Source organism: Xenopus laevis, chromosome 5S, assembly GCF_017654675.1.
Source record: "Xenopus laevis strain J_2021 chromosome 5S, Xenopus_laevis_v10.1, whole genome shotgun sequence".
NCBI lineage: Eukaryota > Metazoa > Chordata > Amphibia > Anura > Pipidae > Xenopus > Xenopus laevis.
In genome coordinates this window covers 7,112,389-7,170,422 of record NC_054380.1, presented here as the reverse complement: position 1 = coordinate 7,170,422, position 58,034 = coordinate 7,112,389, and the positions used below count along the sequence as shown (strand labels likewise).

Genomic DNA, 58,034 nt, shown 5'->3' with positions numbered 1-58,034 from the left:
AGAGCTGTAAGAACTTTATTGCCAACTGATTTAGTAAAGTCGTGTGAGACTGTTTTTGTGTATACCTCCCAACTGTCCCTTTTTCGGAGGGACGGTCCCTCTTTTGACAGCTCAACCCGCAGTCCCTCATTTGTACTGGAAAGTCCCTCTTTTCTCTGCACTGAACAGCCAGAAAAAGAAACAAAGTTTCTCACTTAAATGGCTTTTTAGCAGAGAGCCCAGAACAGCTAACAGGTGCAAATAAGATACTTTGTAACAATTTTGAGACACAAAAACACAGTTTGGATAAGGAGAAATATTTTCAAACTTTCATAACCTGCCAAATTTTGTAAAACAAACATGGTAATTAGGAGGTGTGGCCACAGAAAGGGGTGTGGTCAAAAAATTGCTGCGCTACGTGCGGGAAAATAATTTTTGTCCCTCTTTTTACTTCCAAAATGTTGGGAGGTATGCTGCCTCTGTACCCAGAATATCTGCAATAAAGCATCACCTCAGGGTTGTCAGGTGTCATTTACAAAAACCAGACAAAGTCACCTACACAATCAGCCCAAAACCAGCCAAGAGGCACTTCAAAAGTAGCCCAAAAATAGCACAATATGCGCAGTGAGAAAAGTCTAACAAAATACACGAATATATGTGAAGAGATGACTTTTTCAAATGTTTCCATAAAGCAAAATGGGACAGATGGGGGGGGGGCAGGAGGTATAGGGGTCCAATAAGGCCCAAATACATTTACAATTTCAATACATTTTGGTAAAAACCTTTCAACCTTTTTGGTGGCCAGCAGAATTTTGCCCCAAAATTGTCTGAAATTTAGGAAAGTTACCAGAAAACTCGAAAATGCTTAAGAGTGATGGGAGACTGGGGTACAGAGCCCAAAACCTGATAACTCCAATTGCATGCTGGGTATTGTAGTCTTACATCGAACTTGGCAATTGGCAAATAGGTAAACAAAAACTACATTACCCAACATGCAGTGGGAGATGCGGGCGTTTAACATTAGGGCAAGAAAAAACTTTGGCTGGTTTCTAGAATACAAACCAGCCAGAGCCCAAATCTGTACCAGTGTCGGACTGGGACACCAGGGGCCCACCCAAAGACCTTAGACCAGGGGCCCACACTATTATTCTTCCTCTTCCTCATAATATAATCTATTAATCCATCTATTTATCCTCTTTGTTCTCATAGAAATTGGTAATGACCATGAAATAGGCCAAATGTTTAAAAACAGGAGGACCCACTGACACCTTGGCCCACTGGGAGTTTTCCTGGTATCCCGGTGGGCCAGTCCGACACTGATCTGTACCTTGGCTAGTTTCTACTTTCCAAACCCGCATGTGCTTTAAATTAGTAGCCCAATTTGGCTAGAAAACTGCCAACCTGGCAACCCTGCAAGACCTGCATACCTCCCAACATTTTGGAAACAGAAAGAGGTACAAAATGATGTGGTGCGCATAGTGCGGTCATTTTTTTGACCACGCCCATTTTGTGTGGCCACACCCCCTAATTACCATGTCCATTTTACAAATTTTGGCAGGTTAGGAAAGTTTGAACACATTTCTGAGTTATTACAGTTTTGCTAATGAAGGTGAATTGCCCTTTAAGCTGGGAGTCTAACTTCTTATCTTATCTAAAACTGTTAGAAAAGTATTTTAAGTATCTATTCTGGGCTCTCTGCCAAGAGCCAATTAAGTTAGAAACTTTGTATCTTTTTCTGGCTGTTCAGTGCAGCAGAAACTCTGGACTTATCAGTTCAAATGACAGCGAGTTGAGCTGTCAAAAGCGGGACTGTTCCGCTCAAACCAGGACATTTGGGAGCTATGGACCTGGCTTCTGTGTTTTTAGACAATTTAGGGTTTGCACATGGTCAGTAAAAATAATGTTTGATGTGAATGTTATAGGGAAAAATGTAAAAAAATATAGGGAGTACTATATGGTGGCAGCCATACTTCAAATACATGCCATGCAGGTGAAGATATGTCAGTCTTCTCATGGTTTTATCTCCTGTATATATATATATATATCTACCCAGATTTGTAGTATAGTCACAAAGGCCCAGGTCTAGGGTGGCAACAGTAGGGGCAGCATGGCGCTCAGCCGCAAACTAATTTTTCTGAAACATTGGGGAAATCTTTAAAGGAGAACTAAACCCCCTTGCTAATAAAAACCCCTACCCCCTACCCTTAGGGTTGCCACTTGGCCGGTGTTTTACCGGCCTGGCCGGTAAAAATGATGGTTGATCTCAATGTTATTAATAGGGGAAAAAAATAAATACATAGGAAGGCTGGTATTTTTTTCCAGGAAAAGGTGGCAACCCTACCTACCTTCCATAGTCCCCCCTCCCTGCTCCCCTCTGCACAGGTGTTTACACAAGTAAATGCCCCTAAGCTAGTAATTACCCCTCATGCAGAGTCATCGCAGCGGAGATCACGGGCACCATCTTGTGGCGCTTTGGTAATCTTTGGAAAATCTTCAGAAAATCTTCATCAATACCTGTGGCTTTTGGCGCATTCACAGTTGTTCAGGACCGGAATATTGCCGCAACTGTACATGCGCTGATACGGTGCTTACCGTATTCCCGAAGCGCTGAAGTTGGCTCTGTAATGAGGGGTAATTACCAGCTTAGGGGCATTTACTTGTGTGAACACCTGTGCAGGGGGGGGACTATGGAGGGTAGGGGTTTTTATTAGCAAGGGAGTTAAGTTCTCCTTTTAAGGAACAGTTCGGTGTAAAAATAAAAACTGGGTAAATAGATAGGCTGTGCAAAATGTATCTAATATAGTTAGTTAGCCAAAAATGTATAAAGTATAATGTATAAAGGCTGGAGTGACTGGATGTGTAACATAACAGCCAGAACACTACTTCCTGCTTTGCAGCTCTCTAAGTCTGAGTTAGTCAGTGACTTGAAGGGGGGTCACATGGGACATAACTGTTCAGTGAGTTTGCAATTGACCCTCAGCATTCAGCTTAGATTCAAAAGCAACAGTTATGACCCATGTGGCCTCCCTCAAGTCACTGATTGATTGGTTAGTGTCTGGTAACCAATCAGTGGAAACCAAGAGAGCCGCAAAGCAGGAAGTAGTGTTCTACTGCCATGTAGTAATTATCTGTATTAATTACTAATCAGCCTTATATTGTGACATTTCTATTCTATGTGTACTGTATTTTGTGAGTGGGTCCCTAAGCTCAGTAAGTGACAGCAGCACAGAGAATGTGAGTGAATCAGTAGAAAAGAAGATGGGGAGCTACTGGGGCATCTTTAATTTTTTTTGCAAAATAAGCCAATCATTATGAGCCTTCCTATAGTGCATGCAACTATATTATGGGGTGTCCTTCTTTATACAGGCTGTAGTTAGGACTCCTATCAAGCGCAAGCAGCTGGTATGCCCTCTACTACATCTACATAGCCCCTTGCCCTTAAAAGTACCCTCCATTTGTCTCCCATGGACCCGAGTCCCTTCTTGCTGACATGAAGGCTCCCATAATCAGTGGTTGTTGGTGATGATTTAATATTAGTGCCTGTTGCACAACTGCATGTAATTATAATCTATAATTAACCCCTCTGATATGGGGGTGCATAGTGAACTGTGTGTCTATTTTGCTCTCACCCTTTGAAAATGAGTAAGAGGCACTGGCATAAAAGAACAGGTCAATGTCTGATTCTTATTTTAACCCACTCACAAAAAACATAACGCACATTTATTTATTAAGGTACAAAGAACAATTTTATTTTGTGGTCAGTTGATCCAGCTCCTCTGGTTTCTGAAGCCACATGTTGTCTGAATGGAAACTCCATGGTCATTGTCATAGTCAGAATCATTGTGTTGCCTGCCTGGGCTTCTTTCCTAACTGCCATTCTCTTTTGACATTATTCCCCATGTCCTGGAGAGGCAAACGCATTGGTCTCTTCAATTTGAACTTCCTTTGCTTACGGTCTATTCCATGTTTCTTCTTGAGGCAATTATTCTCTTTATGATCAGCTGCTGATCGTTGCCCAACTTGCTGCACAACTTTATTTCCATCTGAAATGCAGAAACAAATGAACCACTATGTACGCCAATAATATTCCACTGTACCACTGGTATTTCACATAGATTCCCTCACAACACCTAACATTTCCCACAGAAGGAGGGGCATGTCACCAAGAAAAGGGCGTTTGTTGTTTTGTAGTATTGGTGTTACTAGGTGAAAGCGGATAGTGAAAGGTTGAATGATAAAGGAATGGATAGAGAAGGAAAGACAGAAGTGTAAAAAGGTGACAAAAGGGTTGATGAGTAAAGGACTAATGAAGAAAAGTATAAAGGAATATGAATTAGACATTAAGGAGAGGAGGAAAAGGCTTGATAAGAAAAGGAATAATGAGATGAGAAGAAGGGATTGAGGAAGTTCATTAGAGTTCATTGGGAGCCTGCCAAACCCCAACCAAGAGATTGACCAATAAAGTTCTGCAGCCTGATGGTCTGACGACATCTTCATCCTTCTTATGCTTCCTTTATGGACAATAGGTAAATGAAGGAATGGAGGTATCACAGGAGTTATGGACTAGAAATCCAGGGATTGCCTGAAATTTGAAATGCTACCATAGTTTTATCGGGATCTCTCTATACAGACTATGAGCAAACTTAGGGACTGTTCCTGATGAATTGTGCTTAGTACAGGGAATACCTATGCTGCCATAGTTTTATGGGATCTCTCTGTACAGACTATGAGCAAACTTAGGGACTGTTCCTGTTGAATTGTGCTTAGTACAGGGAATACCTATGCTGCCATAGTTTTATGGGATCTCTCTGTACAGACTATGAGCAAACTTAGGGGACTGTTCCTGCTGAATTGTGCTTAGTACAGGGAATACCTATGCTGCCATAGTTTTATGGGATCTCTCTATACAGACTATGAGCAAACTTAGGGACTGTTCCTGCTGAATTGTGCTTAGTACAGGGAATACCTATGCTGCCATAGTTTTATGGGATCTCTCTGTACAGACTATGAGCAAACTTAGGGACTGTTCCTGCTGAATTGTACTTAGTACAGGGGAATACCTATGCTGCCATAGTTTTATGGGATCTCTCTGTACAGACTATGAGCAAACTTAGGGGCTGTTCCTGCTGAATTGTGCTTAGTACAGGGAATACCTATGCTGCCATAGTTTTATGGGATCTCTTTGTACAGGTTGGTGAGGATGATGGAGAGGTCCATTTTTTTCAACTGGCCACATACACATATAGGCCACATTTCCTTATGGCTTTCTGTAAGATGGGTACACTATGGGAGGACTATGATAGTTGATTGTCTCTCTCAGACTGTCACATAACTCCCAATAGCAGCTTAGGGAAGGCTAAATCTACAAGTATATAGTTTTTGCAGAAGTATAAATATTTCTGCAAAAACCCTAATAATCCCTCCCTTCTCTTCCACTTCCTGCTCCCTGAATTCCCAGGCTGTGCAGGGGAGCCGGCGGCTCTGAGCTCACTGCACTGTAGGACAGGAACCAATCAGCAGCTAGCAGGACCTGATAGGGAACTGAAGCCTGCCTGTGCTTGTGTGACTGCAGGGCTGTGATTGGCTGTCCCCTCCTACTGTACTTCTGGCAGGGACACACGCACCCCTCATTTAAAACACAGACAGGGACCAGAGAACAGCTATAGGGAGCTCCAATAAAGGGGTGATTTTTAAACATAATATTCATTTGTAGCGCCATGTAAAAGCAACACCATATATTACTTATAATTGCCTACAAAATTAGGATTTTTTAATTTACCCTATATGTCTCCTTTAATTCTGATCTGACAGCCGCTGCTTATTTCTGACTTTGCTCTGTCTCTCACAATAACAGCATTAACCCTTCTCTTACCCTAATACTTTAGCATAAGTGAAATTCATCCTGATATTAGGCTTAGGGAGACTTACCCAGCATGTACCCTTACCATAATGGCCCTTGGCCCTCACTGTATATAAAATGTACCTGCTGGTTACCAGGGTCAGGTTTTCACCTGGAAATGCAGCTCTTTTAGAGCAGGGAGCGCAGTTGCCCTTCTCTGAGCTTGTCTTCTGCCCCCAAGACCGCCCCAGCGCTAAAAAGGTGATCACGGGTGCAGCAAAGGGGCCAGAATTGCCCCTAAATGTACCCCCCTGCCCCTCACTGCATTGCATTTGTTTATCATATATTATTAATCTTATCTTAGTTGGGATCAAGTCAAGGTAATTTATTATTATTACAGAGAAAATGGAAATAGTTTTTAAAGGGGAACTATCATTAAAATGAAATCTAAGCTTCACAAAGATTCGGCCGAATACTGATCCCTAATTTGCATATGTAAATTAGGGGTGGGAAGGGGAAAACATTTTTTACTTCCTTGTTTTCTGACAAAAAGTCACGCAATTTCCCTCCACACCCCTACTTTGCATATGCAAAGGTTTCGGCCGAATCCTGCTGAAAAAGTACGAACCGAATCCTGGATTCGGTGCATCCCTAGTTTGAATACATTTCTGTGGTTTATGTGTTATTACAGTTTTGCTAATGAAGGTTAATTGCCCTTTAAGCTGCAAGTCACAGTTTCCCCAAAAGACCTGCTTATCTTAAATTGTTAGAAATGTATCTAAGTGCTGGGCTCTCTGCCAAAAGCCAATTAAGTTAGAAACTTTGTATCTTGTGCAGGAGATCAAAGAGAAAGTCTGGACATTTCAGTAACAATCCAGGACTGCGGGTTGAGCTGTCAAAAGCGTGACTGTCCAGCAAAAAACGGGACAGTTGGGAGGTATGCATAAATATGCACATGAGTTTGGACAAAATTGTTTGTGGTCTATAGAGCATTACAGATAAATGATTATTAGCACAATATGCAAACATTACCTTGGATAACTTGAGTATGGATTATAGATGAAGCGAATGGCACAAATAGGAATGTCATTTTGAGATAGAAGTTGTATTATGGGTTATAGATTTTTAATCTTCTAAATAAGTAATAACTCACAGAGTAAATGTAGGAGAAGCAGCTCACCCTGGTGGTCCAGTGGTGCGGCGGGGACGCCCGCCGCTCTTCGGCCACCATTGTGGCTACTTAGGGCATTTAAAGGAGAAGGAAAGGTTAAAACTAAGTAAGCCTTATCAGAAAGGTCCATCTAAATATACCAGTAAACCCCCAAAGTAATGCAGCTCTGAGTCCCCTGTCAAAAGAAACAGCACATTTCTTTCCTTCTATTGTGTACTCATGGGCTTCTCTATCAGACTTCCTGTTTTCATCTTAAACCTCCAGGACTAGGGCTTGAGCATGCTCAGTTTGCTCCTCTTCCCCCCCCCCCCTTCTCTGCTGTAATCTGAGCCCAGAGCAGGGAGAGACTCAGGCAGGAAGTGATGTCACACCATGTTAATACTGCTGCTCCTATCCTAAACAGAGAGTTTCTAGAGCTTTTTACTCAGGTATGGTAAAACATTCTACAGAATAAATATAGCATTCTAGCTTGCACTATTGCAGCTAATCTATTGGCAATAAAATGCCTCCGTAGCTTTCCTTCTCCTTTAAGGGATCCCATTCTTTCACTCATTGCCTGTGATAGGTTTATCCTGTGGTACTTTTGAGCCTTGTGCCACCTGTTTGATCCTGATTCTGATTGATTCCTGTTGTGACCCCTGCCTGGCTTTTGACTATTCTGACCTCTGGATCCTGACCCTTACCGACTACCTCTTCTGCTAAATTCCCTTCTGATTGATCTCCCGGTTTAACCCTTGCCTGCCTGACTACGCTTATTCTCTGCCTGCCTCAACCCAGCCGGATCTGACTATGATTTTACAGTAAATAGTAATCTAAGAAACTCTAGAAACTTTTGTAATTTATATACTGTTACTTATAAAAATATTGGTATGCACTTTATTATTGAAATGTTTTTAAAGGGCATGTAAAGTCAAAAAAATAATGAAAAAGAAACTTATTTCCAATATACTTTAAATAAAAAATGTGTACCGTTTTTATAAGAAACCTGACTGTATGCAGTGAAATTCTCCCTTCATTTACTGCTGTGGATAGGAATTGTCAGACGGTCCCTAACTGCTCTGCAGGGAAACAATCATACTTATGAACAGCAGGGGGAGCCCCCGCCTTACTTCCCAGCCATGCAGAACTCAAGCAGCTTTGTTTATGACGATCCCTAAGCAGCCCAGACCACACTGAGCATGTGCACAGTCTTAGCCTTGCAAAGATGTATAACAAAGTTACAAGATGGTGACCCCCTGTGGCCAACTTTGAAAGCATAAATTATTTGTTTGATTAGGTTTGTGGTGCAGTAAGTTCATGTTTATATTTAGTATACAAAATACAGCATTTCTAGCCTTATTCTATTTTAGAATTTACATGCCCTTTAATTACACCTAATTTGTTTTCATTTTAATTTGCACATTGAGGGGCCTAGATGAGACGTGATTACAATACGCTGTTACGAGTGTATAGTTATATCGACGACGTTTGAATCTTAAATTACTGTATAGAATGTCCCTAAAGGTGGCCATACACAGGGACATTCATCGCCAAATGAGCGGATCTCTCCCCAATATGCCCACATTGAATGAAGGTTATACGAGCGGTCGGATTGTGGGACCACATCAACGAAAAGATTCGGCACACTGGGATTTGTCATATATGTTCAACGTCGGACTGGGGGCCCCATCTGAGCTCTCTCTCTCTGGGATCTGATGTGTTTAGAGATTGTTTTCACTTAGACACAAATTTACTGTGATTTCTAATATTAAAGTTGGAGGATTTGCCTAAATCCAAATGATAGAGATTCCTCTCCTTGTAGCATGGAGAATGATTAAATGGCAGGATGCTTTTATACATATGTAAATGACTGTGACTATTTAGTTAAAGGATCAGTAACAGCAAAAAACTTGTTTTTATTTAGAATTTGTTAAATAATAATCATGTCATATTGTTTATACAGTAAGTTTTCGGTCTGTTCCATCAACATTATATTTCAACATTATAACTTAATAATAACTATTCAGCTCTTGTGACATCGGTAATGAGACCCTATAGAGGATTCTGCGGGTAGGAGGCGAATAACCTGTTAGTTAGGTGACTCCCGGGAAATGAAAGTGTTTTAAAAGAATGACAATATAATGTACTGTTGCCCTGTACTGGTAAAACTGGTGTGTATGCTTCAGAAACACAACTACACCACAGAGCGTATCATTTATCTGCTGTGTATCCTCAGCCTTTTCTCCTTTGAGTTGCTGCCCCTATGCAGGACCGCCATCAGAAATCACAGGGCCCCATACGACAAAATTCCCTGGGCCCCCTGGGCTGCACCCACCTACAGGTCCGCCCCCCACCACACAGTAAAAAAACAAAAAAAAAAAATATTGGTGGCTAGGGTTCCCACATGTTAATAAAAAATAAAAAGATATTGGTGGTCAGGGCCCCCCATAAAAAAACATTTGTGGCCAGGGGCCCCCCATTACAAAATATTGGTGGCTAGGACTCCACATAAGAAAAGAAAAATTGGTGGCCAGGGCCCCCCCCCACATTATGAGAAAATTGGTGGCCAGGGCACCTTAAACGTCCATGCCTTCCCGAAGTCAGCAGCTCTCAGAAAGATGAGGGGCCCAGATAATCAAGTAAGTGTGGCGTGGCAGGGCCCCCTTACCCTCGGGGCCCCCTACAACTCTCCCCCCTGATGGCTGCCCTGCCCCTATGGCTACACAGCAGTTTGTTTATATAAACTATAAATGAAGCAGACACACCAGTTTTACCAGCAAAGGGCAACAGTAAATTTTCATTACTTTAAGATACTTTCAGTTTTTGGTGATACTGTTCCAGTAAAGGTGAAGCTGGGAGGTTGTTTTCCTTCTTTTAAGAAACACTAACACTGAGCCACTGGGTGGCGCTATAGGGCAACAGTCTGAAGAGATTATTACTATATTTACCAAAACGCACATTTCTAAAGCTCTGCGCATATGCACCACATTCAGGCACAAATCCCAAATTTTAGGCCACAGTTCTCATGTTTCTTTCTGGGTGCGTGGAGAAGGTGCAGTAGGAGGAGACACAGCACATGGATCTTTCCTTCCCTGCTTAGAGCAAAACAATACTGAGCCTGGGGGTCAGATGAGGGGGCATTCACCCCAAAGAATAACAAGCAGGAGACACCTCTCTTTACAATACCAGGAAGGAAGAAGGAGAGGAAATCCTGAGAGCCTATTGGCTCGTGTCACTAGCAGCCGATATCAACAACGGGGCAGAAGGGTCACAGGTCAGAACAGAACTTTGAGATCTCTTATAACAAAGCAATGGAAATAAAAACATTCCTGTTGCACTGGGTTTATATTCCATTTAATTAGACAGAAGCCCAGAACTGATTCTTAACAGATTCCCTTAGACAGCACCTCCTCCTCCCATATGTATAAATACAAATATACAGAGAAGGAATGTTCTGGGCACACAATAAGCTATACCCTCATACTGTACTGTCTAAGGCAGGGATCCCCAACCTTTACAACCCGTGAGCAACATTCATAAGTAAAAGGAGTTGGGGAGCAACACTAACATGAAAAATTTTCCTGGAGTACCAAATAAGGGCTGTGATTGGTTATTTAGTAGCCCCTATGTGCATTGTCAACCTACATTGAGGCTCTGTTTGGCAGTACACCTGGTTTTAATGCAGTAAAACTTGCCTCCAAGCCTGGAATTCAAAAATAAGCACCTGCTTTGAGGCCACTGGGAGCAACATCCAAGAGGTTGGAGAGCAACATGTTGCTCGCGAGCTACTGGTTGGGGATCACTGGTCTAAGGGAATCAATATGGCACCTCCTCCTCCCATATGTATAAATACAAATATACAGAGAAGGAATGTTCTGGGCACACAATAAGCTATACCCTCATACTGTACTGTCTAAGGGAATCAATATGGCACCTCCTCCTCCCATATGTATAAATACAAATATACAGAGAAGGAATGTTCTGGGCACACAATAAGCTATACCCTCATACTGTACTGTCTAAGGCAGGGGTCCCCAACCTTTTCGACCCGTGAGCAACATTCAGATGTAAAAAGAGTTGGGGAGCAACACATGCATGAAAAATGTTCCAGGGTAGTGTCAAATAATGGTTGTGATTGACTATTGGTAGCCCCTATGTGGACTAGCAGCCTACAGGAGCTTCTGTTTAGTAGGACACCAGGTTTTTGTACAACCAAAACTTGCCTCCAAGCCAGGAATTCAAAAACAAGCACCTGTTTTGAGGCCACTGAGAGCAACATCCAAGGGGTTGGGGAGCAACATGTTGCTCACGAGCTACTGGTTGGGGATCTCTGGTCTAAGGGAATCAATATGGCACCTCCTCCTCCTCCCATATGTATAAATACAAATATACAGAGAAGGAATGTTCTGGGCACACAATAAGCTATACCCTCATACTGTACTGTCTAAGGGAATCAACATGGCACCTCCTCCCATATGTATAAATACAAATATACAGAGAAGGAATGTTCTGGGCACACAATAAGCTATACCCTCATACTGTTCTGTCTAAGGGAATCAACATGGCACCTCCTCCCATATGTATAAATACAAATATACAGAGAAGGAATGTTCTGGGCACACAATAAGCTATATCCTCATACTGTACTGTCTAAGGGAATTAATATGGCACCTCCTCCCATATCTATAAATTCAAATACACAGAAAAGTTATTTCTGGGCACATGATACCCTCATAATGTATTGTCTTTTTTAATAGAAAATAATTAGAAGATAAAATACAAATATACTTCTCCTTAACAAAGTAATACCAAATATTTTGTACCAAGCCCAAATACAATATATCCCCCCCCACGCATTACAAATAGATCATTTTCAGCACAACACACACAAAGGGGGATATTCCATAGGGAATCGGTGAAGGGAAGGGACAAACCATTCTCAGCAGAGGCTGCATTTAGATTCTTAATAATAAATAGCAGTTTTTGGGATCTTGGAGGGACATGGCCTCTATCCCTCCTCAAACAAGAACTTGCTGTGGCTTTAGTACCCTAAAAATCAAAGCCAGTGCCATGAGTGGGGGGATACATTGTGTAATTACATAATTTAACATTAAAATATTTAAACCATTAAATATAAAAAGTTGGACATTAAATTGTTCAGTGTAAAAATTAAAAACTGGGTAAATAGGCTGTACAATATATATATATATATATATATAATATCAAAACAGGGGGGTTGTGGGAGCACTCTAAAGGCTTTAAAGTATATATAAGTATAATAAATGCTATTGCATATGTACCCAAAACAGGGGTTATTTTGTTACAAAGTTATAACTTATGATCATAAAATTGATAAGCCACCATACCACGTCAAGGTAAACCCCGAATGGCGGTCCCTAACTTGTTTTATATTTTATGTGCATTTTAGCATTACCTGTAATCAATGTCCGTTGAATGCTGTTTTTTCACTTAGGGCTAAATGCTGTACAATATATATATATATATATATATATATATATATATATATATATATATATATATATATATATATATATATATATATATATATATATATAAATAAATAAATAAAGGCTGGAGTGACTGGATGTGTAATATAATAGCCAGAACACTACTTCCTGTTTTCAGCTATCTTGCTTTCCACTGATTGGTTACCAGTCAGTAACCAATCAGTGACTTGAGGGCGGGGCCACATGGGTCATAACTGTTGCTTTTGAATCTGAGCTGCATGCTGAGGATCAATTGCAAACTCACTGAACAGTTATGTCCCATGTGGGCCCCCTTAAAGTTGCTAACTAACTCAGAGAGAGAGCTGAAAAGCAGGAAGTAGTGTTCTGTTTGACATCACTCTAGTCTTTATAGATTACATTACAACTACATTACAAACATTTTTTTATTTGCAGAGCCTATTTACCCAGTTTTTAGTTTTACACTGAACTGAACCCTATAAGTGCCCCTATAGGCACAAAACGCGTTAGGCCATTTTTTTTTTACTATATACACTAATAAATATTTTTGTATTTTTGATCATTTAAACTGTTTTTGGAGGGACTCACAACTATTGTTGCACTTTCTTGGATATGCACCTGTAGACTGGGGTGAACTGTGAGTATATCCCTCCCACATAAACAATCTTTGGTGGTTAGCATAATCTATTGAAATCTTTTTGATTGTGGTAGTGCATACACTTTTTCCTGTCACCGGTTCTTTTTGTTTTGTAACCCTTAACAGGGCCTCAGGCTCAGCTCAAAAGTGAAGTAAATAAAAATAGTAGCGGCCAACTTCCCCTTTGATTAGAGCACAGAGAGTAGGCACCGTGGCAATTGTCAGCTTTCTGCAAGAGAAGGTGACTACATGCCGTCCAGAGCACCATGAATATCCCTGTAATTAACTGAAAGAAGAGGTTTCCCAACAGAGCTGAAGGGACACTGTATCCTGGCCGTACACACGCACATAAACCAGCCTTGTGACCCTTGAACCAAGGATATGAAGCAAGTGTCATCTGAGCACGAGCACAATCTGCTGACGCAGCACCAATAAGTGATATCGCTCCCAGTACAACCCTCCATAAACGAGTAACTTCCCTTAATACTGTGTAATCAGAGGTAACTAGATTAAATAGATAAAATATCAGCAGCACATTAGTGCAACATGACACACAGCACCAACATGGAAAGATAGGGACAAACCCCACAAAGCCTGGGGGAAGGGGGAGTGGGGCAGCAATAGGAGAAATACAGAGCAACCATTTGTAACCCCTCTAAAAAGAATTTGGGGGGCACATAGGCATGTCAGTGACTCAGTGCCAGGGTATAAGGCAGAGGAAAGCTCCCTGTCAGTTTTGGCTCCTATAAACTTTGGTCCTGATATATCAAATGCCCTACAGCCCTGGCACAGTGAGGCATCTGGAAGGAAATAATATAATTACTCTAAAAACAAAAAAACAATTTCATGAAATAAAATCCATTTCTGTCTTTAAAGTGTTTAAAAATGCTCCTGGGAATCATCTGAAAGGCTACGTCCATAGGTAAGGCACCAGGGTGAGGGCACAAAGGCGATAAATGCGACCAGAAGGCAGAGCTACGCAACAGCCAAATTTTAAAAGCAGCAATTAGGGGTCTCTTGTGCAATTAAATTCCTGAGATTATTCCGAACTTTGGTAAGAACAGAGACTGCAAACATATTGCCTACATCACAGCCTGGCATAAGATTGGCACAGGCCATGGTCTCTGATGTCCCCCCAGCCACCATTTTTGATTTGCGGGGGATTGCGGATCTCTTGTTGCCGACTGGCGACCATTGCAGTTCTTGGGAAGAGCCGGCCACTCAGCTGCCTGACCAACTCCCTGAGATTTTGGGAAGCGGTGTCTGTACTAGGACATGGTCCAGTGCGCCCACATTCACCGTCTTCTGGGGAGGAGGGAAGGTTGAGTACCCGAGGCAGGCGGGCGCTGAGCACTTTGAGTGGGTGGGAAAGGCAGGAGGCAGAGAGGTGCTGCAGGCTCCAGTCCCAGTTATAATCATCGTAAGTGCAGAATTCCGCCAGGCACCCCATCAGCTGGTAGTACAGTTCCCGGGGTATGCCCACTGCAGAACGGTGCTTTGGTGCAACAAAGCCACTCACTTCCATGTGTTCGGGGTCAGGCGAAGGATCGGGACTGGCAGTGCCTCCAAGGCTGAGCAACTGGCATCCTTCCTCCTTGCACTGTTTCTGCATGAGGCGCAGCATGTGTTGCCAGTCTGGGAGCAGATAGCTGCCCTCCTCCAGAAATACTATATACCCCCCATAGCCATTCACCTCCCGCAGCCTCTCCCACGTGAAATGGAGCTTCCACCACCAGTGATGCTTGTCCAGAGCAAATGGCGCTTCTCTGTAGTGCCCGTGACTATCCGGGAACTCAGCGTTGTTGCATCGCTGCTGAAGGGCAGATTCCTTGGATAAATCCCTGGGGCAGTCTTTGGGGTCTGCTCCGGGAAATTCCTCTGGGTAGAAGCTCAGGCTGTAGGGAAAGTAGATGGGCAGCACCCGGCAAAAGTCTATGGCCAGCATGGCATCTACAACCTCAGGGCACGGCTTCTCCATACTCAGCACCAGCAACAGACGGCTATTGGCCCGAGGCCCAGCTGGCCGCAGAGATTCAGCCAGGAGGCGCAAACGAGCACCACTCCCAGGCCCACCCCGCATTTGGACCACTACCACCAGCTCAGGGTGACCAGGAAATTTGTCAGCGTTTAGAACTGGCTGGTGCAGGTTGTTGCGGTAAGCAGTCAGTCTCATCTGCAGCGGGGGGCCAATGGGCACCTGGAAGTCAGAGATGTTACTCTTCTCACTGGGGCCCGGGGCCATGAGTAGGAATTGATCTTCATTCCGGCGGGTGGAGATATGGAGCAAACCAGCGCACGCAAACAGAACCAGCACCAAGGCAGCAATCTTCTTCTTGTGCAGCGTCAGCCTCATGGTCAGGTCACAAATTACCCTGTGGGGTTATATATACTATTAGTGCCCTGTATATCACATCTGATTTCTACCTACTCAATGTCCATCTCCCTACCGGGCAGAATATGACACTTTTGTCAGTGTTATTGTTATTATTGCCCCCCGGAAATCCTCTCTCCCGGGGCAGAATGCAATAAACAAAACATACCCCACTCCACCCAGTGTAGCCAGAAGAGCTCTCTCTCTCTCTTACCCCAAGCAGGGGCCAATCTATACACCTATTTGCCTTATTACCCCATCCAACGGCAGAAAGGAATACCCACCCTTTTCCCCTGTCCTTGTAACTCTGGGCAGATAACAATCCTCCCATCCCAGCCAAAGCAGGGGCAGATATAACCTATAACTTTGCTGTTACCTCAGACAGGGGCAGATATAACCTATAACTTTGCTGTTACCCCAGGCAGGGGCAGTTAGACCTACAGCTATCGTGTTAACCTGATTAGGCTGCCAAGTTCCCAGACTGTTTCACACAGAACTTGCTCCTCGTGTTCTACTTATCTTTAATACCCCCTATGTCCCTCCCCACACTGTGTGTGACACTTACGGTCCTCAGCTGCCCCAGGGTGGATTCCCGGCTCCCCTCTCGGTGCCTATGGTTCCTTCTACTCCCAGAGCCGCCGACCCACTAACTTACACAGCGACCCCCACACTTAGTTTTCTATGCCTGACGTCCACCCACCACCATCCAATCAGAGAACACTGACGTATTTCCCCAAAAGCCGCGCCCATCACAGGGAAAACCCCGCCTTGTTCCTCTGGCCAATAGAAAAGTGACGCTTAAGTGACGTAACCCTGGACAGCCTGACCGCCATGTTTAGTAAGGGCAAATATCCTCACAGACTAGACGTTCCAACAGGTGCTTCGCAGACAGTGCAGGTGCAGTGACTGGAACAACTTGTTTCTAGCTCAGTCTTAGTTGGTTTGTTTGTGGTTTAGATTTTGTTGTCTATTCCCCGCTGTTGCTTAGGGATACAACACATAATTATGACAGTTCTCCGTTTAGGACTATTTGCACGCTTTAAAAGATTGTTCACCTTTAAGTTAACTCTTAGTATACGATAGAATGGCTAATTCTAAGCACCTTTTCAATTGGCCTTTATTTTTTATAGTTTTTTAATTATTTGCCTACTTCTGACCTTCCAGCTTCCAAATGGAGGTCACTGACCCCTTCTAAAAAAACAAATACTTTGTCAGGCAACAAATATATTGTTTATTGCTACTTTATCATTTCTCATCTTTTTATTCAGGCCTCTACTATTCATATTCCAGTCTCTTATTCAAACCGTTGCCTGGTTGCTAGGGTAATTTGCACCTTAGCAACCGGAATGCTGAAATTACAAACTGGAGAGCTGCTGAATAAATAAGTCAAAAACCACAAATAATAAAAAAAAAATGAAAACCAATTACAAATATCCCTCTCTACATCATACTAACAGTTAATTTAAGGTTGAACAACCCCTTCAACGTAATAAAAAGAGATGACAGAGACAGTGTTGAAGAATTTTAAGTATTTTGGAAAAGATTTTCTATTTATTTATTTATTTATTTTTTGCTAAGGTCTGTGACCACAAAGACCAGACTGGGCAGCGGCTAAGGAAAATTTCTAACAATCTAAATCATAATCCATAATAACAGATTAAAGGGGAAGTTAATGCAGTTGTTGTAACAGTCGCTGTCTCTATTTCCCAATTTTCCACTTTTAGCCACAGGATTCCAAACAAAGAAGCGGATTCCACCACCGAGGATTATATTGCGATTTTGGGGGGCAATGAACAGAGTCGTTTCACACAAGCAGTAACCTGAGCCGGCAGCAGATTGTGGGACAGAGGCATCTCATCCCAGGAACAATAAGTGCCTATAAATGGGGGGCATTGTTGCCGTTATCAGCCTTCATGTAGGAAGGAGGATGTATTTAACTCCTTTACTTCTAAAACCAGGGAATTTCAAATAAATACTTAAAGGAGAATTCCACCCTAAAATTAAAAAAAAAAAAAAATATTATGAAAATGGTTTATTTACATGAAGCAGGGTTTTACACATGAGCTGTTTTATGCAATATATTTTTTAGAGACCTAGAAAGTTTTCTTTACTGCCCAGGCATTGGGGATTTATGTGTATACAACGATCATTCGTGGCACAAGGAATAAAATCTGCACAGCTATGGCCAGATTAAAGCTGAAGATGGTTATACTGTACCGAAGACTACAGCAATTAGTTCTGTTGCCCTGGCGAGGCCTCACTGATGTAGGGTATGTACCGAAGCATTATGGCTGCCGAGGGGCTTATTGAGTAGTTGCAGTATTTTCCAGCATTGTTGGTGTGAAGGATTCTGGGAGTTGTAGTATCTACAGCAGAACCTATAAGCAAATGCACATCCACTCTGGCATTGTGACCCATTCTCCCATTAGAACGATACACAGTTTCAGGGCAATCCCAGAAATCCTGGCCAAAGAGAAACACCCCAGAGTCCTGGGAAGGGGCCAATACTCTCAAGAGAAGAAAATATTTCTTCATTGGCCAAACCAGTCCCATATCAGAACAGCCAACATGACCAGGACAAACATGGGAAACAGTGGTTGAAACCTGTGCGACCAAAGCACTAATTAATTACCCAGGAAAGTCATTGCTTTATGTGTCAATAATAAATGACATTGAGATTATTGTCTCCATCCTGCACTTTCTGCCTCACCCAGTTATTGTCACAACCCTCACACGGTGCCCCTTACGACAGCTCCTGGCAATGCAGGGGTTACACTCCCATACGCCTTCAGTGCAGCCCCACACCGTGTACTTAACTGGCTGCTCCTGGCAATGATTACACTTCCACACCAACAAGTTATGTAAAAAAAAAATCAAGAATTGTGCATTATACTCTTTAAAATATAGAAGGAAAGTGCTTTAAAAAGTGGTGTTTGAAAATGTCTGCAATAACCCTACTAATACTGCCCATCTGTTACACTTGTATCAATGTTTGCAGATGACACAAAACTATCAGCCCAATTAATTCCATCCAGGATGTGGCACTTGCAACAGGATCTTGACAAACTGGCAATCTGGGCAGCTAAGTGGCAAATGAGATTCAATGTTGATAAATGTAAAGTCCTGCACCTGGGATGTAACAATATCCACTTATACCCTTAATGGGACTGCACTAGGCAAATCCAGAATGGAAAAGGACCTTGGAGTCCTTGTAGATGATAAACTTGTCTGTAGCAAGTAATGCCAGTCAGCAGCATCAAGGGCAAATAAGGTCTTGAGTTGTATTAAATGGGGCAGAGAGTCACGGGAGGAGGGGGTCCCACTGTATAGAGCACTGGTAAGGCCCCATCTAGAATATGCCGTACAGTTTTGGTCTCCATCACTCAAACAGGACATTATTGTATTAGAGAGGGTACAGAGAAGGGCAACTAAGCTGGTAAAGGGAAAATCTTAGCTATGAGGAAAGACTGGCCAAATTGGGGATGTTCACGCTGGAGAAGAGGCGCTTAAGGGGTGATATGATAACTATGTATAAATATATAAGGGGATCATATAATAACCTCTCTCATACTTTTACAGCATTTGGGAGCACAACTCAGCACACGGTTGGTATAAACCTTTTACCTGATGTTTGAGCACTACATGGCCGTATCAGAGAGCGGCTTTGGGTTATACCACACATATTCTGACTGAAACACTCGGACTGCAGAGTATTTGTTGCGATCGCTGTATCGATAATTTTGCCCATCTGGACTATTTATTAATCCATGTGCAATGAAGCTCAATTCAGCGCTCCCCCATGATTAAATAGACTCCAGCACTAACAGAATTTAATAATCCCCAGTATCGGAGCCATTCTATCTATATTGAACATTGGCCCAAGGGCAAAGAATACCCAAATAATTATTTGGAACATCTTTTGAATCATCTTGTTCGTGGGGAATGCGCGCACGTTAATTTTTTTGACTTTGGGATTTCTTCCTCCATCGAACTATTAAGGATTTATCCAATTGAACATAGGACAGTCATAGATCACATTTGTGACTTTGCATTTATTATTTCCAAAAAATTCAACAATTGGTCCTCACATATTAATGAAATAACATTCCTTTTAAACACTTGCATGCAAATTTCCCCATACCTGATTAATATAATCAGCTAATGGGGTTAAATATCCAAATATAAGGGATCCCCTCCCCTCTCACATGCAGCGCTGCTTGTTTTTAATTTGAATAATATGGCATGGTGGTGAATAAACAAAAAATTGCTTTTTATTTTTATCTATTTTATCTTGTTTGATTACTTATACTATCATTAGATCGTTTTGGGCGCATGTATTGTAGTTAAAAAAAAAAAAAAAGTCCCTTTTGTCTTTTATCTCTCTAATGATTTATTTACCAGTAGGTCTTTCCAGCTGACACAAGGTCACCCATTCCGATTAGAAGAAAAGAGGTTCCGCCTAAATATTGGGAAGGGGTTTGTTACAGTGAGAGCTGTGAAGATGTGGAATTGTCTCCCTGAATCAGTGGTACAGGCTGATACATTAGATAGGTACAAGAAGGGGTTGGATGGTGTTTAGCAAGTGAGGGAATACAGGGATATGGGAGATAGCTCATAGTACAAGTTCATCCAGGGACTGGTCCCATTGCCATTTTAGAGTCAGGAAGGAATTTTTTTCCCCCCTCTGAGGCAAATTGGAGAGCAAAAAAGATGGGGTTTTTTTGCCTTCCTGTGGATCAACTGGCAGTTAGGCAGGTTAAAAAAAAAAAAAAAAGTTTGAACTTAATGGACGTGTCTTTTTTTCAATCTAACATACCAGGTTACTTCCTGCTGCTTCCCAGGCTGTGCAGGAGAGCCGGCAGCCCCCACACTATTTCCATTACTGGCTGCTTCTGGCAATGCATGGGTTACACTCCCACCCCCTTACTGCACAATGTAGCCCCCACACTATTTCCATTACTGGCTGCTTCTGGCAATGCATGGGTTACACTCCCACCCCCTTACTGCACAATGTAGCCCCCACACTATTTCCATTACTGGCTGCTTCTGGCAATGCATGGGTTACACTCCCACCCCTTTACTTCACAATGTAGCCCCCACACTATGCTCCTTACTGGCTGATCCTGGCAGTACATGGGTTACACCCAAAGTCACCACTGGCTATTGAGTTCCCAGAAACTCCGACTACACTAGTCGAATCTTCTCTTTCTAGGAACTAGAATCTCTAGGATTGTGGCTTATAGGGCATGCTGGGAATTCACCAACACAGGATCTATAAGCAGTAGGGTCTCATGCATAAAGAGTAAAGGCTGCATGTGTCCCTACTAGGGCTGCCACATTTTCTGGAAAAAAATACCGGCCTTCCATTATATTTATCTTTTTTTCCCTATTAATAACATTGGGATCAGCCATCATTTTTACCGGCCAGACCAGTATAATACCGGCCAGGTGGCAACCCTAGTCCCTACCTCCCAGGATAAAGGGTTTCCCAAAGTACCAAAACATAGTCTTGTGAGTGATCAACATTACAGCGGTGCTGTTCCTTGTTTGTGTCTCTGCTCAGTGCTGCCAGGGTTAAACTGGGTTCAAGGAGAGGCAGTTCCTGCATTTTGGGGGGACTCTCCCTCTATAAAAGAGGGTAGAGATGACTCAGTGTTGCTAGATAGACAAAGATCTAGGTAAATTCCAAAACAACAGCAGCAACTAAATCATATTCTATAATGAATCTCTAATGAACTTCCCTATGAAACACAAGGCAACAGACTCACTGGGGGCAATAGAAGCCGATACTGTGAGGCACCCGGAGTCTGTGGCATCTCACAAGGGAGGGGCACTGTAACAAAACCACACACTTTCACTTCCTTAAAACCTGCAGAAAAAATGTAAAGGAGACGTCATAAAAACTGTTTTGTGTCCCAATCTAACAACGAACACCTTTAACTATTTGCATGTTATTGTTTTTCCCTCTCCTGTTGCTTCTAGCTTTCAAAGGGGTCGCTGTCCCTGGCTGAAAACGAGTGCTCTTTAAGGCTTCAATGATTTGGTTACTTTGTATTCCTTATCTGTTTCTTCAACTCCTCTCGCATTCATCCCTCGGCCCAGTTGTAGACTGGACAGTTGGTCAACTAAAAAAAAACGAAATCAAGAACAACAAAAAGAGTAAATAATAAAGCCCGACTGCAATCTGAGAATATCCTTGTTACCATCAGACTAACATTTTATGCAATGGTGAACTACCCCTTTAGATTTCTACCCCAATATTAAAGGAGAAGGAAAGGCTAAAACTAAGTAAGCCTTATCAGAAAGGTCTATATAAATACACCAGTAAATCCTCAAAGTAATGCTGCTCTGAGTCCTCTGTCAAAAGAAACACCACATTTCTTTCATTCTATTGTGTACTCATGGGCTTCTGTATCAGACTTCCTGTTTTCAGCTTAAACCTCCAGGGCTAGGGCTTGAGCATGCTCAGTTTGCTCCTCCCTCCACTACCTGCTGTAATCTGAGCCCAGAGCTATAAGTGAGCAGGGAAAGACTCAGGCAGGAAGAGATGTCACACCAAGCTAATACTGCAGCCGCTGTCCTAAACAAACAGAGAACTTGTTTACTCAGGTATAGTAAAGCATTCTACAGAATAAATATAGCATTCTAGCTTGCAGTATTGTGGCTTATCTTTTGGCAATAAAATGCCTCTGTAGCTTTCCTTCTCCTTTAAGGAGATGCTGCCATAAGAAAAGACAGAAGGCTGAATAAAGTAGTTTCCAAATATCTCTTCAGTAACAAAATAGTATCTTAGCTGCATCCCCCATCAACCCCAAGCACAACCCTGAAACTGTCGTTTGTCACTCCACCATACACCAACGGGCTTTACTACACCTACCTCTCCCCAAGCAAGACTGGGGGTGCACAGCATCCAAAATGCCTTTAATAACTGCCCAGTCCCCAAGCCCGATATATAACAGAACCACCCCCAACAGAATGAAAAGTCCCAGTCCCTGGTACAGCAGAACTGCAGATGCAGAATCCACATTGCTGCAATGTTACATGATGCAAATGAAATAAATACATGAAGGAAAATAGACTTAGATGTATATAAAGTGTATGTGCGCACGTGTAATGGTCCGATATTGGCCCAGTTGTGATTGGCTCAGTGATGAAAGGGGAGATGATCTCACTGCTCTACAGCCAGAGCTGATTTATATGATTAAAAAGCTGTCTTCCTCTTCATCATCATCCGACTCAAAGTCAGAGGAGTCGAGTTCATCAGTCCCGCAGCCAAACAGAGTTTCTTCATACTCCTCTTCCTCACTCCTCATCCAAAAATCGTTGCCCAGCTCATCGCTGTCTGAGCTGCTGCTGGAGATGTAGAATGTGTCCGATAGGAAGGAACTGCTGTCACTGACTACGAGAACAGGGTTTGATTCCTCCGCCTGTACCATCTCTGCTGGGAGAAAGAACAGCACTGTCACATAAAAAACGTCGGGGACTGCCTTTAAAGGAGAACTAAAGCCTTACTAAAGAAGTAGCTAGAAATGTTGTACATGATGTTTTGGGCGTCTGTACCAGCCCAAGGCAACCACAGCCCTTTAGCAGTAAAGATCTGTGTCTCCAAAGATGCCCCAGTAGTTCCCCATCTTCTTTTCTGCTGATTCACTGCACATGCTCTGTGCTGCTGTCACTTACTGAGCTTAGGGACCCACTCACAATATACAGTACACATAGAATAGAAATGTCACAATATAAGGCCGATTAGTAATTAATACAGATAATTACTACATGGCAGCACAGAAACCAGTGCAATTAGCATCAGAATTTAATAATCAGCCCTGTAGCATCAGCTTATATTACAGGGAAGCTCATTTTCTGCTGGATAATTAGTGACGAGCCCTAAGCTTAGCTTCTCAACAGCCAATCAGAGCCCACTGAGCATGTGAGTGTCAGACACTTTCCAAAATGGTGACCCCCGCTAAATCACCTAGAAAGGCTGCTGGGAGTTGTAGTTTAATTTATCAAGACCAAGTAAAATCGTATATTATGTTCTGTATACTCGCACAATGATAATTAGAATGAGACAGGGGCCTTAGCAAATGCTGCACCCCCTGGTGGAGGCTACTTTATATGCAGATCGATAGATAGATCTCTCTAGTTTTAGGAGAGATTTCCTGCATGGGGTGAACACAGTGACCTCTGCTGGTGGCTCTTTTAATTGCAGACTTGCTTGCTTTCCTCTGCAAAAATAAGAATGTACCAGTGCATTATGCTCAATTAGATATAGAAGAATTGTGCTTAAAAAAGTAGTGTTTTCAGGCTGATTTATTAATATTTCTGCAAAAACCCTAATAATCCTTCTCTTCCACTTCCTGCTCCCTGAATTCCCAGGCTGTGCACTCAGCTCACTGCACTGTAGGACAGGAGCCAATCAGCATCTAGCAGGACCTGATAGGGAACTGAAGCCTGTCTGTGCTGTGGGGTTGCAGGGCTGTGATTGGCTGTCCCCCTACTGTGCTTCTGGCAGGGACTGTTAGGACACGCCCACCCCTCATTTGAAACACAGAGGGACCAGAGAACATCTATCGGGAACTCTAATAAAGGGGATATTTTTAAAGATAATAATTATTAGCACCATGTAAAAGCAACACCATACATTACTTATAAATGCCTACAAAATTAGGGATTGCAAGCTTTTTAGCCAGGGACCTCACTATCTCTTATATGGGTTATTTGTTGTTTTTTGCAAAGAATCTCTATGTACAATGTATTCATCCATTTCTTTTACAACACTGTAGGACATATTGGTGCTTTACAAATACATGTTACTAATGATAAAAGTGAGAGCACTTCCCTATGGGGTCACTTGCTGTTGCCTGATATGGTCACCCACCTCTCACCTTTGCGCTCCAATATTAGAGCTGCCCGCCGGTTCTTCATCTCTGGGCTTAGCTTGTCCACCATACTGTCAATGCAATTATCCAGCACAAGGGAGCGGGTCTCGGTCACGATCTCTTGGCGGCAGATGGGACACTCTTCTTTACGTTTCTTCCACGACTTGATACAATAAGAGCAGAAGCTGTGGGCGCAGTTTAATGTCACAGCCTGTGGGAGGGGCAGAACATTAGAGATTAAAGCATCTTGGGGACAGTGTAGGTAATTTATTATCACTTTTATAGGGCCCCGGGGGTGTCCTTGAATAAGCAACAGGGTATTACCTCAATGAAATGCTCAGAGCAAATGATGCACTGAAGCTCATTATCCAGCACATCGTTCATATGGTTCAGAACTTCTTCCTTCTGAGCAAAAACCTTCTCTTTCTCCTCCTGCAATAATTTCAAGCACAACAGAACCATCAAAGCCCCAGTCCAACTGCAGCTCCATAGAAACACTAAGTACTTTATTCCTATTGCTCTCGGCACCAATGTTTCCTCTAATTCCTTCTTGGCTATGTGTGCAAAAAAAATTTTTTAAACTTGTGTTCACGGTTTTTAAAAGCTGTGTGCTCAAGTCAGAATTTATACACAATTTTGTATTTTTAAAAAAAAAATTGTTGTGCGTGCTTGTCTCAAAATATGTGTTAAAGTGCACACCTTAGAGGGAACATTGCTTAACACCCCTAAAAACCTTCATTCCCCACTCTCAGTAGCTGTGTAGCACACACAGTATCACTCAACTTCTCACTTAATACTCCAGAACCTCACTGCCCAACACTCAGTCCCTCACTCAAATCCCAGGAATTTGCTGCACTATAAATTCAGTGTATAGATCTGTAAGGCCCTGGGATGCGAGTGAGGAGCTGAGTGTATAGGGTAATGAGTCCCTGGAGTGTGAACAAAGAACTGAGTGTATAGGGCTGCAAGCTCCTGGAGTGTGAGTCTATAGATCTGTAAGGCCCTGGGATGTGAGTGAGGAGCTAACATTCCAGGAGCTTGTTGCCCTATACCAGTGATCGCTAACCAGTAGCTTGCAAGTAACATGTTGATCTCCAATGCCTTGGATGTTGCTCCTAGTGGCCTCAAAGCAGATGCCTAGTTTGGAATTCCTGGCTTGGAAGTTTTGGTTGCATAAAAACCAGGTGTACTGCCAAACAGAGTTTCCTGTAGCTGCCAGTCCACATAGGGGCTACCAAATAGTCAATCACAGCCCTTATTTGGCACCCCGGGAACTTTTTGCATGCCTGTATTGCTCTCCAACTCTTTTTATTTTTGAATGTGGCTCACTGGTTTGGGACCCCTGCCCTATACACTCAGTTCCTTATTCAAACTTTAGGGACTTATAACCCTATACACTCAGCTTCTGACTCTCACTCACATTTCAGGAACTTGCCATCCTATACACGCAGTTCCTCACTCATACTCCAAGGACTCATACTCCAACGCCCAACACTCAGCTGCCCTATACACTTAGTTCGTCACCGACAATCCATAAACTTACTGCTCCTCACTCACATATCAAGGACTTAATGCCCAACACTCAGCTCACTCCCCTACACACAGTCAGTACCTTAGTCTCCTGTAGTTCCTTATTCTTCGCCTCAATAATCTGCTCAAAGTCATTCTTGCTGCGATTCAGTTCTTGCATAAGTTGTGTGTGCTGCAGAAAGGCAGAGGTGTTTTTCATCGAGAGGCCACTGTGCCAAACCCAAATTCACCCTGCAGTGCCAGTGTTCCCCCAATCCCCTACATACTGGCATGGTGACCCTAGTGCCAAATAATTCAAGTACCTCCTGCAGAGCCTGAGCCAACTGCTCCTTCAGATGCTCCTCCTCCACTTGCTTCCGACTCCCCTGCAAGAGAAAAAACAGATGCTGTTGGCTATGCCTAGAGGAAATAATTGTACTGTGCAGACGTTTCAGACAAAGAGTTCAGTTTAAAGGAAAACTTCTGCATTTCAGAAGAAGAATACGACGCAAAGGCAGCCAATCGTGACATATGTTGGTATTTAATGAGCGGGGCAAAAAGGGAAGCGTAGCAACCAGCAACACTGCAAGTCATCTGGGTCACAATAGCCCAAAAAAGAGGGATATGTGGGGGCACTCCAAGGCCAAATAAAAATGCAATAGAAGTGCAGATGATAGGGCCAGGATAGTTTCACACAAATAGCCCCAAACAGCCTCTTCCACTAAGTTCCTCACTTTTTCTCCTTGTAATAAACTTTACAGCAGAGATAGCTGATTGGCTTGTACTGGAAGGAAGAGCATAAAAAAGGAGGTTGGTGACTCTCTGCACAAGGGGCAAACTAGGGGCTGCATTGGGCTACACACTTCACTCACCATGCTCTGCTGTTCCTCCTCAAAAATCTCCTTCAGCTCCTTCACACTCTGCATGTGCTGCTCCTGCTCGTTGCTCAGATGGTTGTGCAATGCTCGCAGCTCCTTCTGCACCGCAAGAACACTGTTAGCACCCACTTGGTTCTCTAGGGGGGAGTTCAGCTTCTCCTGCATCTCCATCTGCTTCTCCTGCATTTGCACATTCAGTCGGCGGATCTCCTCCATTGTCTGCCTAACTCTCGAAAGCTGCAATGTGCTGCGGCACTGCTGCTGGGTGGGCGCCACCACTTCAGCTTCTACCGAGTCATTTAATCGAGACTCTGTCCCAGATGCTGTGGGCTCCACTGTAGGCTGCTTGTATAAGTCAGTGGTGTGCGAGGATTTGGCTGAGTCCTCATCTTCTCTGGAGACCCGGTAGAACTTGGGTATGGAGAAGTTAGATGGACCTTCATTTCCCGAGGCATCAGTATCCTCCGAGGTGAATTTTCGCTTGGTCCTTGTTGCCTTGGTCTTGTCGGGCAGTGGCCTGATTAGAGATCCAGATAGCTTCTCTAGATGTTCCCGGACCAACATGTACTCAAACTCAGCACTTTCCATGTTGGGTGGGGGCACCCCTAGCTGGATAAGGGCCCCTTCACTCAGGGTGTAGGCCTTGTGGGGCTCCAGTCTTTCCTTGTTCCTCCACACCCCATTCAAACTCTGTGGGGAAAGAAAGACATCACAGCAAGGCAGGAAATGAAAGCAATGGACTCGGTTTCTAAGTAAGCAAAGTCATCACCCACTAAAAAAGTCCGAGACCCTCCCAACCAGAACAGCTATCCCTTTACCTTGAAATAACAGGGTAGAGGCATTAACAGTTGTTACACTGATTCCTGTGAGGAACAGTCAGGTGCATTTATTAAAAAGTAAGTGTAGCTTTCCATAAAACATTTACCATGACATCACAGCATAGAGCTACGCAACTGTCACATCTCTTCCCAGAACCACACAGAACAGAAGTGCAAACAACTCCCATGCTATTTACAGCAGCAGTTTGTCAGGGGAGACTTTTACATGACAAGGCCTTTATTCACCCGTACGGCGACGTTTCAGTCTTGAGGTGGGAAATATTGGTTAATCCGATCGCTGGGCCATAGTTTCACAATGATGGAGCTACATGTTGTCATAGCAAAAACCACATCATCAAACTCAACTGGATTTCTAAACCTGCCCAACTGATATTTGCCCAATCTTTGGCCAGTTGGGGAAGCCCCAATACATGGGACAAGAAGTTGTCAACTCAGTCTGGCAGCAGCTTTTATTGGCCAGTGTATGACCTATTTGTGCTGACAAAGATGATGAACAGACTTTGAAGCAATAATAAAGCAAAAGATACTCTTCACCAATCATGTGATTCTGAGAAACGCAAACCATTCCGTGTCTTATTTATCCCATGTCTCACTGCCAGCGTACGATGCGACAATAAAATAGCAAAGGCTGGGGCAGTTACATTTGACTATTCTCATTAATTGCTAGTTCTTGGGTCAGCCCTCTTATAATCATGGAAGAGCCTTACTGCCCGACCTGTCATTCTCTATGCCTTCATCCCTGGGGTCTTTAAACAGAATTCTTCAAAACACAGGGAACACATGCACAATTCAGCAGGAACAGCCCCTTAACTATACACATATTCTCTGCAGAGAAATACCATAAAACTATGGCAGCATAGGTATTCCTCTGTACTAAGCACAAGTCAGCAGGAACAGTCCCCTAAGTTTGCTCATAGTCTGTACAGAGAGATCCCATAAAACTATGGCACATAGGTATTCCCTGTACTAAGCACAATTCAGCAGGAACAGTCCCCTAAGTTTGCTCATAGTCTGTACAGAGAGATCCCATAAAACTATGGCAGCATAGGTATTCCCTGTACTAAGCACAATTCAGCAGGAACAGCTCCTAAGTTTGCTCATAGTCTGTACAGAGAGATCCCATAAAACTATGGCAGCATAGGTATTCCCTGTACTAAGCACAATTCAGCAGGAACAGCCCCTAAGTTTGCTCATAGTCTGTACAGAGAGATCCCATAAAACTATGGCAGCATAGGTATTCCCTGTACTAAGCACAATTCAGCAGGAACAGTCCCCTAAGTTTGCTCATAGTCTGTACAGAGAGATCCCATAAAACTATGGCAGCATAGGTATTCCCTGTACTAAGCACAATTCAGCAGGAACAGTCCCTAAGTTTGTTCATAGTCTGTACAGAGAGATCCCATAAAACTATGGCAGCATAGGTATTCCCCTGTACTAAGCACAATTCAGCAGGAACAGTCCCCTAAGTTTGCTCATAGTCTGTACAGAGAGATCCCATAAACCTATAGAAGTGTAGGTAGGAGGACTTCTGTAGATACACAAGTGAGGGGTAATATTTGGGGATTACAGTGTGTCATTACCTTGTTATCAGTCACAGTCCACTCGCCCCCAGTGTTCTGCTTGAAGAGACAGTGAGTGCGGGAGATCATGAGTGGACACAGCGTGGGTTTCAGTTGGTAGGTGACCCCCAAGCCTCGGCCCAGAGTGACCTGAGACAGACAAAGAGTAGAATGATGAATAAGATACACAGACAGAATTATACAATCAGCTGGGGCCTTTAACCAGACTCTACATCTGATGTCTCTGCACCCAACAGCCACGCCCCCAATCCCCCTGACTTATCTTCTCTTCTCTCGTGAGACTGAGGGTCCTGCCCCCCAAATCTGTCCCACACTCTCCCCTTTAGCTCTCTCCCCTCATAAATTCTGTCCTCCCTTTCCTGTCACCCCGGGGTCTATCCCCTCCCCCCATGTCACACTCTCCCCACAATAAGCCTTTAGCCTCAGACTCCCGGGATAGTGTCGCTACAGGCCCCGCCCTCACCTCTTCCCCGTCAGGTAACAACAGATCCTCCGTGTTCCTCCCGCAGCGCCTCAAGCACCAGCACATCCCGGGCCCCTCGTCCGTCATGTTAGCGGTCCTCCCGGTCCCGCTGTAGCCAGTTAATCCGGACTATACAACCGCCGACAAATCGCACCCCAAATTATTCACCCACCACCCGCACCACTACCGACATCTGTTCTACGGTCCGGACTGAAATACAGGTCTGAATAATCAACCCCCGAGCTATTCAACTTCCGCTAATAAACCAATCCACCGCCGGAAAACAGTTAAAGACCAGAGGAATAGAGTCTCGAGCGAATCGTCTACAAAGACATAAGTAATCCCACCCCGAGCTATACATTCGCCATTAGCAGCGGCGCGGAGGGCAGTTAAGGCCAGAGTAATCAAATCCTGATGGCTGCCTAAAATAATACAAATACCAGGGCGGCCCAGTGTGTAGCTGACAGTACAGTAGCCATTGAGGACTATTGTTAGTTAGGGTTGGCACTGAGTCTGACAAGTCCATAAAATACTGGATGCCAGTCTTATTACTGAATGGAATTTATACCAGGGACAGCGAAGTACCATTTAACACAGTGCAGGAGCCTAACAACTGGATTGTGAGCCCCCACAGGATTTGAACTAAACTCTCAGAATGGCCTGGAATTAGGATTGCCACCATTTCTGGAAAAAAATACTGTATACTTCCTATATATTTATTCCCTATTAATAACATTGGGATCACTGACCTTCCTATATATTTATCTTTATTCCCTATTAATAACATTGGGATCACTGACCTTCCTATATATTTATCTTTATTCCCTATTAATAACATTAGGATCACTGGTCTTTCTATATATTTATCATTATTCCCTATTAATAACATTGGGATCATATCACTGGCCTTCCTATATATTTATCTTTATTCCCTATTAATAACATTGGGATCAGCCATCATTTTTACCTGCCAGTAAAATACCAGCCAACCCTACCTGGAATATATCATTGTCTCCCTGATGGCATGGGGTTACTTAGCATCTCTGTTGCCACCAATCAGTCCCCCCAAAGGGCAGCTCTAGGGTTACCACTGAGCTGGTATTTTATCGGCCTGGTCAGGAAAAATGGAGCTTGATGCCAATATTATTATTAGGGAGGAAATACAAGAAGGCCAGTTTTTTTTCCAGAAAAATTTGGTAACCCTAGGCAGGTCCTGTGTAGATAAAGCAATGGCTAGGGGGAGTTCTGCTGACTGTCCTGTCTCTTTATCCCACCCATTCGCAGGTAGGGTTTCCACCTTTTCTGGAAAAAAATACTGGCCTTCCTACATTTTTATGATTTTTCCCTATAAGTAACATTGGCATCAAGCAACATTTTAACTGTTATTTTGCTGACCTGGCTGGTAGAAATGATGGTTGATCCCAATGTTATTAGTAGGGAAAAAAGATAAACATATAGGAAGGCCGGTATTTTTTTCCAGAAAAGGTGGCAACCCTATTCGCAGGCTACTCTGAAAATAAAATGTCACGGATGCTCCAAGCAGGTACCTTGGTTTCTGATACGGGCTGGGGTTAAAGGAGAATTCAACCCTAACATTTAAAAAACCCTACCCTACATAGACCCCCCCAGCTTAAGTGTTAACCCTTGCAAATGCCCCTAACTCTTTACTTCAGTGCAGATTCAGGCATTGGGGGTTCAAGGGGAGCCATCTTTGGCCGCTTCGGTAATCTTCAGAATGAGACCGGCGCTTCTGCAATTTTCGTGAGTTGTCGCAAAACAGAAAATTGCTCCAACTGCGCATGTGCCACCACGGCCAGAGCCGGGCCAACCCAGCCAGGCGCCCTAAGCAACCTGACCGGGTACGGCGCCGGCTGAGCGCAGTTTCTGGCGCGCATGCGCTAAACTGCGCTCTGGCGCGCATGCGCGAAACTTTGTGCGCACATGCGCAATTCCAAAAATATACGCGTGCAAGTCGGGAGAGACAGGACCAGACAATGGGGTAGGCATCAGAGCAGGTACGTGCCTGGCGCCCCCCAGCTTTGCGCCCTAGGCACGTGCCTACTCTGCCTACCCCTAGTTCCGGCCCTGACCACGCCGGTCTCATTCCGAAGATTTCCGAAAAGAAGAAGATGGCACCCGTGAACTCCGATGCCTGAATCTGCACCGAGGGGTAAGTAAAACGTCAGGGGCATTTGCTGGGGTAACACTTAGGCTGGGGGGAGGAGTTTTTTATTCATTGGGGGTTAGTACAATTTTCCCTAAATTTAAACTTACCCACCCACTTAATTTCTTCTAAAGCACCTGAAGGTTAACAACCCTCCACCTGTAATATAATGGGTCACTGATAAGCCATCCAGGAAGGACGTAGGAGAGCAATGCTAAGTACAGCTTTAGAAAGGGACCTTTCACTATTCTGCACTGGGGCCCTCCACAACATGTGCAACCTCCGCTGTAAAGGCAGCCATTGTCCTGAAGTTCTTTATCCACTAGAATTGTAGCCCCCCTCTATGTATAAGCAACTGCACCCTTGCACATACTATATGTTGCCTCTGACTCCCCACAACACAGTGACTCCAGGTCAGAGGCAGACTCATCTTATATCATTTAGACATGGAATGCAACAAAACTGTACCTAGGGGTGCTGAGTTTAACTTTGCCACCCATTTACTCTAAAATCAAACCCCTGCATCTGACTGTGCCATTCTATAGTATAGCAGAGCATTGTTGCACACGAGAAACCATATACAGTATGTAGGGGTTCCAATGGTGCCAGTCTGATCTTCTTGTACAGGTCTTTTTGGGGATTGTCTCCAGTTCTACTTCATCTAGTCACTTAAATTAATGGGGCATTATCATTTAATTAAAAGGCCATGTGCTGAGATCACTTTTTGCCTATTATTTCCATTAGGAAGTATGGATATTTTGCACTAAACTGAACAAAAAGGGAAACTGATAAAGGTAAAGCCACATTCCATATTCCCTTGCTAAAACAATAGTCAGATTGTTCTGCCTCACATGCAGCTACAGATATTGGTCCGTTAGGGTTTAGTGTTGGTATATTATACACAAAAGCCATGAATATCTTGTAAATTTTATCCGTATAAACGGTGACTAGTGATGTCATCAGTTATGAACGGTGAGTAGTGATGTCATTTTTGTCACACGACTCTCTAAAACTTGTGTATTATAATAAAGTAGCCCTTGTTGGAAAATAGGAGGATATTAGAAGTAACCTCAGAGTTCCATGACCTGTATTAAATGGTCATGGAACTCCTCTGTGACTTAGAATATCCTTATATTTTACTTGCTGTATTTGTAGCATAAATAATATCTCACCCAGTGCTCTTGTGTCTCTCAGTCCAGTCTGTTTTCTTGTCCCTCTGGATTGTTACCTTTTTGTATTTTCTCTGCCAATTCCATATATATATTTATATAGTTAACCAAGAAGCATTGCTGGGGCTCCTTACTGCCCTTTAGATTTAACATCATCCAGTACCATACGACTGTTGCTAGACATTATTGTCCAGTGCTGCTTGTCCTTATCGGGCTCCTGCACTTTCCATTTGATGTTGTGGGGACCATACCCAGCCCTTTAATGTTCTAGGATGACTTTGTTACGGGCAAAATTCCCTTTATTAATATTTTTCTTGGCTGTATGTGCAAAAACATTTTTTTTGTGCACACTTAAAAAAAGTGTGCAGGTCAGAAAAAAAAGTGCAACCATGCTGAAAGAATTACACATACTGTATATGGTAAAAGACTCCATCATCTCAAGAAACCTTTGATCCCAGTGCCTTGAGTGTCTGTACGAGAAGCCCCTTAACTGTATTTGGAACCTATAAAAATCCGTTGATGCCCCCCCATCTCCTAATACAATCACCAATGACAAAAAGCTGACATATGATGGTTTGTTCCCTGAGGCTGGAGGATTTGGAGGGTTTCATATACTCTGTTACTTTGTATTTCTTGTATCCTTGATCCTCTTCATTTCCTCCTCCATATCTTCATTTTGGCAGTGCCCCAATATCACCGTGTCATCCCTAATGTTACTCAGCATGGCAAGTCCACCAAGAAACAGGTTCTGCTAGTGTACATAAGCTTAGAGGGAGATGGAACTTTCTTTTCTTGTAAAGTAACTCTGAGCACCAACTGCTTTACCTCAGTGCCCTGAAAAAAAAATTAGAAACCTTTCTCATCTTTCCTAACCAGAAGAACATCAGAGCAGCCTCTTTCTTTCTCCTGACAACTTCCTTGACTACTTGGTGGTCAGATTGGTCAGAAACCGACCAGCAGGTGGTGCTGTTGTAACAAAATTCATTAATATTAACAGTACATGTATCCCTTAATATCTTGGAATAAAAAATAAATAAAGAATATAAATTACAAAAGTGCTTAGAATAGCCCCCTCATTCATTTTACATTCACTTATTTTAAAGGTTTACTTCTCCTTGAAGTCCTGTTGAGGAGACAAGGTGAGGGCAAGCATAGGGGCAGGGAAGAGATCATACCAGCAAAGCAGAGTGGGAGCGGTTATACAGACATAGGAAAGGCGAATGCATCACTTCATTTTTTAATATTTATAATATAGAGTTCCAGCAGAAGAAGAAATTGAAGAGTTCATTGAGTTGATCCAGGTCTTGTCTGTGTTCCCCATTCCAAAGACTCCCGCCTATAAATTAACTCTCACCCCCGGACCAATCCATTTGGAGATGCCATACTATACATGGAGGTGGTTCATTATCTCAACGGGATCCATTCCCCAAATCTCTGACTCAGGAGGGTGAGATTGATGCACATTTGCTCAGATTGAAAATAAAGGCTTCCTGTATGCTTTTCATTTGATGTTTTGTAAGAAACCTGCTCTTATTAACCATTGTGGTTGCTGCCCCATCGTTACACAAACGTTTTATTGCGCTAATGGAGCGTATCAGTATACTTAGTCCTAAAAGAAATAATAAGGAACATCACACCAGTAACACCCAACATCTGCTCTGCAGGATTCTACTGCACTGCATTTTGGCTGAGTGTCACATTGTAGACTGGCAGATGGTGACAGTGCTATATACTGTTGGGTGGCACAGCACTATATGATGGTGTGATATCGATCCTACATTTTCCTGTGGGGCAGTTGCTATGATCCTGATTCTGTATTTGTATATCTGGAATCCCTGCCTTAAAGGAGAAGTAAAGGCTAAAACTAAGTAAGCTTTATCAGAAAGGTCTATATAAATACACCAGTAAACCCTCAAAGTAATGCTGGTCTGAGTCCTCTGTCAAAAGAAACAGCACATTTCTTTCCTTCTATTGTGTACTCATGGGCTTCTGTATCAGACTTCCTGTTTTCAGTTTAAACCTCCAGGGCTAGGGCTTGAGCATGCTCAGTTTGCTCCTCTCCTCCCTGCTGTAATCTGAGCCCAGAGCATTGAGACTCAAGCAGGAAGTGATGTCACACCAAGCTAATATGGCAGCTGCTATCCTAAACAGACAGAGAGTTGTAGATATGTTTACTCAGGTATGGTAAAGCATTCTGCAGAATAAATATGGCGTTCTAGCTTGTACTATTGTGGCTAATTTATTGGCAATAAACTGCTTTGTTAGCTTTCTTTCTCCTATAAAGCAAAACAATAGTAATGCTTTCTGCCACGGTGACATGGAAAGGATTCCCCCATGAAAGGGCCAATAACTTTTCCAGCAGAAAAGGGAAATATTGGTCCCAAATGTTGCTACGTTACAGAATATTAAACATAAATTTCAGGCAAAATTAAACATTTTTTATTTTGATGACAGTATCCCTTTAAAGGGCAAGTAACATCAGATAATTAAAGGGAGAGCATGCCTTTAAAGGGCAAATAGCATCAATTCTCATGTGCATTTAACATGAAGTACTGCGACCCGGCACAAGAAAGTTTTTGCTTAAATAATTTCCAGCGGTGTAGCAGGTATTTACACGTATAACAGATCAGATAATAGATAAACTGTTCAAAATACAGTTGTTTTGTGTTATTCAAATCGGTCATTAATTATAGCTTTAAAAGCTGGCCATACATGTAAATTGAAACTCCAGACCAAGTTGGGAAGGGTATGAAACCTGCCCAACCAATATATGGCCCAGAAAATCTGAGAGGTACATATTGGGCAGGTCAGACTATCTCAACAGGGGTGGACAGCACCAAGTCATTGATACAGTCCTCCCCAGAGTGATGATTCCAAATAATTCGATCAAACCATTTGGTTCCCCACATGGGTGATCAGTCAGACAGAGCGAATGAGGCAGGATATCACAGCTATTGAGTTGATACAATGGGACACATAAGGGCAGGATGTCCCTAATATTTTAGCTATTGATCAGAAGACAGAAGAGCCTTCCCACACATGATTTCCCTCAGCCTCTCAGACCCCCGTAAACAAAAGCATGTTATAGAGTCCTTTTATCATTCCAAGTCAGAGGATCCAGCCCACAGTGGGATAAAAGTGAAGTGTTTCAGATATGGTTCCAAAGGGGTTTGATGGAACACTGCAGTTACCTTTACTCCAAAGTACCCAGTGAAATACAATGAGGTGTGTACCAGTAGCAGATAAATATGGTCGAACACAGGCACACAGATTGCTATGAGGGAAAAGAAGAAAAAAAAATAACGGTCACACACGGGCCAGAGCTGAGGAGGCCGTGGATAAAGGATAAACTAAGGGTGGGAAATAGGCCGAGGGATTATGGGTAAGGAGAAATGGTGAGGAGAAATGGTTAGAAGTGCTTACTAAGACTGACATCTAATTCACAGTCTCTGTTGTCTCGTACAGGTAACACCCAACATCTCCAATGTTCACTCCTGAAACAATAAAGCAAAAAGTCAGCGTTTAAAGGAGAACTAAAGCCTTACTAAAGAAGTAGCTAGAAATGTTGTACATTATGTTTTGTGCGTCTCTATCAGCCCAAGGCAACCACAGCCCCTTAGCAGTAAAGATCTGTGTCTCCAAAGATGCCCCAGTAGCTCCCCATCTTCTTTTCTGCTGATTCACTGATTCACATGCTCTGTGCTGCTGTCACTTACTGAGCTTAGGGAGCCACTCACAATATACAGTACACATAGAATAGAAATGTCACAATATAAGGCTGATTAGTAATTAATACACATAATTACTACATGGCAGCACAGAAACCAGTGCAATTAGCATCAGAATTTAATAATCAGCAAACCTGTAGCATCAGCTTATATTACAGCCAGGGAAGCTCATTTTCTGCTGGATAATTAGTGACGAGCCCTAAGCTTAGCTTCTCAACAGCCAATCAGAGCCCACTGAGCATGTGAGTGTCACAGACACTTTCCAAGATGGTGACCCCCTGTGACAAGTTTGAAGTCCTGGATCATTGCTGCTATTGACAAGCTGAAACTTTAGCCTGAATAAGTTCAGTATATAAAATATGGCATTTTTAGCCATATAAAATTGTAGGGTTTTGTTCTCCTTTAATGTTATACAAGATCTACATTTAGTGCCTACAAACATAGCACGGCCTGATACAGGTCTCACCAACCACCCAATTAGCTTGGATCATGAGGAGACTGGCGGATGTTTTTCCTGTTACAGGGAAAATCCAGCTATAAGTAAATCAAGTTATAGATGAAAGTGTTCAACTTTTACCAGCCCTGTAGCACAAACTGAAAATGTACTGAGCACATAGAATGGACAGCCCCCAGTACAAAACAAGACTGTAAACGCTGAACCTAATAAAACTACACCAGGCAACACCTGCTATGAGGCATGTTACACCTCATATGATGCCTGATGATAGCAGTGCCAATTGTTTTGGGTCAGAGCCCATGTCCTAATAAAGGCATTTTAAGAAAAAAAACCATTGACTGGTGCCGTCAATAACTAATGCGGTCTGATTGAACGGATTGAAAGTGGAAACCGTTGGACGTGCATCAGATTAAAGTAATTTGGAGGTGAAGGGTGCGGATTGTAAAACCTGTGATGATAGCAGTGAAGCCAATTTTTGTGAGCTCATGGGGTTGCATATTCTTTACATCTGTCTCAGCCATATATTTCCATTAATGCAGATCTGTATCAGCAGCATCCCTTTACTGGCCTTTAAACCACCAACCCACCTTTTGGTCCAAAGAGGTAGCCGTAGCATGGAACATGGCAGTATGGCAGCCCATCATGCTGGAAGGGAAAAAGAGTAGATTTGCATTAATGACAAGATGGCTGCCCAAAGTATCTGGAGCCAAATATCTTTTACAAACCTAAGTTTAAGAAACTTTGGTTGATTCAGTGTGTTAGTGTATGATACCTCTAATAGTATCTCCCTTTATAGGGCAGCGAAGCTCACTTGTGGCGACAGTACCCCTTTAAATTGTATAAGAGTCCGTTGTATGGATTTCCAAGTGATCTACTCTCAGGAAAATTGCATATGGTATAATGGAAGACTTCATTTAGATAATGTACTATGGTCTGTAGCAATTCTGTTTCGCCTATAGTTGTACACTAGATGGCAGTGTTGTATGGAAGATTGGAGAAAGATATAAAAGTATGCTGTAAGCAGAGTATTTTGAGTATAACTGCTGAGCTGTTCTTACTGCCCAGGGCTAGAAAAGGCAACGAGTGAGCCTTCACGTGTTACATATCACAGTATCTCTAGAGTGACAGATAAAGGGAGTTGCAGTTTAAAATATAAAAAAAAGTTCTTTGGTTATTGAAACACTTAAAGGGATTCTGTCATGATTTTTATGGTGTAGTTTTTATTTCTAAATTACACTGCAAATAATTCACTCTACAAAATAAAATTTCATTCCTGAACCAGCAAGTGTATTTTTTAGTTGTAATATTGGCGTGTAGGTGCATCTCAGGTCATTTTGCCTGGTCATGTGATTTCAGAAAGAGCCAGCACTTTAGGATGGAACTGCTTTCTGGCAGGCTGTTGTTTCTCCTACTCAATGTAACTGAATGTGTCTCAGTGGGACCTGGATTTTACTATTGAGTGCTGTTCTCAGATCTACCAGGCAGCTGTTATCTTGTGTTAGGGAGCTGCTATCTGGTTACCTTGCCATTGTTCTGTTGTTAGGCTGCTGGGGGGGGGGGGGTGATATCCCTACTTGCAGTACAGCAGTAAAGAGTGATTGAAGTTTATCAGAGCACAAGTCACATGACTGGGGGCAGCTGGGAAACTGACAATATGACTAGCCCCATGTCAGATTTCAAAATTAAATATGAAAAAAGTATTTGCTCTTTTGAGAAATGTATTTCAATGCAGAATTCTGCTGGAGCAGCACTATTAACTGATGTGTTTTGAAAAAAAACATGTTTTCCCATGACAGTATCCCTTTAAGTTCCTTTTCAGCAATTCCCCCAAATTACCTCTGCATGCCCCCCTGCAGTTAATGTTTTGTTACAGCGCTGGCATCTCAGACATGGACGGTGCCAGTTTCTTCCTAGAGACGTCACTTTCTCAGCTGCAAAAGACAGACACTGTTACAACCAGATAGACACTCTAACCAGGGCTGATTTACACGTCCCAACCTCATATCCATCCTAAACAACATTGAGCATTATAAGGTGCACTCCCTTAACCCCATAAGACAATTTGCCTGGGTGCAAAGGAGAAACAACTATGAAAAAAATATGAAAAAAAAAGCACTGTACTCTACAGGTCTAAATCAAAATGTTATCATTAAAAAAAGTACCACTACTCCTGTCCTCTATACACTTACACATACCTACAATGTGAAAAAGGTTTCCAACTGCTACCGACTCACCTCTATGAATTTTTTTTTTGCCTATTATAACTATGGTTCTGCAAGTATACTATAACTAGTCTTGCAAATGACTGCCACTATGCCATATGATTTGATTACTGGTTATATGTGGGTATTTATGTTTTGCATCATAATTAAAATGTACCTCTTTAACTAACAGTTCTAGTTTGCCAAGCTACAGTATAACCAGGATTGTATCAAAAACCCTGAGAACGGGTCTCTAATCTATATCAAATGGCAGCTTGGGGCATTTCACAGAATGGTAAGGAGACCTCCTTACTACAGAGAGATTATGGAGATGCATTTACCACCTTTTCCTAAATTTAATGGAGGAAAGAAGGAAATATGAAGTTTCGCACACTGTCTGTTAAAAGCCAAAATCTTTATTGGTCCATGTTAAAAACACACGCTGCATGGTTAGCTTGACGCGTTTCGGCCACAGCTGCCCTTAATCATAAGCATGATGCTTACAGTCCGGTAGGTGGAACTTCATCTTTCCTTCTTTCTTCCATTGCATGTGGCGTGGGATAGACTACTCCATTTTTTTTGGAACCAGTACCCGCAACTTGGACCTGCGACCCGCAACCCGCATTCCTACCCGCTTGGATCCGCTACCCAACCCCGAAGTACCTTATCTGCAACCCAGACCCGCGACCATCAAGATTCAGGAAGTGCTGTCATTGTAAACTGGAAGTGACATCATTGGAAGTAGGCGTGATCAGAAAAAAAGGAGTAAAACAGGACGTGCTGTCATTGTAAACCAGAAGCGACATCATCGGAAGTAGACGTGATCAGAAAAAAGGAGTAAAACAGGAAGTACTGTCATTGTAAACCGGAAGCGTCATCATCGGAAGTAGACGTGATCAGAAAAAAGGAGTAAAAATGCTATTGAGAAGACTCGCGGCCCGACCCGCAACCTGCAAACCCGCGTCTATACCCGCACCCGGAACTTCTACCCACAACCCGCAGGGTACAGCAGGTTTTTGCAGGTAACCTGCAGGTACCCGACCCGCTGCAGGACTCTGGCATGGGACGCCAAGGGTTCCCTGCACCCAGTCATTTGGCAAGTGCTGCCGGTCTTCAATTACAAGAATGCGGTGAGTCTGAGCGGTTACAGCTTTCTTTTTCCTAAATTTAACTCAAATCCTCAGGGGAGAAGCTATGAATCATGATGGAAGAGGAATGAGATCAAACTCACCAAAGTACACTGGTTTCCCACAGCCAGGGCAAAGGGCTGTCTCGCCAGCAAAGGTTTTCATTGGTGCTGCAGCTACAATAGAAAGACAACAGCATTGTCAGATATAGGGAATATCAGCATTGTTACATAAATACATTTGATTCAATTGTGAAAGCATATTTCCAAATAGGAAGCGCTCGCACACCCACTCACTCACCCAAGCTCGGTCCTCTGAGCTAGAGCAGCTCACGTGCAAGGGTTTATCCCTGCTTCATGGAGCTCTGTGTGCTGGTGAATTTTTCAGACTTCTGAAAAACTAAGCACTCTACAAAGGCGCAGAATGAGATTAGGTCCCATCTTAAAGGAACTGTAACACCAAAAAATTATATTTTTTTTAAAAGGAATGACAATGTAATGTACTGTTGCCCTGCACTTATAAAACTGGTGCATTTGCTTTAGAAAAACTACTATAGTTTATATAAACAAGTTGCTGTGTAGCCATGGGAGCAGCCATTCAAGCACAGGATACACAGTAGATAACAGATAAGTACTACTACAGTTTATATAAACAAGCTGCTGTGTAGCCATGGGGGCAGCCATTCAAGCACAGGTTACACAGTAGATAACAGATAAGTACTACTATAGTTTATATAAACAAGCTGCTGTGTAGCCATGGGGGCAACCATTCAAGCACAGGATACACAGTAGATAACAGATAAGTACTACTATAGTTTATATAAACAAGCTGCTGTGTAGCCATGGGAGCAGCCATTCAAGCACAGCATACACAGTAGATAACAGATAAGTACTACTACTATAGTTTGTATAAACAAGCTGCTGTGTAGCCACAGGGGCAGCAGTTCAAGCACAGGATACACAGTAGATAACAGATAAGTACTACTATAGTTTATATAAACAAGCTGCTGTGTAGCCATGGGGGCAACCATTCAAGCACAGGATACACAGTAGATAACAGATAAGTACTACTATAGTTTATATAAACAAGCTGCTGTGTAGCCATGGGGCCAGCCATTCAAGCACAGGATACACAGTAGATAACAGATAAGTACAACTATAGTTTATATAAACAAGCTGCTGTGTAGCCATGGGGGCAGCCATTCAAGCACAGGATACACAGTAGATAACAGATAAGTACTACTATAGTTCATATAAACAAGCTTCTTTGTAGCCATGGGGGAGCCATTCAAGCACAGGATACACAGTATGTTGTGCTCAGTTCTTGTTAAATTAAGCCAAAACTCATTGTTGTGCTCAGTTCTTGTGCTTGTTGTGATATTTTCTTATCAGGCAAGACCGTTGTTCTTCTGTATCTCAACTCCGATTCTTCCGCCCATGATAAAATTAGTGACATAACCTACAATTCTAACCATGGTTCTGCCCAGGCGCCTCATTCTTACCTTTAGTAGCCGGCTTTGTGTTCAAGCTACTGGAGTGGCTTGAAATACATATGACTGGAGATGCGAGATGTTGTGGGATTTGAGGGGTTGTATCATAGATGTAGGATCCTACACCACCAATATTCACCCCTGCACAGGAAAGGAGACAGCGGATAAGCAAAGAGAACATGTCAGGCAATGGTATCACATTTTATAGAAAAGTCCAATTTGTACTACTGAATTCTCATGGCCATGTGGCTACAACAAGCCTATCAGTGCTACCATCCAACCTTCATGTCTAATGCAATGATCTGGGTACACGGCTATCTGTATTTAGCATCTCTGCTTTTGTAGGTTTGTTTCATGAGCCTCGGGTTTACTGATAAGGAAGAGTTGATTATACTGGGTATATGACTAATAGGTAGTGGGTATGGGACCTAAGCCCAGTCCGCATCTTGAGTGTGTCACATGGCAATTCAAGCTCATATGGAAGGAATGATAGACGTCCCACTCCTGTCAGCAACTCTGCACTTAATAAAGGGGACAGTTACCCTCCTGTCAGTCATCAGTAGTGACACAAACTCCTGTCTCCTCATTCCTGAGGGGACGGGGTCATGTGACTAAAGCAGTGGCTAGTTTAGCCAGAGCCATCAAGACTTTACAGATATTTGTTAGGGCTTAGTTCTCTCAGACAGGCTTGTTGCTACAAACCCATTCCTTTTGTATTCCCCTTCCAGGTATATACAGCAGGGACTGATTAAACTTCTGCTGCTTATTTCTCTTTAAAGTAGAAGGAAAAAGTTTTAGCCCGGTATAAATTCGGCCCTAAATTTAGGAAGTGGGTACAGCTGCTTTACGCTCGTCCTCGAGCGCAGATTATAGTGAATGGGAGGTTAACTGAGAGTGTGTTTCTAGAAAGAGGCACGCGCCAAGGCTGTCCACTTTCCTCAATGCTTTTCGCTTTGGCTATTGAACCATTGGCTATTCATGTGCGGGCGAATGAGGAGATACAGGGGTTAAGTCTAGGGAATGTTACTGAAAAAATATCGCTATATGCAGATGATATGTTGTTGTACTTGGCAAATCCACACCAGGCTCTGGAAAGTCTCCTTGTAGTAATGTCTGACTTTGGTCGATACTCTGGTCTTAAAATCAACCATTCTAAATCGGTCATCTTCCCAATAGACCCTCTGCCCCCAGGCACCGCAGACCATATATCACGTCTCCAGGTGGTGTCCTCATTTAAATACTTAGGTGTAATAATACACAAAGAGCTTGGTAGATATGAACAATTAAACTTATATCCGATAGTGCAGACATTAACTAACAGAGTTGGTGTTTGGCGGGACCTACCCCTTTCCCTCCCAGGCAGAATTAATATATTTAAAATGATTTTTCTCCCTAAATTTCTGTATGCATTACACAATTCCCCTATCACTCCGAGGGCATCTTGGTTTACAGGGGTGGATAAAATAATTAGGGGCTTTCTATGGGCTGGAAGTCATCCACGCTTAAACATAAAAATATTGCAAGCTTCTTTGTCTAGTGGAGGATTAGCTTTACCTAACCTCAAAGATAATTTTCTTGCAGCACAGCTAGTCTATGCCCATTGGTGGATGGTCCCTGATATGAATAATCCGGCCGTTATACTAGAAGCTGCCATAGTTGGCTCCTTGGAAGCCCTATCCAAACTTCCATACCGAGGTGCCTCTTCTTACTATACCACCACACCCTCTATGGTCACTGTAATACATGCTTTCCAGAAAGCCCTGAAGGTGGTACAGGGCCCATCTGAAGTTTGGTCTCCTAGGACTCCACTATGGGGCAATAACCATCTCTCCCACTTTCATGAGATACAGGACATAGCTAGATGGGCTCAGTTGGGAGTGAAAACCTTAAGAGATATTGTCAATGGTGGTGAATGTAAAAACTATAATTTACTGAGACAGGAGATGCATCCTCCCTACAATATGTTTTTCAGGTATCTGCAGTTGCGGCATGCCTTTAACATGCAATTTCCTGCTAGACCCATAAGGGTAGTTGAATCCACCCTGGAGACCTACCTCCATAGACAAGACCTGACTAAACCACTCTCTTGGTTCTATACTATTTTGTTGTCTGCAGGCCCTTCACCCCTGGAAAAATCTAAGACTAAATGGCAGAGAGACATTCCTGAGTTGGATAATGAGAAGTGGTCTGAGGCTCTCAAAATGGTTCCCAATATGTCCATCTCGCTGAGGGATAGATACATCCAAGTAAAGTTTTTAAACAGAGTGTACCTGACTCCGTATAGGTTAGCAAAAATATACAACACTGTATCAGATATGTGCCCTAAGTGCAGGGATGAGATAGGTACTCTGTTCCATGTATTTTGGTCATGCCCGGTGATACAGGGATTCTGGGGTAAGGTGCTTCAGTTCTTAGATGAAAAGCTAGCACTCCCAAATATCCGTTCCCCGGAACTCTGTCTACTAGGACTGTCTGGTGATATTCCACTTCGCTCCTACTCCAGACTCTGCTACCTACAACTCCTCTATTACGCCAAGAAAGCCATTCTTATGCACTGGAAGTCTTTAGACCCCCCCCCTCGTTGCAATATTGGCAAAAGCTGGTAAATGACAATCTTCCAAATGAGAAATTGACATACTTAGCCAGAGGGTGCCCAGAAAAATTTGATGCCATATGGGGTACCTGGTTGAATTTACAGTAGTCTGAAAAAGATTTAAATCCTGTATAGCCGTATTGATTGCCTTTGCCTCACGTTTTTTTTTTCCTTCTATTTCCTTCTCTGTCTATTGTTGTTAAAACTGTTAAAAATAAAAACTTTAAAAAAAAAAAGTAGAAGGAAAGCTACAAAGGCCGTTTATTTCCAATACATTAGCCACAATAGTACAAGCTATAACACTATATGTTATTCTGCAGAATGCTTTACCATTCCAGAGTAAACAGCTCTAGAAACTCTGTTTGTTTAGTATAGCAGCTGCCATATTAGCTTGGGTGACATCAATTCCTGCTTGAGTCTCTCCCTGCTCGCTCATAGCTCTGGGCTCAGATTACAGCAGGGAGGAGTGAAGCAAACTGAGCATGCTCAAGCCCTAGCCCTGGAGGTTTAAGCTGAAAACAGGAAGTCTGATACAGAAGCCCATGAGTACACAATAGAAGGAAAGAAATGTGGTGTTTCTTTTGACAGAGGACTCAGAGCAGCATTACTTTGAGGGTTTACTGGTGTATTTATATAGACCTTTCTGATAAAGCTTACTTACTTTTAGCCTTTCCTTCTCCTACAATACTAAAACTGTCAGGAGCGCCCGATGGCACTCCCGTCTCAGTCTGCGCCACTCCCAAGATGGCGTCCATGGCCGCCACGTGTTTAGTGGCGCCGGCATCTCGTCGCCGGCGCGAACATTTGAAATAAAAAGATGACGAGGTCACAGGTTCAATGTCCGATAATAGGATTTCCTGTGTGGTTCCTGGGTGCATCTAGATTTACTGCTGATTGATTCCTGAACCTTTTGACCCTGCCTGAACTTGGATTTTGCTACACTTCTGCCTGCCTACTGGACCTTTTCCTGAATTTGACTACGATTTTGCCTGACCCCTTTTGGAATTGAACTTGAACTTTTATCCTAAGCTTTTTCCTTGGTCCTGACTTCCCCTGCTGGGAGCCGATAGGCCCCCTTACAAACACAAGTCTTGCCTCATATGCTTATAAATATTCGCATTCTATTCCATCTGTACTCCAGTACACTCCTACCCAACTTTCAACTTTCTCCCACAAGCTCATTATAATCATAATTTGGCTCCTCTTTATTCCAAAGTGATCTCCAGCGTGCTTCACTGAGCAGCACCTAATAATATATTGCAGCCCTCGCCTCTTCGATTCCGCAACTGCCACACTCTCCAAGTCTAGAAACCTCTGAATATCTGAATGAAAGGCCTTTGTTGTGATCTATGCAGAGCACCCTTAGGGAAAGAGTCAGTACAGACAGTAATTTTACTTTACACTCCTACACAATAAAGCTCAAAGGTTATTTGTAAGAAACAACAAAATCAAACAAGAGGGAACTGACTGAGGCTACACACGGGGATGGAGCAAGCATATAGACCTGTAAGTTCAAACTGACAAAATCTCCTGGGGGGCCCAGGTGTCAGTAAGCCCTCCTGCACCTTGAATGTGGTAATTATGCTTAAAGGGATACTGTCATGGGAAAATTTGTTTTTTTTCCAAAACGCATCAGTTAATAGTGCTGCTCCAGCAGAATTCTGCACTGAAATCCATTTTTCAAACAGATTTTTTTATATTCACTTTTGAAATCTGACATGGGGCTAGACATTTTGTCAGTTTCTCAGCTGCCCCCAGTCATGTGACTTGTGCTCTGATAAACTTCAGTCACTCTTTACTGCTGTACTGCAAGTTGGATAAATGATTTTACCCCCTCCCTTTCCCCCCCAGCAGCCTAACAACAGGACAATGGGACAGTGGCGTAACTATTCACTGACGGCCCTGGTACATAATGGGCAACCAGGCACCCCTGTCAGGCCCTCCCCCCCTATGAATTGCACGATGCACTGCAGATGGCGTGCACGCTGTAAAATCTTCCCCTGCCCAGCAACCAGCAATATTCATTTTCTAGGCTCCAGGAGGCCCCAAAGGGTGCAGGCCCTGGTGCGATCACACCCCCTGCACCCCTGGTAGTTACGCCACTGCAATGGGAAGGTAACCAGATAGCAGCTCCCTAACACAAGATAACAGCTGCCTGATAGATCTAAGAACAGCACTCAATAGTAAAATCCATGTCCCACTGAGACACATTCAGTTACATTAAGTAGGAGAAATAACAGCCTGTCAGAAAGCAGTTCCATCCTAAAGTGTAGACACAAGTCACAGGACTGGGGCAGATGGGAAACTGACACTATGTCTAGCCCCATGTCAGATTTCAAAATTGAATATAAAAAAATCTGTTTGCTCTTTTAAGAATTGGATTTCAGTGCAGAAGTCTGCTGGAGCAGCATATTAACTGATGCGTTTTGAAAAAAAACATGTTTTACCATGACAGTATCCCTTTAACAACAAGAAGAGAATAATGGATGATAGGGAATGAAAGGGACTAGGCGAGTGAAGGGAGAAGGACATTGGGCCTAAAGTTTTCTAGTGGGCCTGTGTATCCCCAGTCTGACTGCACACATAGCTATGCAGCAGGGTATATGAGAATAATGTACTATATGAAAAATCCATTCTCTATACATTTCAGCAGGTGTTGGTGAATTTTGGACTACTATATGCCAGTACCATCGTTTTGGGTCCCAGGATTAATTTGAGAGAATGAACTACTCCTACATCTTGTAAAATCCATAAGATGGTGGAGCAGATTTATGTAACCAGTTTCTGCACACAAAACAATGCAGATACTAATCAGCCATGTATCATGTATATTTTACAAGTGCCTACTACAATGGATGGCATGGCCTTTCTAGCAGAATTTCACTGTGCCCGATGGGACCCGGAGCAGGCAGGAGAGGTGGAAGCACCACCAGAAATGGGAATAGCTGGGAAGCTATAAGAGGCCTCTTTGTTCATTTATTTTTAGCCTGGCACTGGTCTATTTATGTCCATGTGTAAAATATCTTTCCTACTATAGATTAAACAACACTTTTCCTCTGCTCCATAGAGAGATTCCCATGCTACCAAATACAGAGCTGCCATGCAGGTATCTATGGTCCCGGGGGAATAAGGGACTTTGCCAAACGTCACAGGGAGCATATAAGAAAATTCCATGTGGGTTTCATCACTTGCAACACTAAAACAGGCAACACTGAGTCTGTCATACGGGAATTCCTTCAGCAAGTCCATCTATGGGACCCCCTGGGATTATTAACTGGACATAGGGACCCCTTAGCACTCCAAGGTGCATACTGAATCTCTATGTATATGTGTATGGGTCAGTCATGGTATCTGTACGGACTGTCACTTACCTTTGGGGCCAAAGAGTGCTCCGTAGCAAGGCTTATGGCAGTAGGGCTGTCCATTGTGCTAGAAAAGGAAAAAAAAGTTTTATTAAACAGCCACAACGAACCTGCGCTATGGTTTAAACAATGATTCAGAGAGAATAAAAAGATCCCCCTTTATGCCACTGGCGGCATTTAAATAAAAAGTCACCAGTCTGTTTTAGTGGGGAAGCCATCCCTCCATCTGTCTCTATTGCATGGAGACGGGTGCCCTGGCCATGCACAAAATGGCACAATCTGATTTTTATCTTTTCTGGATTCGGGTTCTGGGCTGATCAAAGTCAATCCATAGCACAGATTTACATGATGGGGGGGGGGGGGGGAATATGTTTCTGCAGGTGCCCAAATATGGAGCGGATACAGCCAGGGCCTCCATTAGAAATCACAGGGCCCCATACAACACCACCCAAGCCTCGTCCCAGATCCTGCCCACCCCACACCACAGGTAAAAGACCACACAGACATCAGCGCTAAAATGTCGACCCCCCCACACAAGTTATAAAAAGCCACTGATGGTAAGGGCCCCCTTATAAGTTAGTTCTAAGTTAGGAAGTACAGGGGCATTATCAAGATCCTGGTTGCTGCAGTTGGAGGGTGCTAGTGCAGGGAAGCCTTTGGTCTATGATTGCCTTTTTACTTAGGGCAAGGCCAGACGTGGCATTTTTGCGGCGTTTTTACGTTGCGTTTTTAAAAAAAGAACAGCCAGGTGTAAATACGCCACTGAAACCACATGCGACCGTCAACATGTGTGTTTCATGCGTTTTTCAGCACGTAGGATTCTTTTCCCAACATGCACTTCTCATTGAATTTGGACGCCATATTTAAAATACGCTACGTATTTACATAAAGTGTGGTTTCAAACATGCAGATGAAGGAAGATGAAGCCGAGCACACTCCTGGAGATTAGATAAAGAGAACCCCTGGTGCCCAGTGTTAGGAGTCCGGCGACCTCCAATATAGCATGAAGTGAGGGAAACACTGGCACACAGGGAACTTTATGCAGGGTTACCCCTTGCGTTTATTAAGTGCGGACGTGCAACGTTTCGGGGCGAGCACCTTTATCAAGCTTGATAAAGGGGCTCGCCCCGAAACGTTGCACGTCCGCACTCAATAAACGCAAGGGGTAACCCTGCATAAAGTTCCCTGTGTGCCAGTGTTTCCCTCACTTCATTCAAACATGCAGATCCCATAGAGTCTATTGATTTGGTAGTTTCTTGAAGTATTGGCGTTTCTGCTAAAAAAAACACCAATACTGGCGTCCTGTGGCGGATTTCAGCTTGCAAGCACCCTGTGTGAATTGCCATAGTGTGTTTTCCATTAGTTTCAGTGGTAGTGCAGTTTATGCGTATTTACGCCTGGCTGTTCTTTTTTAAAAACGCAACGTGAAAACGCACTAAAAACTCCATGGGAACATACAGTGCTCTGCACACACAAGCTACACATAAAACTGCCAGTCTTGTGGAAACTGAATCAGACTGCTGGCATAGCACACCAGCCCACAAACACAAAAAGACGTCTGTGGGAGAGGAAATTCCTGAGTTTGGCCTCCATCCAATCAGTTGGGAGCAGGAAGAAACCCAAAAATAACATTCGGCAGCTCCTACCCATCAGACTAACTAGGAATGCAGTGAGAATGTGCAACTAGTCATGGGTCATTAAGCATCACAAACACAGCTGGGAGGGGAAATAAACGTTAGCACTTGTGGGATGGATTGATGGGCACACAGGGTGGGACAAAGGGGACTTTTGTTTGTTAATTATTCAAATGTTTACTCTTCCTAAAATGCTTTGGAATGTCCTGATCTACAGTGTTATGTGTGGGGGGATGTCAGCATTACATTCACATATTTTCAGTGTAAGGACACATAAATGTGAATTGCACTTACATGTGTTAGCGCTGACACAGAGCTATATTATGGTCATAAAAATAAGATTTGTATCTCTGCCTGACAACTATAGGCCTCATTTACAAAGAAGTGCAAGGTGCACATACAATCCTATAGACTGTGGCCATACTTTAAGGTGGCCATAGACACAGATAATATCGTACAAAACGAATTTTGTGTGTATGGTGGCAACCGATATTGGGAGAAGACTTGGATATCGGTCAGCTTGCCGATCGGGCTGGACAGAAAATTTTGATTGTGTGATTTTGAAGGCAATTGAATATCGGCCATTGTTAGTGCTGAATGGTCAGATACAGGTAGAATTCTATTGTTTCTATATGTATATCTGACGATTCAGCTCTACACGTGTGTATTGAAACGAACGATCTTTCTTGGAAAGATCTTTTCCAAAATAGATCTTAATTGTTAGGTCTATTGGCCACATTTTTTACCTGTGAGCAACATTCATATGTAAAAGGAGTTGGGGAGCAACACAAGCATGAAGAATGTTCCTGGAGGTACCAAATAAGGGTTGTGATTGACCATTTGGTAGCCTCTATGATGACTGGCAGCCTACAGGAGGTTCTGTTTGGCAGTAAGCTGTTTTTTAGGCAACCAAAACTTGCCTCCAAAACTGGAATTCAAAAATAATCGCCTACTTCGAGGCCATGGGGAGCAACCTCAAAGGTGGTCAGAGAGCAACATGTTGCTCATGAGCCACTGGTTGGGGACCACTGCATTAGAAGATCTGCTTGTTTGGCTTCTTTCTGTTGATATGCCCTAACCAAAGGTAAGCAATATTGAGCAAATCCGATCTTCTCGGCCCTTGGGCGAGGACAGCATCAATCAGATCTTATGGTCCCCAATCAGACCTGTCCGATCAAAATTTGGATGATTTTTGGTCAGATATCGGTTAGGTAGCCCCGTCGGAGGACCTTACACACAGATAGATAATCTGCCGACTGATCACCTTCAAACACGTAGTTTTCCAGTTACTTTCTATTTGTGACTGTTTTTTCTAATATATTGAAGTGTAAAGTGTCATTTTTCACCTTCGAAAGCAGATCTGGGAGGGGTCGCCGACCCTGTAAACCGTTCTAAATTGACACATTTAGTTGGTACATTTGTTATCTTCATCCCTGCTGAGCAAAACCCCTGAGTTTCATAAAAGGCAGCTGTTAGAATTGATACAATAGTTGTTAATACTCCAGAGATGCTGCTGAGAAATGTATGCAAATTGTAGAGGCTAATTTATACCCACAATGCAAAATTGCACTGGCAATTGCTGTACATTTCTTGGGATGTTAGAATACAATTCATCAGTTACATTTGTAAGTGCAACACACAAATTTAACCCTAGAAGTAAGGCCTTCTAGAGGCAAGTGTTCATTTATTTAAATTTGATGCATATAACTTTATTAATTTGACTTATTTATACAGATATACCATGACCTGGATGAAGGAGAATCTTCACAAACATAACTCTATTAATAGCTTTCCTCGCATGATGTGCAACTTTTTAGCTCCTGCAGACATTCAAATCTGTAAAGAACTGTGTTGCACTTAAACAGCCAAAATATTAACTTTTTAGGGTCGGGCGGTTCGAGCTGTCAATATACTCCATAACAGATTAAAGACAGAGAATTTGCCACATACCAATTAAGGAGGTTGTTTCAATACCTTCAGAAGCTTTCTATGGCACCTGATATTTGGATGATGGTGCGACAGCTTGAGAAGCTTATTTGCAGAGATTAATGGGTTGGGTGTTAATTTCTTTCAGGGTTGAATACATTACACTACAGTGTGTATGTCTCTAAAGGTGTATTGGCTCCTTGTAAATGTACAAATCTTACCACTATTTTCAGCAGGTAACATTTATTGGTCACCAATTTAAAAGGAATAGCTTAGTGGTTGCTATGGCTTACTGCACCTGGGCAAACATAGTCCTTATATTACATATGGGAATGTCAAGCAAGGACTGCAGCGCTGATGGATTGTCATATTACCTCTTTGTTTGCGCCCCCCGCCCCGTACATCATAATCAGTCAAATTTAGTTCACTGCGTCATCAAATAATCTGCTAATATCAATTTATAGCCATATTGAGACTGATAGTTTACCAGTTCTTATTATCAGAGCACCCACCAAGTTTTGCCCCTGTGTGAAACCCCATTCCCATAGACTGTTATACACGCAGGGCTGCCATTAGAAATCACAGGGCACCGTATATCAACATATATCCCTGCCCAGCCATCCCCAGTCCAGATCCCACTCATTCCTCACCACAGTTAAAAGAGCACACAGACATCAGCGCTAAAAATGTAACCCTCCCACCACACACACAAGTTATAAAAAGCAAATGATGGTCAGGGCCCCCCAATAAGTTAAAAAAAAAAAAAAAACTGTGGTGCCAGGGCCCCCCAAAAATTTTAAAAAATTGGTGGTCATGGCCCCCTATAAGTTAAAAAAAAAAAATCCATCGGTGCCGGGCCCCCCATAAGATTTTTTTAAAAAAAAAAAAAAGCATTGGTGCCATGGCCCCCCTTACAAGTTAGAAAACAATTGGGGCCCCAGAGAATATTTGAAAAACATTGGTGGCAGGGGCCTATAGAGCATTAACATAATACATTGGTGGCCGGGGGGGATAAAAAAAATATAAAAAAAACACACATTGGTGGTCATTAGAATTGTACTCGTGGCTTCAGGACTTCAACTTCATCTCCTTTTGTGACTTTGGGTCTTTTCGCCGCTTCAGGGCTTAAATTTCGGCTGTTTTCGTGACTTCGGGTCTTTTTGCCGCTTCGGGACTTCAATTTTGGCTGTTTCGTGACTTTGGGTCTTTTTGTCGCTTTGGGACTTCAATTTCGGCTGTTTTCGTGACTTCAGGTCTTTGGCAGATTTCGGCTGTTCGGGACTTCAGAAGAGCGGTCCGGCTCCGGCGCAGTTAAGGGGGGCTCGACTCTTTCGAAAAGTGCAGCACTGCCACCCCCCCTTCAGGCCCGGGCCCGGTACACTTGTACCCCCTGATGGCAGCCCTGTATACACTTCAAAGATTCCTTCACACCTCTCCCCTCTGCTTGTGTTTATTTTCCCCACTATACTTCTCTTACCTCTGCATGGCCACCCGGAGACAGGATCTTATTGCAAAGCTCACATTTCAGGCAGAAACGATGCCAGTTTTTCCCCAAGGAGCTCACTTTCTCTGCTGCATGGAAACATAGACACAATAAATTATTAGCACTTTCATTTGACCAGCAAGTGACAGATTCAGCACTTCCCCTGACAGTACCCAGTGTCCCTTTGTATTCCTGGCAGATTTCATTGAGGAAGTTGCTTCGATAGATTATATATATATATATTATATATATATATATATATATATATATATATATATATATATATATATATATATATATATATATATATATATATATATATATATATATATACACATATACATATATATATATACACACACATATATATATACACACACATATATATATACACATATATATATATATACACACACACATATATATATATATATATATATACACACACATATATATATATACACACACACATATATATATATATATATATATATATATACATATATATATACACACACATATATACATATATATATATATATATATACATATATATATACATATATATATACACACACATATATACACACACATATATACACATATATATACACACACATACATATATATATATATATATATATTTTTTTTTTTTTTTTTTTTTTTTTAAGGAAAATCCAGCATGTGACTCAAGGAATTTCTATGGCCCCCTGCCACTTTGTGGGCCCTGTAGAGCGGTATGCACTGTTTTGATACAATCCAGCCCTAAACATTTAGTTCCTCAGCTTATAAATCAGCTTACACTACATGGAGAGAGTTGGACAATGATGATCTAAAAGTTTTCTTTGCATTCAAAGCACTGCTGGCTGGAAAGGCCTGTGACAGTGTGATCTGACAGTATTGGTTTGAAATATCAAAAATCTTAGCATTTAGTATTATTATTATAACCCGTCAGAGGCAACACAATGCACAGCATGGGTCCTTTAAAATACCTTCATAAATATACTATGGTCATGATACCATCATGAGAAAAATGTTTTCGCATCAATAGTGCTGCTCCAGCAGAATTCTGCACTCATTTCTCAAAAGAACAGATTTTTTTACATTTCATTTTGAAATCGGTTATGGGGCTAAACATATTGTCAGTTTTCCCGATGCCCCCAGTCATGTTATTTGTGTTACTTCAGTCACCCTTTACTGCTGTACTGCAAGTTGGAGTGATATCACCCCTCCCCCCCCAGCAGCCTAACCACAGAACAATGGGAAGGTAACCAGATAGCAGCTCCCTAACACAAGATAACAGCTGCCTGGTAGATCTAAGAACAGCACTCAATAGTAAAATCCAGGTCCCACTGAGACACATACAGTTACATTGAGTAGGACACTGCCAGAAAGCAGTTCCATCCTAAAGTTCTGGCTCTTTCTGAAAGTACATGACCAGGCAAAATGACCTGAGATGCACCTACACACCAATATTACAACTAATAAAATACACTTGCTGGTTCAGGGATTACATTTTATATTGTAGAGTGAATTATTTGCAATGTATTTAAACAGTGTCATTTAGAAATCAAAACTACATCATAGAAATCATGACAGAATCCTTTTAAGTAAAGGAGACATGCCTTTCATTCAATGCAATGTGAGGTTATTTTGTTGCCCTTCTAAGCAGAGAATGCATTTTGCAGCTAATATGTATAAAGCTTTATACTAAGGGTTGGAATCGTGAAATGGCACCTTGTTATCTGAAGCCACAGACTCACTTTATCTACTGGCAAAGCAAGAACTTCTAGAATGCCACTTTACCCTGAAATCAGACCCGCAGGACATGGCTATGCTATTAACTTGCCAAGCTGGATACGGAGCATGGCTCTGTAGGTCTGGCTAATGGCCATCCTCATTCTCCAACTGATGATGGACAGGTGCCCAGTTGATCTAATGATCTTTGTATAAGTACACACTGTAAAGAAATAACTAGTGGGGGTAACGGTAAAAAGGCAAGACAAATTGGGATCAGACTCTCAAATCACATGCCTCATTCGGTGCTGCTCATTCTACAGACCTCTCACTTTTTTCACATGTTTTATCCTCTGAGATCCTCAGAAAGTCTAGTGCGGCACCAAAAATAGTAGACCAAGAGTTTCATCAGCCTGATTTGACTCACCAACTAAAAGACCCACTCATTAGGCAACCTCACAAATAAGTGGATACTAACATGTATGGTCACTTTTAAGATCAGCACACGTGGAATAACTAGGGGGCCATGGGTCCCGCTACAGAATTTAGTGGACAGACACTTCTTTGTTGCTCTCAAACAGGTATGTACTCCACTAACAACTGTCACTGCCTCTATCCACCTACATCCTCTAGCCGCTGATAGATAGAATTGGGCTTTGTCACCTCTAAACTGCACTTCATTTTGCCTGTGGGGGCCCCTCCAGGAGCAGACTACTATAGGAACATACATTTGCTGAGAGAGTTGGTGTGGCTGGACCGGTGCCCAGTTCCATCTGGTGGTGTTTGTATTGGCAAACACTGTAAATAAATATCCACTGGGATCAGGATCTTAATAACTTTGTTCACCCAACTGGATAAAACAGAGACATGTGACTTGTTATTAAAAGGAAATCCCCCTCGCAGCTGAACAAATGAAGTCAACCATCCCTCCCAAGAACTGCCCCATACTTGGACACTGGAGAACTACCTATTTTAAAGTTCTTCCTGTTGGTGTTGCTGTAACACTGCCCTGTGAGTGGGATATCGACATGATTTACTGAAATCATCCATCAATTGCTCCACAATAGCAAACTCTTTGTCCTTTCATCTCCTCCCAAATGTTTACTCTGTATTTTGGTTTCCACCCTGCCCTGCCCTAAACTCGGCACTGGAACTTACTGCTGCTCGTCTTTGCACTTATGTAAAATGTACATATGTAAATTCAATTCATTTTATGTGGAAAAACGCTAATCTATTATTGAACTATAAATCACAAACCTCAGCATCTTGTAAGCCCTGTCTTAGTGTTTCTTTCCACATGGCACCTAAGCTCTTTGTACCTGTACCGTATATTTATTGTATTTATTCATTACTTGTATGTACTTTAATATATTTTAAGAATGTACAGCACTGAATATCCTTATAATATATACATAGGTATTGGGGGAGTCAAAAGAGTATGGCTGCTCCTGTGAGTAAAAACAAAGACCAATCTAGATGTGAGTAGATGAAGAGTTTGATAAAAGACTAGGAGGTGAACATATATAGGATCCTCTACTTTATCAGAGACAGCCCAGCATTACATTAATCTCCGCTGGAGCAGCCTCTCTACCCACATCATTCAGTTCACAGAACTTCCAGACAAAACAGTCGGGTTAAGGCTCATTAGCAGCGCAGATTCCAAGAGCATCTAACAACTTCCTTAAAGAGCTAAGGAATAATGGGGAAGTAAAACAGACACCGCACTAATAGAGACAAACTGTATAAAGGGAGGAGACTATTTTGTGGTGGGGGTACAATGGGAACACAGGATTTAGGAATGGGGGTAGAAGGAAAAATAAAGAGTTAAGAGGTACATACTGGAAGGTTGGTATACAGGAGCAGAGAATCTAGATCACATGGAGGTACATAGGGTGGGAACAGAATATTGAGGGTTTGTACAATATACATGAGTCCGATTATATAACAGGGGGTAACAGGGGTAGACAACAAGGAGAAAATATTTTGGGGACATATGGTATATCTAGAGGGTAATATGCGAAGATGGGAAGGAGACTAACAGAGAACACAAGGAGAGAATATGAGGCGTAATAAGGGAAGATGGAAAGGAGAATATATGAGGGAACACAAGGAGAAAGAAAAGGAGCACAAATAGAGAATATCTGGGGGGTAATAAAGATAAATTGGAAGGAGAGTATATGGGGCAAGAAATGAAGCACGAAGAGAGAATTGTGGAGGTAATAAGGGGAGATGGAAAGAGAATATGTGGGGCAAAATAATGAGAGAAAAAATAGAGAACAAAGAATCAGGGAGGTAATAAGGGAAGATGGGAATGAGACTATATGGGAATATATAAAGACAGAGAAAAGGGAGCATAAATAGAGAATCAAGGAGATAAGGGAATATGGGAAGGGAAATATATGGGGCAAATTAATGAATGGAGTACAAAGAGAGAATTGGGGAGGTAATAAGGGGAATGGGAAGGAAACTATACGGGGAAATACAAGGACAGATAAAAGGGGGCATGGATAGTGAATCTGGGAGGCAGATGGGAAGGAGAATACATGGGGAACAGAGAGAAAGAGAAAAGAGCACAAATAAAGAATCGGGGGGTAATAAGGGCAGATGGGCAGGAGACCACATGGGGGAAAACAAGGAGAGAGAAAAAGGGGCACAGAGAGAACCAGGGAGATAATAAAGGGAGATGGGAAGGAGACTATATGGGGGAACAAAGGGAGAGAATAAAAGGGCCCATAAATAAAGTATCTGGTGGGGGGGGGCAGATGGGAAGGAAAAAAAGGAGAGGAGAGAAAAAGGGGCACAAAGAGAATCTGTGGGGTAATAAGGGGAGATGGACATGAGATTATATGGCGAATATGAGGAGAAAGAAAATGAAGCACAAGGAGAGAATGTGTGGGGTAATAAGGGCAGATCATTATTATATGAGGGAACATTACATGGGGGGGAACATTATATGGGGGAACATAAGAGGAGGGAACATTATATGGGGGAAACATTATATGGGGAAACATTATATGGGGAAACATTATATGGGGGAAACATTATATGGGGGAAACATTATATGGGGGAAACATTATATGGGGGAAACATTATATGGGGGAAACATTATATGGGGGAAACATTATATGGGGGGGGGGAAACATTATATGGGGGAACATTATATGGGGGAAACATTATATGGGGGAAACATTATATGGGGGAAACATTATATGGGGAAACATTATATGGGGAAACATTATATGGGGGAACATTATATGGGGGAAAACATTATATGGGGGAACATTATATGGGGGAAACATTATATGGGGAAACATTATATGGGAACATTATATGGGGGAAACATTATATGGGGGA

General features: G+C 42.6%; 3 protein-coding genes across 4 annotated transcripts in view; all 3 read right to left on the bottom strand.

Annotated features, from left to right (window-relative positions):
* Positions 1-13,066: 13,066 nt before the first annotated feature.
* On the bottom strand, positions 13,067-16,181 carry XB22169453.S (alpha-1,6-mannosyl-glycoprotein 2-beta-N-acetylglucosaminyltransferase-like S homeolog). Its single transcript, XM_041564202.1, has 2 exons — positions 16,028-16,181; positions 13,067-15,463 (listed from the first exon to the last, which is right to left on the bottom strand). Exon 2 carries the CDS (start codon positions 15,442-15,444, stop codon positions 14,179-14,181), a length of 1,266 nt encoding a protein of 421 aa, XP_041420136.1. The 5' UTR covers positions 15,445-15,463; positions 16,028-16,181; the 3' UTR covers positions 13,067-14,178.
* A 3,313-nt stretch (positions 16,182-19,494) lies between these two features.
* Positions 19,495-29,794, bottom strand: rnf8.S (ring finger protein 8, E3 ubiquitin protein ligase S homeolog). Its single transcript, NM_001086915.1, is given in 9 exon segments — positions 19,495-20,397; positions 20,475-22,900; positions 24,348-24,552; positions 24,666-24,773; positions 25,954-26,043; positions 26,174-26,236; positions 26,723-27,418; positions 29,148-29,276; positions 29,611-29,794. Coding segments are annotated over 8 exon segments (1,623 nt in total). The 5' UTR covers positions 29,698-29,794; the 3' UTR covers positions 19,495-20,397; positions 20,475-22,655.
* A 5,565-nt stretch (positions 29,795-35,359) lies between these two features.
* The window catches only part of crip3.S (cysteine-rich protein 3 S homeolog), a 23,252-nt gene continuing 577 nt past the window's right edge, over positions 35,360-58,034 (bottom strand). Inside the window, exons 2-9 of one of the 2 annotated variants that reach the window (XM_018264892.2) lie at positions 52,938-53,032; positions 47,910-47,967; positions 41,958-42,086; positions 40,561-40,632; positions 38,965-39,059; positions 37,716-37,773; positions 36,377-36,437; positions 35,360-36,217 (exon numbers count right to left, since the gene is read on the bottom strand). In XM_018264892.2, coding sequence (XP_018120381.1) covers positions 36,379-36,437; positions 37,716-37,773; positions 38,965-39,059; positions 40,561-40,632; positions 41,958-42,086; positions 47,910-47,967; positions 52,938-53,032 — 566 coding nt within the window. In that variant the 3' untranslated portion in view covers positions 35,360-36,217; positions 36,377-36,378. Of the gene's footprint in view, positions 36,218-36,366; positions 36,438-37,715; positions 37,774-38,964; positions 39,060-40,560; positions 40,633-41,957; positions 42,087-47,909; positions 47,968-52,937; positions 53,033-58,034 lie in introns of both variants that reach the window. The other variant, XM_018264891.2, reaches the window with a different exon arrangement.

What these genes read in the sequence shown, in the direction of transcription:
- XB22169453.S (XM_041564202.1), bottom strand. Translation starts at nt 15,444, where the DNA reads ATGAGGCTGACGCTGCACAAGAAGAAGATTGCTGCCTTGGTGCTGGTT.